Source organism: Anabrus simplex, chromosome 14 (assembly GCF_040414725.1).
Source record: "Anabrus simplex isolate iqAnaSimp1 chromosome 14, ASM4041472v1, whole genome shotgun sequence".
Lineage (NCBI taxonomy): Eukaryota > Metazoa > Arthropoda > Insecta > Orthoptera > Tettigoniidae > Anabrus > Anabrus simplex.
This window is the reverse complement of record NC_090278.1, coordinates 11,331,510-11,403,598: the sequence shown is the minus strand read 5'-3', so window position 1 is coordinate 11,403,598 and position 72,089 is coordinate 11,331,510.

Here is a 72,089-nt window from a genome sequence, read left to right as displayed (position 1 = left end):
AGCATACGTGGAGGAGAGAGTCTATACGGAGGAGATCTCACAGGTTTGGTATCGGTTAGTTCAATATCATATTCAAGAACATCAGTTACTCCTAACTTACGGGTGAATACTTCAGGAAATTCACTACAGAGAGAACGGATTTCCTCAGCTTTTTCTTTACTCAAATGATCAAGGTTTAAGTCCTTAATATTGCTAATTTCATCTGGCACTGACTCAGAAACACAATAGACACTTAAATTACCCCTATGACCATCAATCAAATTAAATTTACAGGTGGAGGAAAATTTAAAGAAACATTTTCTGTCTTGAAGGTCAAGCACTAGTCCACTTTTGGACAAAAACCGAATTCCTAAAATCATATTACACGAGAGGTTAGGAACCACAAGGCACGATATTTTCCAGGTAAAATTTCCTATCCTCAATTTCACCTTAGCAGTCCCAAGAATTTCCACATTATTACCATTAGCAGTGGCATATTTTACCTCAGCAGGTTGTAAGCAGGTAACTTACAAGTACATTTCAGTTTAGAATACCAAGTAGAATTGATCAAGTTCACAACGCTTCCAGAATCTATTGATGCAATTAATGGTTCATTGTTCACTTCAACACTAGTGAAAGTACCTTCAGAAACAACATTACCGCATAATTTGTTGCAGTCAAGAGGGCAAATATCCTCATCAGAATTCCCTACATTCCCGGAGATTTGAAATTTACGAGACCTGTTATTAGTATTTTGTCATTTATGACGTATTTGAAATGAATTAGGGCAGAAATTTTTAGTATGTTGCTTAGAGCCTCAAAGATAACAACAAACATCATGTTTACGACCTTTAGATGGGCATGAATTCCTTAGATGCTCAGCATAACCACACACAAAATATTTTTTAAGTTCACACTACAGGTTACATTAGCATAACCAGAACAATTAGAATTGGTAGTAGGAGGAGGAAGGTGTACAGGTCGAGATTGGTCTCCGTGCTTCACATCCTCTGCGAAAGAACACGCAGCTTCTAATTCGATAAAGGTAGTGGGGCACTTCATTAGGGAAAGACAGGATCTGTAAGAAGGGGATATTCCTTTTAGGATACGACCCACCATTTCCTCTTCAGGGACCGAAATCCCGAATACTTTACAAAAGAATTTCAAGTCAAGGATGTAAGCTAGTAAGTTTTCATGCAGTTACTGCGGTCTAAAGCAATGTTGCGGTATAAGGCTCTGAAGAACTAAAGAAGGGATAAACTTTTCAAGAACTAACCCTTGAGACAGACTAATACTGAGGTTCTGCCAAAATGCTTCAGAAATCTCCTTTTTTCAAAATACCTTCGCAGAGAGAGAATACGGCAAGAAACATGCCTAAATCATCCACAGAGTATACATTAGCAGACTATGTCATTTCCACAAGAAATCTGAAAAATCTAAGACACTCCTCGATAGAATTAACGGAGACATTTTTTACACCGTGAAACAGCTCTTTCAAAGAATTATGAGATGAACTACTTAATCGGGATAAAATAGTTTCTAGTACAGGGGTAGTTACACAACATGCACCTTGATGAGATGGAGGAGACCAAATTTGGTTTACACTATCATTATTGGGGACAGTTGTCCTATCAGTAACCGACAAATTCTCCACTTCCCCACTTGCAATTATCAAATCAAGATCCGCTGACACACTGGAAGCTCGAGTCAAAAGTCTAGTACACTGGCGGTTCGTGCATGAAGGGCTTTTGGGCGCCGTCCCCACCCCCACACCCCCGCCTTTTCACAAACATTTAACGTTATTTCACTCTGTAATTGATTACAAAAAGAGATAGCAAATGTAGCGATGTCTAACTTACAGTTGTGTGCTGTCCATTTATGCGATGCTATCTTTATTATTTCGGCTGTAAACATTTTGCTACCGAGATCGATAGCTGCAGTCGCTTAAGTGCGGCCAGTATCCAGCATTCGGCAGACAGTACGTTCGAACCCCACTGTCGGTAGCCCTGAAGATGGTTTTCCGTGGTTTCCCATTTTCACACCAGGTTGTACCTTAATTAAGGCCACGGCTGCTTCATTTCCAGTCCTAGCCATTTCCTGTCCCATCATCGCCGTAAGGCCTATCTGTGTCGGTGCGACGGAAAGCCCATGGCAAAAAAATTGCTTTTCTATTATCCAGAAAATGGCAACGGCTTTCAGACCTGAGTTGCTGTCCAGCAAGCTCGATATTTTCTCTTTAGTCGTGAAGCGTTCGTACAATGGCACCAGAGCCCTGAGCAGGTCCTACACTTTGCAAGTGTTCTTTGTGCGAGAGGACCCTGGAAGAACGATTTGAGCTTGTTAGGGAAAGGAAGAGTGCCGATGGGTGTATGGTCCGCAAGGTTTGTATGATCTGTCCGGCAGAGCCCTCAGCAGGTTCCAAGAGTTTAGAAAGGGTGAGCGGTGCGGGAGCGGGAAGAGCCTGGAAGGATGATGGCGTATTGGCAGGGGAAGGATGAGCGCAGGCGGGTGTAAGTGCTGAATGGCGGAGCCCTCAGCGCATCGCCAACAGTTTGCAATGTACCAAGGCTGTTCCCCCCACTTCTAATATTAACTCAGGGACCTCTTACTGGCCAGGGGGCTAGGCGCGTGTTGAATGTTAACTACACACTCGGAGGTCTTTATGTAAGAAGCAGTTATTTCTGGAAGGTTGCTGTTGTGGGCGAGGCGCAGTGACTATTGGTCAACTGGATTTGCTTTAAAAAGGTCACTTGCAGGTGAAAGGTGAACAGGATATTAGTTTGTGTAAAAGAAGCAACTTGTTCTTTACTGGAACCCCCGTCACCTCCCCATCTGTGGGTGAGGGGGAAAATAAAGGGTGGTGCAGTGTAGCTGTTACTAGGCAAGATCTGCTTTGCAGCTTGTTGAAGGTTATCTCCATCACGAAAGGTGAACAGGATGTTTATGGCAGGTTGTAATTTTGAGTGAAGGCGAACCAGCGACGACTCCACCCAACTGGTGAGGAGTGAAGGTGGTGGAAGGAGTATTTAAGGAGCAGAGCACGACATGCTAACCATCATCTAGTTGGAAGGGAACTTCTCTACTATACTCCTTTTATTTCCTCTTCAGTAAGTGTGTTTAAGTTTATTTAGTTTGTTACTTGTAAAAGAAATACCAATTTCAACAGAATGGGTATGTTAATGATATTAAATAAAATAGTGAAGGCACCAAAGTTTCATAACAGAAAACTAAGCGAGTTGAAAATTAACAATCCATTTAAGGTTAAAGAGCTGAGAGCAGTGGAAACACGTTTTGGAAGGAAAATAATAGCCGATATTGAGGGGGAAGATGAGGAGACCGTGAGTTTTTCCTGCCAGCGCAATTCGCGAAACTTTCTGGAGAAGAATTAGAAGAAATAAATTTATTAAAAAATAACCTGAAAATGATGTATAAAGGCACGGAGATGGGCTACCATCAAGAGTGCTTCCTACAGTAGAATGCCGACAGTCACGACACTTATTTTAACTAAGTATGCAGAAGGTCTTTTCGTTCTTATATGTAACTTATTTTTACCTTATTTGTATAACTCTTTTGTTAATTGAAAATAGTATGTGCTGCTTCTTTTCAGGTCCGTGTTGCTATGATGAAGTGGAAGAAAGTGGAGATTAAGTCTGGATAAGAAAATCAAACATATCCAATCATACAGTCAACGATTGCAAGTACATCGAGAGAAGGAAGTTCTCGCAAGTGCACAGCATGATCAAGATGAAGCGGGACAACTGAGCGCAGAACAACAACAAGAACTGTCTGGTAATTGTACTGAACTATGAAACAGAGAGTGTGCACTCTTTAATTTTACAGTATATGTGATGAACCGGAGTAAAGCATATGGAAGCCAGCAGAAGGTGTCAGCTGCTATAGTGCGATTTCTCCTGACTGAATTTTCAAGTAATGAGCACTATTTACTATTTGTTGGGTATAACACATTGGGAGAAATATACAAGATAGAATTTTCCTTTTCTTCACAAGAATCGAATAAAATTTCTTATTACCGGAATACATTGTTAGGTAAGCTTCAGTAAGAGTTCCCAAGCCAAGCTCTTCACTGTTCACTAGATGTAGTAGGGAGTGAGCTAGCTCGATGGTTATACTGTGTAATGACGGATTGTACATTCTTGATAAGTCGTTGCCACAGCAACTGTTGGACTTGTCTTGAGAACGCAGAGAAATTTAGCACCAGAACGTAATTTGTGGCCACATTTTCTAGTCATGGAGTTTCCTTCGAGCAAACGTAGAAAATCAGACATTAATTTACAGACGGATGAAGATGAGGGAAGAATGCAAGCTCATTTTGATAGAGCGTTTGAGCGCATTTTTGAGTTTATGAGGGAGGTAAATGGATCAAGAATATTTTCATATAAGTTCGAACCTAGCGAGGAGCGAGAAGAAGAAGCTCAGTTCGAGCTGATTGAAAATCTTAACAAGCTAGATGAATTGCGTAATCGGATGTTAGAAATTTATTTACACGCTCGCACTGTTAATGGGCTAACTTTTCAGGTGGAAGATCTGTCTGCTTTCCAGTGTAAGCAAATTGACGAAGCCTTTCGTTGCAGAGTGTACACACTATATGGTGGTAAATGTTAAAAATAATTTCTAACTTCCCGAAGAGTTCCTAGATAAATCTTACGTGTGGTTTAATAAATATGTGAAGAAATCACTTAACACACAAGCATTAAAAGTAAATACCGTTCTCTGCACACAACATGTTCTTCACGATAAAATCGCTAACAGATATTTTGATTCAAGGAATGCAGAAATTACCGAAGGTACTAATTTAAGAGATTGGTACAACGAGCATGTAACTAAACCGATTCTGAAAAAATTACAGAGTTCGAGGCTCGTGATTCAGGATGGTCTCTGCTACGAATTCTTAAATTGCGGATAAACATTAAAAATGTTGGTTTTCACGTGGGCAAGTCGCCGAGTAGTCTAACGTTGCCTTTAGCAATTAGAAACAGGAAAGCAATTATTAAGCTGTAGAACACACGGGATGCTTGCTTTGCATGGAGTGTAGTTGCTGGCTTAGTTCCAGCTAAACATCATGTGGATCGCATTTCTTCTTATCCATATTATAATTTAATTCTAATTTTGAAAGACATACCAATCCCGATGGAAATGAGCTATATGAGAAAATTTGAAGATCAAAACGAAATCTCCGTGAATCTATTCGGAACGCAGTACGACGAGAACAACTGGGTGTGCAAAGGACAGAAGGAAGCCAATAAAGAGTTTACTCTTGTACCTTTGTACGTTTCACACAAAACGTGTGAAAAGAATGTAGATCTACTAATGCTTCAGATTGGCGACAGTGAGAAGTATCACTTCTGTTTAATTAAGAATCTTGCACGTCTTGTGCGCTTATCTCTTACGAAGCTTCGGAATAGAATTTTTATTTGCAGGCGATGTTTGTCTTACTTCCGTAATGAAGAAAAATTAGCTTTGTAGAGTAATGACTGTAAACAATTTCCCGTGGCAAGAAGTATAATGCCTTCGGATAGGGAACGACTAGTTAACTTCGCAGAATATAAGGTTAAAGATGCAGTGCCTTGTATTGTGTATGCTGACACGGAATGCATACTGAAACCTGTGTCTACTTGTTTTACCAAGTGATAACACAACGCATTCAACTCCAATGCACGAACATGTGCCATACAGCGTAGCACATTATTTACACTGTAGTTTTGACAGAGATTTGTGCTCTTTCAAACTCTTATCGAGGTAGTGATTGTGTTAAATGGTTCGTAGATGATGTATAACTTAGTGGACACGCTTGCGCCGTATTATTTTGAAACGAAACCGATGTTACCATTGACTGTTGAGCAAGAAAACATTTTCCTCTCGTCTACATTATGTCACATATGTGAGAAGGAAATCGCAGATAATGAAATTAGAGTTCGCGATCATTGTCATTTAACGGGTGTCTACAGGGGATCAGCACTTCAATCGTGTAACTTACAGTATTGTAAAATTTCTACCTTGTCGGTAGCATTACATAATTTGACTGCCTATGATGGACATCTTATAATTAGAGAACTACATATGAAGAGATGGGATGTCGCGACAAATCTCGGAGGAAACTTTAAACTTTTAGCAGTGAACATGGAGCGATAAAAGGGATTTTCAAACTTTATACGTTATAACCAATGACAATGTGTTGGACTAAGATTTATAGACACGTACAACTTCAATCCCTTTTCGCTGGAAAAAATGGCACTATTACTTAGTGAGGACTCAAAGCTTGTAATGAGACGGTATTTCACTGATGATTTACAGTTTAAACTTCTTCTCGGAAAGGGATATTTCGATACGAATATATTACTAGTACGGAGGTGTTAGACGACACTATTTTACCGTCAAGTAGTTAATTCTTTAGCTCTTTGAAGGGTGAAACTGAGTCGGAAGAAAACTAGGCGTTTGCTCACCTTATATGGAATAAGTTTCACTGTAAATCATACTTACTGTGCTACCATTCTGGTGGAATACATATCCTAAATAGTTGAAATGATCTACCTGTTCCAGATTTGTATCACCAGCTGTCAGATTCAATTCTCTTAGGTTTCTGGATATTCACTGCACTAGCTTTGTTGTACCTGTTCTATGCAATAACAAATAATTTACTTTAACACAATTTATTCATACAATTCAACACCATCTTCAAAACTATAAGCAAGGAAACAACATAGAACAAAAGACTGTCTTTCTTATGCTTGAAATAGATTAGTCGCCAAAGGTATAACTTGTGTTCTCCACATTCTCCCACCTTGCAAAAGCAGTTTTGCAACACATCGACAACTGAAAATTTATACTCTTGTTAGTGGGACGTAAAACAAATAACATTATTATTATTATTTATACTCTTACACTTCACTCATAGATGTGAACCACTATAAGTCTAGTTTCTTGAGTGGTCGAACAGCTCTACCACAGCGAGTCTTGAATTCACTTCTGTTTTCACTCCTGGAGTCACTACTGGCAACATCTTCGTTGTTTACTGTTTCTCCTGTTCGGTATTGTGAAGCATTGGTAAAATCTTTCGTCTCAAGACAGTTTATCTCTAGAGGATAAAGTCTTTGAACTGGACGAAGCAAGACACCAGTTGCTGTCTTAATCCTGCCCAGACGAGTCACATTGTCTCTTCCAGGTAACAGCTCCACCACTCTTCCTAAGGACCAGTTGACTCGCTTCTTGTCGTTGCGCTCCACCAACACGATGTCTCCAACTTGGAGGGATCGCCGTTGCTTTTGGCTCCGTGATTGAAGAAATCCCAAGTATTCTTTTTTGAAGCGCTTTCTAAGGCTCTCTCGAACAGCTTGTAGATAACGCCATCTGTCATTCAAACTGCAAGATTGAACTTGGTCCAAGTCGGTTACATCATTACCCTCTAGATTCTGTAGGAACATGGAAGGGCGTAGTGGCTTCAGTTCATATTCTTCAGAAACATAAGTTAGAGGTCGGTTGTTCATCAAATTCTCACAATCGCACAAAAGAGTGCACATTTCTTCATAATTTAGACAAGACTTGCCAAAATTACGGCGTAGCAAATCCTTTAAAATCCGAATAAGTCTCTCCCAGAATCCTCCCCACCAGGCTGCCGTGGGAGGGTTCAGCTTCCAGGTAATTTTCAGAAGACCACATGTCTTCTCTATTTCAGTCCAGTCCAATTGTTCCAGCGCCTTACGCAGTCCTGTGAAATTCGTCCCATTGTCAGAATAAATGTTATTCACTCTTCCTCTTCTTGCCACAAATCTGCGTAGAGCTTGGACATAAGCTACCGTACTAAGTGAAGTGATCAACTCTAGATGCACAGCCCGATAAACCGCACAAGTGAAAATAACAATCCATCCCTTTTCTGCACCTCGTAGAAATACAGGGCCTGCTAGGTCTGTACCAGTGATCTGGAAAGTACACGATGCTTTAATTCGATCCTCTGGTAATGGGGGGAAAGGTACTTCCAAAGCTTTAGCAGAGGTACGACGACAGATTACACATCTACGAACAACTACTGCCACCGTTCTTCTTCCTCTAAGAATCCAAAACCTTTGGCGCAACAAAACAAGTAGCGTATGTGTCCCAGCATGATTATGAAAATAATGAAACTGTTCAATCATCCTTTCAACCATTACATGTCTTGATGGAAGTACAATTGGATAGGTATATTCTGGAGTGTCGTCAGAATCAACAACTCTTGATTTCATGCGAAGAATTCCTTCGTTATCTGTGAACACCTGCAGATTCTTCAATTGCTCCTTTCTTTCTTCTTCGTAAAGAGTTTCACACTGGATAAGGAAGAACAGCTTCTTCTCAGCATAGAGAAATTCTTCACTACCAATTTCTTTAGATACATGATCCCTATGATTACACTGCCTGAATCTCAAAATCCAAGCAATAGTTCTAACGATTTTAGTGTATCCAGAGAATCGTGAGCTTAGTTGCAGTAAGATCGTTCTCACAACAGTGATCTTGGCAGTTACAACTGTTTTTCTTCTTTCCCGGTTGACTTCTTCCCATACCGGTTCAGGACGGTTAGAGACCCATTCTTCCTCTATACTTTTAAGCCAAGAGGGGCCCTCCCACCATCGGGATCTCCAAAGTTGTGCAGGTGAACATCCTCTAGACAGCAGGTCTGCTGGATTGAGACCGCCCGGAACGTGCCACCATGAATCAGCCTTACTGTACTCGTGAATCTCCTTTACCCGATTCTCTACAAACACAGACCAATGTCCTTTGTTTTCTATCCAGGATAAGACTACTGTTGAATCCGACCAAAACACTGTGTGTATACTATCCCTATGTAGACATCGCAGGCTCAACCGAGACATCCTAACTCCGAGGAGCGCACCCATCAGTTCGAGACGAGGTAGTGTTAGTTCCTTGAGAGGTGCCACTCTCGATTTAGCCATCAGAAGGCTCAGTTTGATTTCATTTTCATCTTCTGTTCTCAGAAATATACAACAACCAAACGCCGGTTTGCTGGCGTCAACAAATACTTGCAATGAGCTGTTGTCATGCAGGAAAATCCTTCTAGGTATCCGGCAGTCATGTAGGTATTGTATCTGCTGGTTCCATTGATGGAATTCTTCACAAATATCTTCTGGTAAAACCTCATCCCATCCTATCTTCTTTTGCCACGTCTTCTGTATAATGAGTTTGGGAATAAGGGTTACTGGGGCGGAAAATCCAACCGGATCAAATATTTTCTGCACACTGGAGAGTACCAACCTTCGGGTTACCAAACCTGTAGTTGGGTTGTGAAACCGAGGTTTCGTTTTTGTCTCCTTTCCACCAACGTTTTGGGATTGCCTATTACGGTGTAGAAAACTGTATTGTAATTTTCTTCTGCTTTGAAACGGTGTTCTCACAATTTCTCATGTTTAACTCTGCGAGCGCATGTGAGCTCTGATTGTTACTGCTATCTACGGCTATTATGGGAACTATTTATTCCCTTTCTCCTTGAAGCTGCTCCGGCCAATCAGCGCTTGGTGTCAGCCATCTTGATGAAGACTCTCTCTCTGGCGCGAGAGAGAGGGAAGCGAAGCGAGCAGTTGCTGCTTTGCAATCATGGCTTAAAGTCGTTGGCGTTCTGAGCTCAAAGCAATGCTTTGGGATAGCATCATGGACGGTGGATAGTAAATCATGAGGATGTGGGGATGTGCTCCACACCCTCATCATATTTTCCTTATATTCTCAATTTGTAACCTCGTAGTGAGTGATTGTTTTTAATATGCTGCGAAGGTAGATCTCCAACTGGTAAGGTGCACATGGCCGAGCCATGTATAAATCATACTACTGATTGAGCAAGCAACCACCCTGTAAGTCAACCTTTGTTATTTTGGTATTTTCATCGGCGGTGAACTGTTCGTGTGATTTCTTCGGAGGAAACTTATTAATTATCAAAGTTGTGCGTTCCATTATAATGATGTGGACCTTTTCATTGTTGGGTAAAATTATAGTGCTCTTGCCAAACAAAGTATCGGGTTGAAAAGACTTTGTTAATTCAGAGTACCTAGTGTATAACCTTTCTCGTAATGGAATTTAAGTGTTACTTGGGGTAATTTCCAAAGAAAAGCAGTGGTGTAAAATTATTATTATTATTATTATTATCATAACACCGTAATGATGTTACTGCTGCTCTGAAATTATTTTGGTTTTTAAAAGTAGGGTAATACATGGGAGATCCAGTAGGGATTACTTGTGCTATGCTGGTTTATTTTAATTTAATATCCTTTATTTTTGGGGGGGGGCTTTAGACGTGTTTTGCGTATGTTTTTTGCCCTTCTGGCCTCCATTGTTTTCGTGCCATTGTTGGTCCTTCCATCGGGATTGGTTCTCCCATGGTTTAACTATTGCTGTTGTTGCCGGGGTAATGGATGTTGATTTTGAAATGGAAGGATGTTGGTGATGATTTTTATGTTGGGAGACTACCCTGTCTGATGTTGTTTCAGTATTTTTGACACCCCGTTGCGTATTTACTGTTTTTTGGGGACCCCAGTTGCTCTCTTTTCCTTTTCCTTCTATGTTTGTAGTGGTGGGTTTCTTTCCCTTAGTAACTTTTAATGAAAAGCACTTAGCATCCCATGACTGGAACTCCCACTGTATTTATGGTTCCCGTTTGCTGATGTGAAACGGATAGAGAGTAGGAACCTCTCAAGGAATAACGGTGAACCAGGAAGGTTGTATTTTCTAATTTTTAACAAAGTATCCTTTCTCAAAATGAATCCTCTGATAAATGATTTGGTGGTTGTTGCTAAGTAAACAGGTTGAGGTGATTGTAATCCTTCCTGCATTCTATATCCTTCTTGCCGACTGGCGTTTGGTGTTTTAATTTCTTAATTTTAGTCTGTTTCAAACTCAAGGTACCATTTAACTTACTTTCATTATTTTCTTACTGACCGGCGGTTTCAAATGATTTTTCATTAATTTATCTTTGGGTGTTTCTTGAATTAATTGCGGATTTCCTGTGGTTTTTGTAATTAAAATAATTATTTTATCTAATTTAAATTAATCTCTTTGAATTTTAAAGGCCTCCTTACTTTTACCCTATGTCATCTGATTTTATTTAGTTTCTGGTACCTAGTTTTATTCTAATAATACTAACTACGAGGTCATTTAATTTAATTTGTTAATCTGAGTTTCATGAATTATATATATTCTTTTTTTTTAAAAAAAGAATGTTTTGTCTTTATTTCCACGCAACATTTATTTGACGCACTGTCGGTTGGTAGTTTGATCCACCTGTTTTTTTCTACCACCTGGAGGTAAGTTAACCTTTTACTATGTTCCTTTTGGTGTTTTCTGGGTGTGTAGTGTTTATCACGCTTCCGTTTTGTTCCTTTCAACAGGATCTTTGTCCTATGTTGTGTCTTTGACTGCCAATCAGTTTAGTTTGGTACCGGGTAACCTAACTGGTGGGGCAGTAAGTGGTAGTTTCAGAGCGTGGTTCCTAAGTTGACTACGCTCGTGCTACTGTTAATTACCTGTAGGTCGGTCGTATCCCCTTTCTTGAAAAGTGTACAGTGTGTCAAATGGTTGAGTGGTGGAAAAAAGGCAAATGGTCTTAAAGGTTACTTACTTTTGTGAAAAGAAGCGCATTTATCTTGATTAATTTGTTGGAATTTTGTTGCATGTACCTCCACGATGTCTCGAGCGGTTCTGTTTCCCCACAAGCTCCGTAAGGCAGAGTTAACCTATGAGCTAGCGATACGTGGAGCTAGTCCAGCGGGTTCTGTTGCTGCTAATCTTCTTTCCGAGCTTATTCAGGTGCCCATTAATCCTTCTCGTGTTCGCCCCAGCAATGTTGGTGAGTCACTTCATTTTATCACTGAGGCTTTGACTGAGATAGAAGTAATAAGGGAAGAGTTCTTGGAATTGTCTCCTACTAAAGCACAAATTGACCGTTTAAAGGCCAGAGTATATCACTACTTGGGAAGGATCCATGATTTGTTGTCGCTTAAACCTGAACCCGAGTTTGTCTCTCAGTGCACCAAATTGTTGGCTATTGCCTCTAGCATTTCCGCTGAACTGGACCTGATGATTGCCAGCAGAGATATGGATAACCTAAAAATCAGTCAAAAATGTAATCCTTCTGACCCTATTCCTCTGTGTTCCTCAAACCATGTAGTTACCCCTCCTAATAACCAAGGCTTATGTTGTGCTGCCTCTCCCGTCCTGGAAAGTTTGTTGTCTAAAATGAGCCTTACTCCCACCTACAACCCTTTAAAGGAGCTTTTCCATGGGGTGAAAAATTTCTCAGTAGATTCGATTGAGGAAAGCATTCGTTTTCTGCGGTTTCTAGTAGAAATGAAGGATTCCGGTAAAGTTTATTCTATCGATGATTTGGGTATCCTTCGTGCTCTTTTCTTCCATTGTGAAGGTATTCTGAAACGGGAAATCTCAGAGGCCATTTCATCGAAACTTAAGGTTGATGAATTTCATGAATCGGTGTTGAAAAAATTTATACCCTCCTTGGCGTTACAGAGCTTAATTCCTCAACATTGTTTTCGGACGCAGTTCCTTCATGAAAATTTACTTTCTTATATCCTTGACCTCAGATTTTTCTGTAAAGTTTTCAAAATTACTGTTCCCGAGGAAGAAATGGTGGCAAGAATTTTAAAAGGGATCTCTCCTTCATACAGGTCCTACCTTTCCCTGAGTAAGAGCCCCACTAATTTTGATGAACTGGAGGTTGCATGCTCCTTCGCTGAAGACGTCAAGCATGGAGATGCCTCCAGAACTGTAAGTTTACCTCCTCCTGCCAAACCTGTTCCTCCTGTCCACTCTTCTATGTATAATGATGCCAATGCCAAGAAGTGTTTTAACTGCGGTTCTAGGAATCACCTCAGGAATGCTTGTACTGTAGTTAAGCGCAACTCTAGGGGTTGTTGCTATACTTGCGGATCTGCTCAGCATCTTAAGAATAATTGCCCCTTGTCTGCTCCAAAATCTGGTCAATGACTAGGAGTTTCCCAAATAAAGTATAAAAATTCTAACTTTGGAAAGTCTCCGGGCTCCGCTAAGGTTATCTGTCCCCAAAGGTGTAATAAGATTTCAACCTGTGGTGTTTCCCAGGGTACCTTTGCTGAAGTCGAAGTAAATAACGAACCCCTGTTAGCTTTGATTGATTCTGGCAGTATTGTCAACGTGATTAATTTTGGATGGTATTCCAAGCTAAAGAGTGCTTGTAAACTGGATGAATTATTACCTGTTGGTGTGAAGTGTGTGGCTGCTAATGGGAACAAGTTGGAAATTCTGGGGACTGTAAAGGTAACGGTAAGAATTGGGAATTTCACCTGGAAAATCACGTGCCTTGCACCCAACCTGTCTTGCAACATGATTTTAGGGACAGGGTTCTTGTCGAAAACGGGACTAGTTAAGAATCTTCAAGCTAGGATGTTTTTCTTTAAATTTTCTCCTGATTCTAAATTTAATTTAAGGGATCTTTCCTCGTGTGCAATCAAGGTTTCCTGTGTAGATGAGTCAGTACCGGAAGGAGTTGGTGAAATTGATAAATTGGATCTCAGCCATTTAAGTGAGGAGGAAGCTGAACGTATTCGTGTTCTATGTAATGATTTCCCTGATGTGTTTACTACCAAGTTAGGAGTTACTGATGTTCTCGAGTATCAGATTGAGTTATCTGATAACACTCCTGTCAGATCCCCTCCTTACCGCCTCTCACCTCCTCGTATGCTCGAGCTTAAAAAGATTATTGACCAAATGTTAGCTGACGGAGTGATCCGTCCATCTACCTCTGCCTATGCATCCCCGGTCTTCCTGGTACCTAAACCCTCTGGAGGTTTCAGGGCTGTTATCGACTACAGAGCTTTAAACCGCAAGGTCATCTTGCAATCCATCTCTTTACCCGATCTGCACACTTGTTTTGGGTGGTTCTCGGGTGCCAAGTTTTTCACCGTGTTAGATCTCAATCAGGCATATTACCAAGTCCCATTGTCTAAGTCTTCCATTCCACTGACCGCTTTCATCACTGATTGGAACCTCTATGAATTTCTGAGGCTTCCGTTTGGCGTCTCTTGTGGCGCGGCTGTTCTCACGAGGCTGTTAGACACTATTCTCTCTGATATTAAGTTTAGGTTCGTCTTTAATTACCTTGATGACCTGGTTATATTCTCAAAAACCTTCGAAGAACATGTCGAACATGTTAGAGAAGTCCTGGATCGCTTGAGGAAAGCTGGACTGACTGTCAAGTTGTCAAAGGTAGCGTTTGCTAAGCCGAGTATGTCTTTCCTTGGACATGTGGTTTCCTCCGATGGTATCTCCATCGACCACTCTAGGACTCAGGCTATTAGGGACTTTCGACCCCCTAAAGATGTCAAAGGCATCGCCCGGTTCGTGGGCATGGTCAATTCTTTCAGGAAGTTCATTCCTAATTTTGCAGAGATGGCTGCTCCGCTAAATCATCTTCGACGTAAAGACGTGAAGTTCTTCTGGGGTCGTCCTCAGCAAGAAGCCTTTGAAGCTTTGAAATCCGCTCTGATGAATGCTTCTGTTTTGGCGATTCCTAATTTTAATAAAAGGTTCATTGTGCAAACTGACGCCTCTGGCAAAGCGATTGCTGGTGTTCTTCTACAAGAGTACGAGGATGGGCGTAGGCCCGTAGCTTACGTGTCTAGGACTCTTACCAACCTAGAAAACAAGTACTCCATTTATGAGTTGGAATCTCTGGTCGTATTGTTGCCCTGGAAAAATTTAGACCCTTCATCGAGCATGTTAATTTTGATCTCGAGACAGACAACCAAGCTCTTTCTTGGGTATTGAACCGACCCAAGAGAACTGGTCTATCACTAGATGGGCTTTGAGGATTTCATCTTTCAATTTCAATGTCAGGCATATCAGGGGTTCTGAGAACGTCATCGCCGACGGCTTAAGTAGGATGTTCGAAGATAACTTTGGCACCGATGTAAATCCTGATGATAGAAAAGTTGTAACTAACGTCTTTGGAGTTAATGCCATTCTTTCGGAACTTCCTCTACTATATCATGAAATTGCAGATCATCAGAAAACTGATCCAGATTTGAAGGAGATCATTGATAAGCTTAACAGAGGATCTGTAGTAAAGCCATACTCTCTTGTTAAGGGTGTTCTTTGTTGTAAAGTTCGAAAGAGTCGGAATTTCAAAATTGTTGTCCCTAGGGTTCTTGTCCCGGAAATTTTCAAATATTATCACTGCTCTCCCATTGGCGGACATTTGGGTACGTTCAAGACTAGGGAAAAGATTAGACAGATCTTCATTTGGAAAAAGATGGATAATGACATTAGGAACATGGTGAAATCTTGTCAGGCCTGTGCTATTAGCAAACCGAGTTTGAACAACCGTGTGGGATTTTTATCTTCTTCTCAAGCCTCTCGCCCAATGGAACGGCTCTTCATCGATTTCCTGGGTCCGCTCCCCCGTTCTACCTTAGGAAACACCCACATTTTCGTGTGCATTGATGCCTTTTCTCGATTCAGCTGGATTATCCCTACGAGATCTACTGACACTCCAACGACTATAAGTTGTTTGAACTCTATCTTTGCGTCCTTTCGTCCTCCCAAGTTTTTAGTCTCCGACAATGCCAGTTCTTTCACCAGCCATTCATTCAGGAAATATTTGTTCGAGTTGTGCATCTCACATGTAACTACCACTCCATACTATCCTAACCCATCTTACGCTGAGAGAATGAACAGGAATCTAAAGTCCGCCTTGATTGCGTTTCATCATAACAATCAGTCCAAGTGGGACTCTTGCCTGCACTGGTTGGCCCATGCGTTCAACTCAGCCTTACATGAAACTCATGGTAAGATGCCTATGTGTCTGATGTTTGGTTACCCTCCGTATTCACCCATGTCCAACCTACTTGGAATCGATGACCTTCTTCCTGACCTGTCCAAGCCCAATGATCTTCAGAAAATTTGAGATGAAGCGAGGAAAAAATCTGTCTGTTTCGTACGAGAGGGCTAAGAAACGGTACAACAAGGGTAGAAAATCAACAAGGTTGAAGGTTGGAGACCAAGTCTTCATTAAATGCTACCCAATTAGTAAAGCTATCAAAAAATTTACTGCTAAACTGGCTCCCAGGTACCAAGGACCTTGTACCATTTTGCAGTTCTTGTCCCCTGTATCAGTATTAGTTAGTGATCGCATCGCTAAGAGAATTAGGCGAGTTCATCTGTCTCAAATCAAATCTGGTTAAGGTTTAGTTTCCCTTTAATTTCCCTTTAATTTTGGTGTTTGGTACAACCTTAGGTAGGATGTAGTGTAAGGTTTAGGATGCGCCTAAGAACTACCTTTTAGTGGGCTAATTAGGGTTAATTCTTGGGTAGTGTGTAATACCGTGTAATATTTTCTGATTTTTAATCTCTGTATTGATTCCCTGGCTTATGATGGTTTCCTGTGCGAGCTTTTCCTTTGATAGGTCTGGAAAAATTATCCTGTAAGGTCTCTTGTTGATATTTCGTAATGAAACGGACTTGGCATGTGAAGCTTAATTATCTTATGTAGACCTTGTAGCTCCCCTATTGGTAAATTACTAGTCAATCTGCCTGTGTTGATTTAAAACTTGTTGGTTAAAATCGTCCTGCCTGTGCTATCCTTCCGTGCCCTGCTAGGTTCTATTTCTTGTTCCCGTCCCAGAGTAGCTTGGGTTTGTCTACAACCTTGGATTGTTCTTCCAAAAAAAATTAGGTCTGCATAATCTGTAGCTATTGATTTTTCATTGTGATTTGCGTATGCACTGTGGGGTTAGGGCTCCCTTTCGAGATGTTGTACATTATCATTATCCCTGATTTCCCTGGTTCTTCTGTCTCTCGGCTGTTTGTTACATTTTTACTGTATGATTGCTCTCTCGTGCTGATAGTAAGGTGTCATCGCAGGATTTGGCTTCCCTTGTAATATCATTTGTTAATGGGTGTAGGTTGAGAAACTCTTCTAATGTTAGTGAAGCCTTCTTTATGTTAAATTTTGGGCGGAAGTGATTAGTTGTGAAGGAGCCCTGTTGATTGGTGTTGCGAGTGGTAACCTGTTTGCCTTGTGCATGGACTTGAGTCTTCCTGGTTCTCCTCTGTCTGACGGTTGGTAATAGATGCTCCTTCCTTGCTAATTCATCTAATGTCCTGTTCCTTACTATTCCCATGTCTTTGGGAGTTGTGTGTTCCTTTTGAGATTGGCTCGTCGCTAGTTCGTTGTACCTAAAAGATCTTCGTACTCAATTTGATAACTGTTGGAAATTTCCTTTTCATTATTGTTTTCTGTAGGCCCACGATAATCTTTTAATTCTGTGCTCCTCTGGAAGCTTAATTCGCCAGGTTCCTTGTTTCAAATTTTTGTTCTGTTTCCTGTTCTGTGCTGTTCTATGCGAGTTGTGTGCTCTTGTAGTATGTAGAGTATCGTACCTTATCTACCTGTTGTTGTAATGTTTGGTTGTCAAGTAAGGTCCTTATCCTGAGAATTCTACTTCTTTAGCCGCGATTGGTTTGGTGTTGGGCCTGTATCTGGTGGTGTTATTTCGGTACCGAAGTTTTGTTTGATGTGTAAATTTTGATGGTCGCATGATGACTTCTTAGCATGGTGTTGAAGATTGTGTAATCTTTTAAAACCTGATGGGGTGGCTCATGTTTCTGGGAGTTATTGAGGTTTTGATGTAGTGTAGTAGGTTTTGGTAGTTATGACACTTGATAGAAGATTGTATGGCCTTGTGATTTCTCCTGTGTCCTGGTAGATTTGGGAATTGTTGGTTTTTGGTTGCACGCAACTCTTGTACAATTGTATGAAGGTGGATTTAGGTAACTGGCTTCCTGTTGTATTCTGTTTCTGCCATTCCCTTGTTTTCATGCATAACCTGTTTCTCTGACGTCATCATGTATTCCTTTATTATTGCTATAAGTTCATTTACTGTCGACCTACCGCTCTAGGTGTTTCTTGGTGGATTTGGATGCTTGTCGATATGGTCGTTTTAACATCTACCGTTCTGTGTTTCTTCGAATAAGTATGGGATTATTTGAGGAAACTCTGCATGTATGCTAGCGTCCTTCCGCTAAATGATCATGAGGTATGTGGGTAGCCTTCCTTCCTTCTTCCTAGTGTTATGGAAATTTTTTTCTCTCGTCCTGCCTCGTCTCTGCCATTTATTCTTTTATTTACCTCATCTCCTTGGGAAATGGAGATAGGTACCTGTCTGCTGTTGAGCAACAGGGTGATTGTGATGTCACTTATTTTTAGTCCGATTTGTTTCGAGGTCCTGACGGGCTACTGGTAGGTTATGTTGTGTAGGACATGGTTGCCCTTTTCCCTGCTGGTCTTCTGATCTGAGGCGTATTTCACGTTCCTTTTAATTTGATTAGCTGTCCGGGTGGGAAATAACTGGTGTTTGCGGACGTTGGTTGGTCTTTGGGTTGTGCTTGTGTTTACCTCATGAAATTTATTTTCTCAAAACCTCTCCTGTTCTGTTTTTCCCATGGTACTGCTATGGTCTTGTGAAATTTAATTCTGTCCATCCCGGTTACTCGTTGCTTGATGCTGTTGATAGTTTGGTCGTTGATGACCAACTTGAACGCGTACCCTCCATCTATTTGAGCTCTAGAAGTCTATCAATTTGCTCTTCCTGAGTAAACCTTTGCCCTGTAGCCATGGATTTGATTTTTGCTAAACTTGTCATTCTGGTGTACTTATTCTGATCGCTATACTGTTTCATATTTTCTTTCTACTGGGTTATGTATGTGATTTCTTGTGTGGCATAGTAAACCTGAGTATTACTAATTTTTGGGAAGATTTCTGTAGTATATTTGGTAAGCTAGCCTTTAGTTGGCTCCACTGTGGGTGGTTCTGCGGCGTTTCTGTGGCAGTTCTGTGGAATTGCATGGTCATGTTGCCTATATCCTAAACTGTATTTTTCGAGGTACGTGGTATTTTTTTTTTCTTTATTGCAAACATGTACCTACCGTCTCGTCATCTTGTTGAAACTCCCTAATGTGAGTAACTGGGGTTTCGTTTAGTTTTCCTTCCCTAAGGTTAAGCTGTGTCTGTGCGTAGCCTAGCTACCGTGTTGTATTTAATGTGTAAGTGTGCTCCTTCGTTGAGGGCATTAATTCTCCTTAATTAATTGGTGTAAATATTAATTTACCTTATTTAAGGTGTTTCCTTTTTGATATCGGAAACATTGATTGTGCTCCGATTGTATGCATGTGACTTATCTATCATTGTAATTTTGCACCTTGCAATTTTTTTAGGAAAATATTCTGTTTAGTAAGGTTCCTTTCCTTTTCTTTACTTTTCTTCCTTTTCCTTGCTCTTGGTACCTTCTCAAGCCAAAGATATACACTAGTGCCAACCTAATTTATTACGTGACCGTTATATTGTGGATTTTATCACCTTATTTATGATTACTCACCAACGTTGTTTTTTTTTCCTTCCCTCCCTTTGGTCCTTGTTTTTCTCTTCTGCGGGCCATTTCGCTGTAATTGAACCAATCTTGATGGTGCGTTTCTTTATTAGCAACCCGATTTAATAAAGTAAATTGGTTTAAAGGTTGGAAGGGTATTGTAAGAGGTGTTAGGTGATCTATCCTGAAACGTAGTGGATTTAAAATTCTCTTTTCTAATGGTCCATTGAACTTGTAAACCAAGGTGTGTTTGGTGATTGAAGTCTGCAAGCGAAGAACATTGGTTCTGGTTATGTGAAAAATTTTAAAACTTCCAGATTCCACATGAACTCAGGAATGGTTATGGTAAAGCGTTTGCTATGAAACTGTATGTGAAAGGTAATCTAAAGCGAACTTGGTGTGAAACATGTAGGAAAATTGAATCCTTAAACTGTTTGGAGATTGTGAATTTCAAAAGAAAAACTGTGTTGTGGCGCTGTGTAAGTTCATCGTAACCTATAACTTCCGGACCTTGAACTGTGTTCAAAGAACTTAATGGTTGATCGGTGGTGAGCTATGTACATTGCCCGTTTTGGAATGCTTTCATTTCTGCATGCTATGACAATCTAAAGATGGACTTGGTGCCAGTGACTTTTATTTGTTGTGGACTGAAACACTTAAAATCTAGCTTAATTTCATACACTGGACTACGTCATGGAGTGATGTAAGAAGATATGTAACCCTTAAAGGGGGGGAGGCTGAAACCGAGGTTTCGTTTTTGTCTCCTTTCCACCAACGTTTTGGGATTGCCTATTACGGTGTAGAAAACTGTATTGTAATTTTCTTCTGCTTTGAAACGGTGTTCACACAATTTCTAATGTTTAACTTTGCGAGCGCATGTGAGCTCTCATTGTTACTGCTATCTACGGCTATTATGGGAACTATTTATTCCCTTTCTCCTTGAAGCTGCTCCGGCCAATCAGCGCTTGGTGTCAGCCATCTTGATGAAGACTCTCCCTCTGGCGCGAGAGAGAGGGAAGCGAAGCGAGCAGTTGCTACTTTGCAATCATGGCTAAAAGTCGTTGGCGTTCTGAGCTCAAAGCAATGCTTTGGGATAGCATCATGGACGGTGGATAGTAAATCATGAGGATGTGGGGATGTGCTCCACACCCTCATCATATTTTGCTTATATTCTCAATTTGTAACCTCATAGTGAGTGATTGTTTTTAATATGCTGCGAAGGTAGATCTCCAACTGGTAAGGTGCACATGGCCGAGCCATGTATAAATCATACTACTGATTGAGCAAGCAACCAACCTGTAAGTCAACCTTTGTTATTTTGGTATTTTCATCGGCGGTGAACTGTTCGTGTGATTTCTTCTGAGGAAACTTATTAATTATCAAAGTTGTGCGTTCGATTATAATGATGTGGACCTTTTCATTGTTGGTTAAAATTATTGTGCCCTTTCCAAACAAAGTATCGGGTTGAAAAGACCTTGTTAATTCAGAGTACCTAGTGTATAACCTTTCTCGTAATGGAATTTAAGTGTTACTTGGGGTAATTTCCAAAGAAAAGCAGTGGTGTAAAATTTTTATTATTATTATTATCATAACACCGTAATGATGTTACTGCTGCTCTGAAATTATTTTGGTTTTTAAAAGTAGGGTAATACATGGGAGATCCAGTAGGGATTACTTGTGCTATGCTGGTTTATTTTAATTTAAAATCCTTTATTTTTTTGGGGGGGGGCTTTAAACGTGTTTTGCGTATGTTTTTTGCCCTTCTGGCCTCCATTGTTTTCGTGCCATTGTTGGTCCTTCCATCGGGATTGGTTCTCCCATGGTTTAACTATTGCTGTTGTTGCCGGGGTAATGGATGTTGATTTTGAAATGGAAGGATGTTGGTGATGATTTTTATGTTGGGAGACTACCCTGTCTGATGTTGTTTCAGTATTTTTGACACCCCGTTGCGTATTTACTGTTTTTTGGGGACCCCAGTTGCTCTCTTTTCCTTTTCCTTCTATGTTTGTAGTGGTGGGTTTCTTTCCCTTAGTAACTTTTAATGAAAAGCACTTAGCATCCCATGACTGGAACTCCCACTGTATTTATGGTTCCCGTTTGCTGATGTGAAACGGATAGAGAGTAGGAACCTCTCAAGGAATAACGGTGAACCAAGAAGGTTGTATTTTCTAATTTTTAACAAAGTATCCTTTCCCAAAATGAATCCTCTGATAAATGATTTGGCGGTTGTTGCTAAGTAAACAGGTTGAGGTGATTGTAATCCTTCCTGCATTCTATATCCTTCTTGCCGACTGGCGTTTGGTGTTTTAATTTCTTAATTTTAGTCTGTTTCAAACGCAAGGTACCATTTAACTTACTTTCAGTATTTTCTTACTGACCGGCGGTTTCAAATGATTTTTCATTAATTTATCTTTGGGTGTTTCTTGAATTAATTGCGGATTTCCTGTGGTTTTTGTAATTAAAATAATTATTTTATCTAATTTAAATTAATCTCTTTGAATTTTAAAGGCCTCCTTACTTTTATCCTATGTCATCTGTTTTTATTTAGTTTCTGTTACCTAGTTTTATTCTAATAATACTAACTACGAGGTCATTTAATTTAATTTGTTAATCTGAGTTTCATGAATTATATATATATTCTTTTTTTTAAAAAAAAGAATGTTTTGTCTTTATTTCCACGCAACATTTATTTGACGCACTGTCGGTTGGTAGTTTGATCCACCTGTTTTTTCTACCACCTGGAGGTAAGTTAACCTTTTACTATGTTCCTTTTGGTGTTTTCTGGGTTTGTAGTGTTTATCACGCTTCCGTTTTGTTCCTTTCAACAGGATCTTTGTCCTGTGTTGTGTCTTTGACTGCCAATCAGTTTAGTTTGGTACCGGGTAACCTAACTGGTGTGGCAGTTGAAGTTGCATCCAAGTTCATCTACGTCACAATACCATCGAAGTCCTAAGACATTTTCAGTTGTGCCAACATTACAATCTGAGGAATTCACCCATCCCCTCAAATTGAACCTGCAGAGGACATCAACTCTTGTGCCTTTAAAATAAATGGCCCAATCTCTTCTTTTGAAACAACTCCAGTAAGACAGTTGTCCACATAAAATGCATGTTTCAATTTATTAGCTACTTCCTTCAAATGAGTTGGGGCACCATCCAGAAGGTGGTTCAGTACTGAAACCAATAAAAAGGGACTGGAACAGACCCCCGAAAACCACCCTACAATGTCTAAAAGTGGCGACCTTTCCCTTATTCCACCAAAGAAAACGAAGCATATCTCTATCTTCAGGATCAATTATAATCTGCAGGAAGGCCTTCTCTATATCAGCAATTAGACCTATAGGACAGGATCGGAAATTGGTGAGTACGGATGGAACAAAGTCAATGAGGTTTGGTCCAGGTTCGAGGCACTTATTTAAAGAATTACCATTTCTGTCCTTGTTGGAAGCATCAAACACTGGCCTAATCTTTGTAGTACCACTGTCTTTCAGCACAGCTCGGTGAGGCAGATAATGCGTAGCTCTATCCGAAACCTCGTTTGCAACGCCTTCAATGATCCCCTTACTTTCCCATTCTTGAAACACTTCATCATAATCCTGAAATTTCTGCATTCCTCGTAACTTTCTTGAAGTGTTCAACAATCGTTTCTCAGTAACTTCACGATTTGATTCCAGAGAAGCACAACCGTCAATCCAAGGCAGTTTAACAATGTAGCGTCCAGATGTTTCTTCTCTCTTCACAGTCTTATCGAAGAACATCCTGACCTGTTGTTCCCTCTCTTCCCTTTTGATCTGTTCGCCAGGATCTTTTATACCCATAGCTTCAATTTCCCACAAATCCGCTAGTCTTGTTGATTGGGTCAATGTAAGTAAAGTGTAAGATGAGGCAGTTGGTGAGGTGGTCTCAGAAGGGCCCATAAGTGTCCACCCCAAACAAGTTCTCACAGCCACCAGATTCTTGTATACGTGCACAAAGTCTGGCGTGATTATCTGAGCCCAGACATCAGCTCCTAACAATACCTGTATTTCACTAGCATTGTTATCATCACACTGTCTAACATCAGTAAGTTCAACTCCCTTATCCTTCAGTAAATTAAACAAGTCAGCGTCAACTAGGGGAGCACTACCATAAATACAATCAGAACCTAACACGGTAGCCTCACATCTCCTTTCCTCGTTCATACCCAACAGGGTTATCTGATAGGACTGGAAGCTAACAGGTGCTGTTTTCCTACCTCCAAATAATTCTTGACTTAGGGTTACCTTCCCGGTTTGTTTCAACTCTAATTTCTTAGCACAAGACTTCTTAATGTAGCTTTTCTGCGATCCACTGTCGCAAAGAACTCTCACTCTGTGAGTGGACCCACCAACAACTACCTTAGCAACTAAAGTCTGCAGATAGGTCACTTGTCTTTCGTTACTACCTGCTATCATGCTAACTGTATTTGAAACTGAATCATCTTTAGGTTCATCTGAGGCTGTCTTCGCACACATCAAAGCGTAATGTTTCCCTCTGCAAAATGGACACTTCACAAACATCTTACACTTAGCACTGACATGTCCCTGTCGTAGACACCTAAAACAAGCTCCCTTTTTCTTTAACGTCCCTTGGCGTTCTTCTAGTGAACAATCAATAGCTACAGCGCAGTCTTGTGAAGGATGTGTAGTTCTGCTACAAAACACGCAGGCTAGTTCTCTGTTGTTCTTGTTTCCCTTACTAACCGAAACATCCTCTACTGAAACTAAAGCAGCTGCTGAAGGCATTTCCCCTCTTCTTAATCTTGATTTTTATCATCTTGCTTAACACGATCTACCCTCTCATTAGCTTCAAAAGAACCTTGCCTTAGCTTAAGTCGTTCATCCCCTTCAACCTCAGTCTTTAAGAAGGCTAACAGTTCTGTCAAGCAACAGTCAGGTTCCTTGGTAGACGTTTCTTTCGATACACGGTATCTGTCCCAGGTTTTAAACATAACCTCTGGTAAGGCACTCTCCACAAGGGGAAATAACATTGCTGCGTATTTCTCCTTTGTCACTCCTAATGAGTCAAGCGCCCTCAACTGTCCTTCCAGACTGTCATACAGTTGTGCTATGGATCTTAAGCTGTCTTTCTTTAACACCAAGGATAAAAGTTCCCTAACATAGTATTCAATAAGTAACTCATCCTTCCCATACCTAGACTTCAACAAATATATAGCCTTTTTATAGTTTTCCTTGGAAGGAGGAAAGTTTTCTACCAGTTTCTGAGCAGGTGAACCAGGTTCCATACATTGAATCAAATAAACAAATTTGTCTTCATCTTTAAGGCTGCCATCTTCATGTATTTTAGCAAATTGCGCCCAAAACCCAATCCAACGTTTCACATTCCCATCAAACCTTTTGAGCTCTAGTTTCGGCAGTCTTAATAATCTCTGATTGGAAGAACGTGAACAGTTACTATTGACTTCCGAAACATCTTGATCTGCAACTTGTAATGCCTGCACCTTCTCTCTAACCTTAAAAAATTTCAGTTCGTACTCACTGCAATTGTCGATCTCTGTTTCAAGCACGATGTCTTCTAGGTTTTCTCTTCGCAGCAGTTCATTGTAGACTTCATCATCAATACGTTTTAACTTCTCGTATCTTTCCACAAGTGAAGCATACCTGCTACGAATTTCTATGTGGTCACAATCGGCAAGATTCAGTAGTTCTTCAAGCTTATTCGCTTCGCGAGTAAACACGCCGCGTAATACTCGTCGTTCAGTCATCGTTCTTCTAATTTATATTGATGTTGAAATTGCCTGTAGTCCTGTCACGGTCGCCAAATGTTCTATGCAATAACAAATAATTTACTTTAACACAATTTATTCATACAATTCAACACCATCTTCAAAACTATATGCAAGGAAACAACATAGAACAAAAGACTGTCTTTCTTATGCTTGAAATCGATTAGTCGCCAAAGGTATAACTTGTGTTCTCCACAGTACCAGTCCCACTTACTGTGCTATCATCCTGGCAGAACACACAACCTAAATAGTTGAAATGATCTACCTGTTCCAGATTTGTACCGCCAACTTCAGATTCAATTCTCTCGGGTTTCTGGATACTCACTGCTTCTATTTTCAAATTACTGCTAGGCCACCATATCTCAGTGGTAGAGCAACCAACGCGAAGTTTCTAGATCCCAGGCTTTCAGCACAGCCTGCCAAAGCTTGCTCACTACATTACCACCTAACTGAATCCCTCCCTGCCACTTTATACTTTTTCAGCAGTTTATCCATTAAAAGTACGAATAACAAACAGCTTCGTCTAATCCCTGTAGGTCCTCATTCCTCTGTACCTCAATTGTCATCATAAATGCCTTTGATTGCTCAGTTATATAAACTATACATATATTATTTGCTTTACGCCGGACACCGACACAGATAAGTCCTATGCCGTCGCTGCGATAGGAGAGGGAAGGAAGCATCGTGACCTTAATTACGATACAGCCATCTTTAGAGCTGCCAACAGTGGGGTTCGAGCGCACTATCTCCTGGATGCAAGATCACAGCTGCGCGCCCCTAACCGCACGGCCATCTCGCCCGATAATCATAGCATATTATATTATGTTATATAATAATAATAATAATAATAATAATAATAATAATAATAATAATAATAATAATAATTTCGTGTGGCTATTTCTACCCAGGTGCAGCCCTTGTAAGGCAGACCCTCTGATGAAGGTGGGAGGCAACTGCCATATGTATATAAATGCATTATATTGTGGTGGAAGATAGTGTTATGTGTAGTGTGCGAATCGCAGTGATGTTGGGACAGCACGAACACCCAGCCCACGAGCCACTGAAATTAACCAATGAAGGTTAAAATCCCCGATCAGGGCGGGAATCGAACCCGGGACCCTCTGAACCGAAGACCAGTACGCTGACCATTCAGCCAACGAGTTGGATATTATATTATATTATATTATATTATATTATATTATATTATATTATATTATATTATATTATATTATATTATATTATATTATATTATATTATATTATATTATATTATATTATATTAGCGGCTGAAGTGGGCATAGGCCTTTGAATACGAGCAGATGAAAAAAACGGCGAAAACATTTCTTTTACTCGGTGACAAATTCTTTCTCGCGTCTGTAGTGTAGTGGTTAGTGTGATTAGCTGCCACCCCCGAAGGTCGGGGTTAGATTCCCTACCCTGCCACGAAATTTGAGCACTGTTACGAGGGCTGGAACGAGGTCCACTCAGCATCGGGTGGTTAACTGAGTAGAGGTGGGTTCGATTCCCACCTCAGCCATCCTGGAAGTGGTTTTCGTGCTGTCCCACATCTCCTCCAGGCAAATGCCGGGATGGTACCTAATTTAAGGCGACGGCCGCTTCCTTCCCTCTTCCTTGTATATCCCTTCCAATCTTCCCATCCCCCACCAAGGCCTCTGTTCAGCATAGCAGTTGAGGCCACCTGGGCGAGGTACTGGTCATCCTCCCCAGTTGTATCCCCGATCGAATGTCTCACGCTCCAGGACACTGGCCTTGAGCGATAGAGGTGGAGAACCCTCGCTGAGTCCGAGTTAGAAGCCAACCGTGGAGGTTAAACAGATTAAGAAGAAGAAGACAAATTATTTCTTTATTAATTTGTTTACCCTACAAGGTTGGTGTATTCTTCGGACTCAGCGAGGGATCCCACGTCTACCGCTTCAAGAACAGTGTTCTGGGGCGTGAGACTTTGGGTTTTGTGTATACAACTGGGAAAGAGGGCAAGTACCTCGTCCAGGTGGCCTCACAAAAGTTCAAAGAAAGTGTATAAGAATGTTTTGAGATATTAGAGAGCTATCGGCTGTCTTGAGAATACTTTACTGCAGTTTCCTATTTTACTTGCAGGCAAACAGCCGATTCCTTCCAATTCCTCACCCAGCTCCATTTCATCATCATTTTTCTGGAAAAATGTTCAAATGTTGAGGATTTTTTCCTTCATTAAAACATTTTACCGCTGTTCAAGCATTGATGTTAATGGGCCTTATTTTGTCCAAATTTAACGATTAAAATCTCTCAAACTTTTGTAGTCATATTCCCGCAGATACTTGCGGCTTGTAGTCGCCGGCGCGTTCACGTTGGGAGCTGAAGGCTTCAGCACTGTTTTCTTTTACTAATACATCCATTTTATTTTACTTTCTCAATAATTACTTCTTTGTTGTGGTCTCTTTTGTTCATTCACACTGCAACAACGCACTCTGCTCCACCACCAAGCTAAATTCTCTGATTCATCACCAATTTTCACCTCATCCGTTTGTAGACATGATAAAGTATTGCTTTTTGCTACGAAGTTTATCAGAAGAAAGAACAGTTCGTAAATGTGAACAACTTCTGTTTTCAGCGTGAAGTCATGAGGTTAAATTGTTAGTCTTGCTCCACTTTGTTTCCAATACTAATGTGAAAAATACCACCGAATAAGTGTAATAATGAGTCAAGGTCAGACGAACAGTGAAAATGTGACAAAATTTATATATAACGAAAACAATAATGCAAATATTTATTATTTCTCCCCTTCTTAATCTGTTTAACTTTCAGGATTGGTTTTCCTGTCGGACTCAGCGAGGGATCCCTCCTCTACCGCCTCAAGAGCAGTGTTCTGGAGCGGGAGACTTTGGGTCGGGGGATACAACTGGAGAGGACGACCAGTACCCCACTAGCCTCTCCTGCTATGCGAAACAAGAGGACTTGTGGGGGATCGGAAATCTGGAAGGGATAAGGAAGGAAGCGGCCGTGGTTTTAAGGTAGGTAGCACCCCGGCATTTGTCTGGAGGAGAAGTAGGAAACCACGGAAGAACACTTCGAGGATGACTGATGTGGCAATCGAACGCCCCTCTACTCAGTTGCCCTCCCGAGACTGAGTGGACCCCGTTCCAGCCCTCATACCACTTGTCAAATTTCGTGGCAGAGCTGGGAATCGAACTCGGGCGTCCAGGGTATGGCAGATAATCACGTTAATCACTACACCACAGTGTCGGACATTATTATTATTATTATTATTATTATTATTATTATTATTATTATTACTAATATTATTTGCTTTACGTCCCACTAACTACTTTTACGGTTTTCGGAGACGCCAAAGTGCCGGAATTTAGTCCCGCAGGAGTTCTTGTACGTGCCAGTAAATCTACCGACACGAGGCTGTCGTATTTGAGCACCTTCAAATACGACCGGACTGAGTCAGGATCGAACCTGCCAAGTTGGGATCAGAAGGCCAGCGCCTCAACCATCTGAGCCACTCAGCCCGGCGCTTATTAATATTATTAGTAGTAGTAGTAGTAGTATTCCTATTATACAGGGGGTACACTTTCACCGCCCTGTTAAACTGCGCGCCTTCTATAAGGCCATTAGAATAGGGCTGTGTGCAGGCATCCAGCCTAACTGTAAACAGTTCTGGAAACTTCCCCTCAAAATGCTATAAAAGCTGAGCGGTTTAAGGCCGTATTGTCATCTTCGTAGCTCCAGTCCCGTGAGTGCGGCGTATTATCCGGAGGCAGGGGCCGCAGGTTGGTGTTCGGAAGGCCCAGCAAAACAAGGTAATGGCAGAAGTTCCTTAACATGTGATAACTCCCGTAGATAACTTGAGGGGAAGGTTTAAAACCTATTTCATTTTATGTACATTTCTAATTCAATGGTTTAAATGTAGATTTTCGGTGAGTCTGAGGACTGTTCAAATCCCTGCTGGGAAATATATAAACTAAGGGAACAAAGAGTGTTCACCCTCTGTTTGTTCCCATTCAACTTGGTATGAGCCATAAGCCCACGTAGACTTTCAAGAGTGTTTCTAAAACGAGTGCAAGTGTTTCGCCCTCAAGCCTTTTGTTCATGGCCGATCATGTTTAACCTCTTCTTTTTATATTAATTCCATTTAGAATGGGCACCCACTGCCCCTGTTTATTTTGTAACTGTTGAGCGACCAGTGTGTAACGATCTGTTGAGCAGAAGTGACTGGTAAGGTATTATTTGAAATTTGTCAGGCATAACTTTGTAAGAAACTTGTGGAGTTTAGACTCCTGGGCTATGTGGAGCAAACAGGCTCTTATAACATAGTGGACCCGTTCAGAGCTCTTTCACTGTATATTATCGTGTGGTTAATTCTCTCTATTTATTATACCTGATTGTTGGACTCACAGTCCGCTGTTGCTATCAGAGCTGATGAGCTCATTTAACTGTTCTTTGTTCCAAATCTTCTATCTATCAAATATTAAAGTAAAAAAGGGAAAAAAGAAATAAAATTTCAAAATATACTGCTTTATGTTCTGGTCGTTTCCTTGTCCGTCCGTTCACCCCGGCACCTCCTTACACTCTGTGTTCCACGAAATTCCCGTATCAATAATTATTATCACACCTAACTCCACCATCCTTCTCTGTGGTGTAGTGGTTAGTGAGATTAGCTGCCACAGGAGGCCCGGGTGCGATTTCAGGCTCTGCCACGACATTTCAAAAGTGGCACGAGGGCTGGAACGGGGTCTACTCGGCCTCGCAAAGGTGACTGAGTAGATCCTGGAAGTGGTTTTCCGTTGTTTCCCAATGCCGCGATGGTACCTAACTAGGGACCGCGGCCGCTTCCTTGCCCCCCCCCCCCACAGCAGGTGATGCTGGCGAGGTACTAGTCTTCCTTTCCAGGACACTGCCATTGAGGTGGTAGTAGTGAGTCCGAGAGATAAACCATTGTATGCACGGTAAATTATCTGAATTACATTTTATTGTGCTCGTGTATTGCACATTCATAGGCTGCTCGGAACACACGAACAGCAGATAATTATAGCTCGCACGGTACAAAGTATGGAACACAAATGATTGGAAATTGCATTTTCCTTAGTGTTAACATGCAGATAGGGTACTGAACCCAGTTAGACGGCCAGATGACCTTCCCGTCGCCAACCTTATGCAGAGGGATGTATTTAAGACTGTGTCCAGAATACATCTCTTGAAAGGCCACTGAAAACAGAGTCGCAGTGCCTCTGAGCTTCGAGGGCTCACATGGGTCCACTAGCTGAGTCTGGCATTTCTTCCATTAGATCCACGCTCTTGCCCTTGCTTTTCATTACTCTTCATTTGGTTACCTTCTGATCGGTGGTCATGATCGTCAAGTATAATGTTATTGTTGTTCGTCCATCGAACTACTTTTACAGGCTCCGGAGACACCGAAGTGCCGGAATGTTGTCTCGCAGGAGTTCTTTTACATGCCAGTGTACCTACTGACATGGGACTGACGTATTTCAGCACTTTCAATAAACACAGGTCTCAGGCAGGATCGAACCTGCCAACGTTGGCTCAGAAAGCCAGCGCCTTAATCGCCCGAGCCATTTATCCCGGTATATAATATTGTGACAACCATGGTTAGACGGTTCGATTCCCACTGATGCGTGAGGAACGCCATTAAGTCACGAGTTTCCATTTCTGCCTGCATTCTGCGCAGTGATCATGTCTTCTGATGCTAGGAATCGCGGTACTCGACACTTTCGAGTCCAGGCTCGGACTCGTGTCGCTTATGAAGACATGTTGCCTGCATGACGTCATAGTTCACTCTCTCAGCCGCTCTTCGATGAGTGGAGAATACTTATTAGTGATCGCTGACGTTCTATGCGACTGCGACAGCGCGGAATTATATTCCACTGCGCTTGATCATCTACTGAAGAGGTTTCAGTAATGAACATCTTGAAATGTGTTGTCTAACATTATCAGTAAGCTGTCGTGAGAATGGTTTTCCGTGGTTTCTGAATCTCATCACCAGGCCACGGCTAAAATCCCCCTCCTGCGCCTTTCACTGCACCGCACGTATCCTGGCCAGAGAGAGAGAGAGAGCAACAAACCTTCAGTCGTGTGTGGTTAATTCCCCGAACTTGGAGACGTCATCCTCTCAACACACCAGTCACACTTTTGGTTAGCAACCCCGCTACTGAGAGGATCTTTACAGATAAACAAAGATTCTTTTAGTAAGACGTAGGTCAGTCTTGATGGTGATGTCTTCCCGATACCCAGGATTCGTTTCACATAACGAGCTTTAATTTTCTCTAGCGTTATCAAATCGTTAATTTTAATTTTATTCCGGATTATATGTATCCCATAAGTTGCTATTGGTGCTATAGCTGTTTTAAATAGTATCATTGCTGTTTTTGCTGAAAGTTTTGTGGTTGTTGAATGTTGTAAATTGCTTTTACTGTTGAGGTGGTTCTTTCTTTGAAGTGATTGTTAAAAGATGCCAATGTTATTTGAAGAGTAACTCCGAGATATTTGATTTTTGTTACTACTTCCGGAGGTTTTTTCGAAGGGTCAATGTATCTTTTGGATAGAGCTTACAACTTCTTCTGAAAGTCATTTGTTTAGTTTTGTCATAATTTACGTGTAAGTCATTTTCTAGTGCCCGCGAATTGAGTCTTCTTTTTCCCATCTGGAGCTCTTCTCTGTCTTCTGAACCTATTACCATATCATCTGCATAGAGTAGACGTATTGCTGAACTGTTATTAATGATATTTGTAATGCCTGCTGTCATCATATTGAACAGTAATAGGCTAATCGGATCTCCTTGTAGAGCACCATTAGTTTGAATTAAACTCTTGGATAAGGTGATTTCATCAGATATTTGGATGAAATTGTATTTAAGATGTCTGAAAGCATTTTCGTTATTTGATGTGCTTCGCCATTCAACAGACTGAGTTTGCGGATCAGTGTTTCCCTATTTATGAAATCAAAAACTTCTCTGTAAGCTATGAAGACTACAAAATATCTTCTCCCTGGATGCTTTATTGTATCTTGAACATGTTCTAGTAAGCATTTCACAGCATGGAGAGTGCTTCTTCCCTTCCTAAAACCAAATTGGTTTTCTGGTATTAGGACATCTACTGCATCAATAAGCGTGCGTTTAAAATTTCTATGAATATTTTGAGGAAGTGTATGAGCCTGGGTTACAAGATTCCCCTTTCCCTTTGAAAATAACTTTTATTATTGATTTTCTCCATTGTTCAGGTATATTTCCTGTACTCAACCATGTATTGAATAATTCTATCTAATGGTCTTCCATCAGATTGTAAGGTTCTTTGAGATGTTCTGTATATATTATTATTTTTTGCTTTTGTTATTGCATGATATATTTCCTGTCTCGTTATCGGGTATATTCTCTGTTATTTCCGTAGCATAATATTAATATGCTGTGTCCATATGTTTGATGTTATAACGGTGACAAAACGATTTTCCCCTGTGCCCATGGAAATTTCTTTCATTGTGGGTGGCCTTGGTTTACTGAGTGTTATGAGCGGATCTTTTTGAGCAAGTTCTTCTTGTCTTCTGGCATCTAGATCTATGCGGTCTGCTGTTATAAAACTTTCTTTATTGGCGTGTAATGGTGAATCATGTTTTGCATTGTGGTTTTGGCTTGATGTAGTGCTGATAGGGTCTCCTTCCGTTCATCACAGCATTCTTTGCGATTTCCTATCCTTTATTTGTGTTTGACATGATTTTAAGGTCGTTGTGCACAGTTCTATTGCTTCTATTCTTTGATGTTGCTGTATTAGACGTATTGCTTCTACTTTTCTCTCATTTCCTTTCAAATTTTCCAAATTTAATTCCTAGATATTCTGGTGACCACAAGGTTGGTTGAAGATAATGGTTGACTAAAATCACAAGTTGTTATAACAGGTATATATTTTCTTATTTGTGTTATTGCCGATGTCCAAAGTGATTCCTGTTTAATTACTTTTATGCGTTCTCTTTTGAATAATACAAGGCCTATTGCGCTAGTGCCATTCGGTGCTATGTATGATAATATGTCAGGTTTGTTAATGAGGCTATATCCTCTTTCTAATAGTGTATCGCGGCTGTGAGCTTGCATCCGGGAGATAGTAGGTTCGAATCCCACTATCGGCAGCCCTGAAAATGGTTTTCCGTGGTTTCCCATTTTCACACCAGGCAAATACTGGGGCTGTACCTTAATTAAGGCCGCGGCCGCTTCCTTCCAACTCCTAGGCCTTTCCTATCCCATCGTCGCCATAAGACCTATCTGTGTCGGTGCGACGTAAAGCCCCTAGCAAAAAAATAATAGTGTATCTGAGATTAGATCTGTTTTATAGCTCGGATTATCAATTCTTGCATTGAGATAGCCCGTAAGAATTACTCGTTTACCAATAACCGTTCGTGTTAACGATTCTGTTATTCGTTCAATGACATATACACTCATCTGAGGATCAGCGTTATGCCTATTATTGTAAGATAATTTGTTTTAACTGTAACTGTGTCTTCATCTCGTTTAATTCCTTTATTAATCCTAGAGAAGGTTTAAGGAAGATGGAAACACATCCTGCTGGTCCACATAAAGTTTGGTGAGCCAACGAATGGATTCCATAGAATCCTTTTAAGTACCATAGTTTCGTCAGGCGGTCGAGCTATCAACACAGCAGACTCTGCTAAAGGTATCCTACGACTCGGACATCGCTGGCAAAGTGTTGTACAAACTGCTGGTGACTATTTTGAAAGGCAGTTATTTCCTTATTATAAGTTGTAATTAAATAGCTGCCACTATCCAACACTCGTAGAATAACAGTATAGGAACTGAAAAGATCTATTAAACTTTTACAACCTGATGTACTACATTCTACAACACTTTATAATAAACAACCATATTCACTCTCATTCATGCGTCCCAGTCACACTCAAGGAAGCTTGGAAGTGCCCATAAAACGACGTTCGCAGAGGGTGGACCACTGGGTAGACCAGTCACAGGTCAGAAGTCCTAAGTGCAGAAGCTGATGAACCACACGTCATACTACACTGTTCCTGCAGGATATTGTTCCTGGTCCTAATCATGGTGGCTGCTTTAGTAAGGTGTGCCTTGAAGCTGAGAGTCCTATCTAAATTAACTTGGGACACATGTTAGGTGAAAATGGTCGATTTTGATTTATGTTCGTCAGTTTATTGTTAAGAGGTAGCATTAGGCTCCTAGCTCCTTGGTTAGTGCGCCCTCTGTAACTTGTAGGAGTGACAGCAAGGGTCTAATCATCCGAGTATAGTCTCTGCGATGTATATGTACATTAAACAAGACTGGGGCAAGTACAGAACCTTGTAGTGACCGTTACAAACCTTCCTCTGTGAGCTCATATTGTTACTCAATAGATCATGGAAGCTTCCATTGCTAGCATATTACATATACTATTCCCAATTCTTAAGCAAGGAATAATCTGAAGGAGTTTGAACATCAATCCTTGTCTCCGCACAGTATCGTATACTGCTATTAAATCTATGAAGGCTATTGAAGACTTTTGATGTTCCTGGAAATTAGCCTCAATGAATGTTGTCAGAGAAAGGACCTGATCTGTAGAGCTACGCTGAGGACAAGAACAACTTTATTCAGCAGGTAAGTTTCCAAAAACTATATGGCTACTTCGGTTGTAATCGAACTTTTGAGAAGCTTGTAGATCATACATTGCAAAGTAATCTTTGAGTAATCTTTGAGATATGTCGCTTGGATTGCGTGGTTTGCAATAATTCTTGTGCTTTATATTGACTGGTTTGAGAATGTATAAAACTTAGCCAGCCATTTTATTTACTATTTTCTACGGTTGAGAAGGAATTCGGGATGTATACCAACAAAATCTGGCGCCCTTCCTGCTCTCATATTTCTAAGGTATATTCTTACTTCTTCTGTAGTGAAGGAGGTGGAATATTCTGAATTCGAGGAGCTTCTTAACCTTGACTGTGTGTTGTTTGTTTTGTGGGGCTCTTGAAATATAAGTTATGTTGGGTGTGACAGTTTCAAGTGTTCAGTCTTTCTACTCGACGATTCACTTAACACTCCTCGCACTATCTGGGCCATGCAATAGATCACCAATTTTTTCATCACTTTTACTTAAACAAAATTTCTCTCACATTCCTTTGTCCACCCAGAAATATATTTCCGGAGATAGCCTCTTGGGACATATGTTTCCGGTGTACTTATCACAGTTCCGAAAAAGGGTTTATAATTAAACCTTGTCGGAGGAATCCATTCCACACATTTATCTAAGTTTTCTGTAAATAGTGTCCAGTTGGATGTGTTTAAGTTCCATTTAAGGTATGGAAATGACCGTATTATTGTGATACTATGGCCCATTCCAAAGATAATTGCTGGTTTTTGCTATGTGGGAAATCTGTCTCGACGTTGGCAGTGGTTGACGATTATTGTCAGAAGAGACGGATCAGAGATCAGGATTATGGTCTGTCTCCCAAGCAGCGCATCGGAATAAACATAGGTCTTTAGAATGAAAGACAAGACTGAGGTTGTGCTGTTCTATCTAATCAACAAAAGCTATTCCATTTTCATCATTATGACGATATTTACGCATTTCGTGATGACTGTTGAAGTCTCCCACATATATCGCAGGATGGCTGTATGTTATCCGCGGATTTTTGTATACTTCACTTCACTTATCTTAGAAACAATCTCATGAATACCGTTGTCTGTTTCAGTCGACACAATATATACGGTGTGTATATTACATAGGCTACGTTGCAATATTATAGAACTTGTCATATATAGTACCAGGTATGTAGCCACATTAACAGTGTTGGTTTTCATCTTCTGCAAGTGTTTCTTGTATCAATTTCGTTACTATACAAGATCTTTTGCAATATTTAGGTCTGCAAAAGATTTACATATTCAATCGACAAATCTTCACACCGCGACCTAACCTTCTGGACAGCAGGTCCTCAGAAGGACAATTTACTGACCCACTTTCCATTGTGTATGGTATGCCAAGAGATCCAAGGGATCTTCCTACATCCAAAACATCAGAAACATGTGTACAAAATAAGTTCACAAACTAACAAATACAAGAACAAGAGTGGATATCAACCACTGCTAAGTGAACAAAGTGCAATCATCTTGAGGTGACTTACTTAGAAACAGAAGGTCCCCCAGTTCTGAACTGAGGGGTCTAATAACAAGAACGGCAATCTCCACTTTTGTATGTTTTAATATATAAGCCCAAAATTGTTTCAGGTACAGTGTATGCTAATTTTCATCAAATAATATGCACCGGTTTCCGGAAATATCTTCTAAGTCTCAAGGGATAATTAGAGACAAATGTATTGCTCAGTGGTCTAAAGGATAGCATTTAAAATCTGGAGATTGCCGCGTATGCTGGTAAAAGATGGAGATTGACATGATTGCAGTGGTCAGTAAAACACATAAATGGTTTACCGTTATGCATTGTTTAAACAATATATTTTAAACACTTACAAAATTCAAATATTTTCTCTCACACTATTTAGTCATTTAGTCCTTCAATTTGGCCTCATGAATCCCGTGAATTCTTAAATTTTTAAACAAATATCAGACACTCGTAGCATTTAAATCTGAGTCCCAACGCCACTAAGTTATCCAATTCTTCAATCCTGTCGCACAAAGGCTCTTCATTACAAGGCTCTCCTTCCGATCATCCCTTACAGACAGATGACTGTAGTATCGTAGGTCGTTGATGTTGTACCAGTCTTCTCCGTAACGTTTAATCAGTAAATTTCGGATGTCATTCTATTTTTCTTCTTGACACAATTCCCTTCTCAAATTACCTATATCCAATTTATAGTCAGGTTGCCTCATATAATGGCACTAATAACTGTTCTAGTTCTCCTTAAGCGGAATCTCTTGAATTTGGAAATTTGATAATGCCATGATGCAGTTTCTGCCTTTGCTGGCAGGCCCTAGTGTTTGCAGTGCACTATGTCTTCTGGCATAGGCTAGAGCAATTTTGTTACTTTCATAGACCTGTCTCTCTCTTATTCTTGGCTTTGACAATATGAAAGTGACTGAGGTATGAGTGATGCTAGTAATGCCAATCCTTATGCAGCTAGTCCCTGCTATGAATGGTATGAAAATATTGCTCATAGGGTCGGTTGGTGTATGCATTTCAGTGGGCTTGGCAGACTGGTATGTAATAGCAACTCTGGCTCGGTGAGAAAAGCAACGGGAAGCTACCTCACTCTTCAATTCCCTAGTACGCCTCTTCAGTGATGCCTAGGTCATCTATGACAGCTGATGGCAGAGCTGTTGAGGATCCCACCAGTGGCATCGCTAACGGACTGAACACACATACATGGTACAGTTACCTTAAAATATTCCTGAACAACATTTTTCCAATTATATCCAGCACAATTTGTTTCCTAGTTTTACGACAGTAGTATGATCGTCATCTCATCAATAATGTCTAGGTAGTGACCAGAAGTTGCAATCACATTATTTGTGTGGATATCTTATTGAATATATCCGAAAATGTTATCGGGCAGAATGAAGCTATGTCCTACTAGAGGAAAAATTACGTCCATCATCTTCAAGTTCTGTGGGTTTTGTGTTGTGTCCACACTTAGGATGTTCTGGCTATGATTTAGAGGCATACCTAAAAAGAAGCGATTTAACGTAATATTAATAACAGAAATGATAATATCACACGCATACCTCGCTACACTTATGTAAATTTGGAGAATATAATGCCAAATAGACCGAACCTCAAACACTTCGCTACATCTCTTTCCCATATCTTTGGTGTTCTCCTTGCATTCGTTGGTGATACTGGAGACACTGGTAATTCCATTCTTGACTGTTCTTTTATTTACATTAACATGCTACAATTGTAGCACAATCAAGGAAGGAATCAAATTCAAAAAACATACAAGACCATCAAAATTTGTTCTCCCAGTCTCTGCGAGCAGAGCAGCAGACTGTGTCACGTGATACCGGTGCTGTTCAGCGATTGGCTGTGATAGAGAGTGCCGTCCTTGCAGTATCACATTGACTGGAAAGTGCCGTGTTTGCTGTTAATCCACAATTTCCTGCCTTCATAAAACAGGGAGAAAGTCAAGTATGCTACGGAACGTTTGAGGACATATAAGATAACGCTTTAAAATATTAGTATCCACTGTCAGCTAATTTTCCCAGAAGAGTGGAGATTGCAGGGTTTGCTATGGACCCCTCAATTCTGAAGCAATATTAGGGATGAGTACAGATCTTTCACAAATCCAAGACGATGATTTTAGGTCAGTGTGTTGAATGTCAGGGAAGACGTGGTCTATATGGTCATCAACGGTGTATACCAAAGCGCAGAACTCACCCGAAATGTGTATCACATTTTTCTGATCATTCACCAATTTCAAGCAACGTCCTTGTGAATTCACCTGCCCTGTGATCTCCTCTAAGTTTGACTCACTTATTAGATGTCAATGAATGCCGCCATAATTAAGAATGTTTCAGGCTGTTATCTCTGAGAATCTGATCGAGAACTTCAGTGCTCCCCTTATGAGCCAATGTGCGTTCGTCCCAATCAAGAAGCCGGCAGTCATTTAGTGTACCATTTGCCACCGAGGTAGACACCTCATTTGCAAATAAAGAGATTTTGATATTTTGAACACTTGGGTGATGCTCCTTCGTTTAGAGATTTTGCACGAGAGATAATCAAATTTTGTCTTTTTAGGTTAAGAGACGGCCTCCGCGCAAGAGTAGCTGCAGCACGTGAAGATGATAGTGAGGCTGATCTTTCCGATACCTCTTGGATCATCCCTCAAGATGAAACTGTATAAAAACTCCTTTGGTCTGCTGTCAAACATTTGCTCATGGTTGATTACAACACCATATATTATCTACCACAAATACTATACATTTTCTAAGATTACACCATGCCACGTAGTCTTCGGTTGATCGTACTTGTCGAGAGTAGGAATTCTATCCCCGAGCAAGACAAAGGCTCAGTTGAAAATTCCTTGTCTTTGCACATTAGTGATTTCTTCCGTGACATACATTCTTTCAACCTCTTGCGTTCAGTCTTTTGACATTTTTCGACAGAACTGCTGCGTCAATCACGTAGAAAAACCGTAAAATTATGGCAAAATCTCATGCAAAAATGAGTTTATCCCGAAACAGCACCAACTTGCAAACTTTTATGGCTATGACTGTCCTCTCCTAACGGGCAGACTGACTTGTTGGGTCCAACGCACCACTTACAGTATTCGAGTCTGCAAAGCAGATTGGCCCTCGTACATGTTGACAGTGTATTTCGAGTAGGAAGTATTTTAAGTTGCTTGATTGCACGGTGCAAACCCTGACAATCTCTCAGTCATATTATACACCAGGATGTTTCGGGATGAGAGTTCCTTGTTTCCTTCCAATAAACGTGTTATTTCTTCATAAATAGTGCGTGCGTCGTCAATATAGTTCAAAGGAGGACGTGAATGATGTATTTGCAACATCGTCTCCAGTAAAGTAAATACGTAGACCATATTCCAGGTGACTGATGCATTATCCGAAAAATGCTTCGTGAACTGCGAAAAAAAATTCTCCCAACTGCTTCCGAGTTGCTGATGTATCTGCCAGTTTGAAACTTACGAAATTAATCTCATCTGCATTCTGCGACAAACGTAGTCTGGTAACTTTCTTTGTTCATTTAACCACAGACGTATTGGGACGCAGCACGTGGGAGTATCACCTCTCCCCCTGCTACGACAGCGTAGTAGGTTCGTGGTTAATCTGCTGTAATCTGATGTCGTCTATGTCTTCTGGCTTATCGCTCTTACAATTGCCAATGGCTGCCATGCAAAAAAAGGCCGTATAAGATGACCAGACTAATTCTTCCGATCGTAAAATTTTGAAGTCTGATGGTGAGGTTTAGCATTTTCCACGAGCTGGCAGGGAAATCTGTTTAGCTGTTACATTCGCATGACCCCCTCTAGCAGACGGGTCACAACTCAGACGCTTAGGAATCCTCCAGGCTTTCTGGTTACTCTTCCATAAATCAGTCTCCTCCATTGCTCTTGTTATTAGATATCGCTTTTAAGAGATCTTCCCTAGCTTGGACGGTATCGGAGCTCAAAAGATCGTTGTCAAAGAGATCACGATAGTTTCTCAATATTTCCCTAGTTTCTGTATATAGTGTGTAGCCTCAGGGAATTGAGACGAGCACAATGTTTCACGACATTTACAAAATCATCATATGATTCAGGAAAAGGGTCTATATTCAGAATGTTCTCGTCCAGTGAAATGAAACATTTCTCCCAATCAGCCTTCTTTTTTTTGCTATGGGCTTTACGTCGCACCGACACAGATAGGTCTGATGGCGACGATGGGATGGGAAAGGCCTAGGAGTTGGAAGGAAGCGGCCGTGGCCTTAATTAAGGTACAGCCACAGCATTTGCCTGGTGTGAAAATGGGAAACCACGGAAAACCATTTTCAGGGCTGCCGATAGTGGGATTCGAACCTACTATCTCCCGGATGCAAGCTCACAGCCGCGCGCCTCTACGCGCACGGCCAACTCGCCCGGTCAGCCTTCTTTAAATGACATCTTCTTCGTAAAGTAACTAGATTCTAACGATTTAAAGATAAGACGTACATAACTAAGACGAGGCCACATAACTAGTTGTATATAGAAGATTGTGATGGCGTTTAGTAAATTCACATAGGGTCGCAGACTGAACACTGAAAGGCATGCCAGTCTCTAATGACGATATATGTATGAAAAGGAGCTGTCTGCGGTTAGATTGCAGCATATATCTGACATATAACAGGACGATAAGGGATTGCTTGTCCCACTGATATCGCTGATAACTGAGATATGTGTGTGCTTACGCAGATACTGAGATACTGTAAGTTAATATCTGGATTATATCCATGCCTCCATCGCGCAATGTTGAATGATGCTGGAAGTTTGTTATCATACAGTAGAATTTGATCACACGAATCTGCCAATTCTACCCCAGCCTCTCCACTTCAGCCGGTACCTAGGTAGTCCCATGTTGTGTTATGACTGTTGAAATCACCAACCACAAACTTCACATATTGATGCCGAAAAGCTCCACAAATCTAAATATAGTACCTGGTGGCTCATTAATTGAGATCTACTGTGAGAGTATCAATGTCATCACGGGAGAGGATCTCGATGTCGGATAGCACTGAGGGTGTTTTTGAACGGCTAGTCTCGGTGAGTTTACTGAATGCATATTATTAGCGTGTGGAGAAAATTGCGAGGTTATATATTTTGTGTTCTCTCTGAGTTTCTTAGAATTAAGTCAATAATATAAATAAAATAATCAAAATGCAAAATAGTATTATGTAAACTTCCATAAAATAAACTATTAAATCCATACATACAGAGGACGACGATGAGCAGAAAATGGGAGCTTATAAGAGTTATATAAGGTATGTGTATTCCAGTAAATTTTATAACGTAGTCGGGTGTATTTTGCTATGTGTAGGGCTGATTTGACCCTGTATTATGTTAGTGGAAGTTTATCACTGTTTCAACTATTATTTTTGTGCTGGGAAGACACGAGGCGAAATTTACGACTCTTGCACGTTTTAAAAGTGTCACTGAGTAACAACAGAAATTTCGTCATATTTTTCTTTAGGATGGGACGTTAAATCTAGTGCATTTCTCATCGAATTTGTTCAGACGTAATGAGGAATATGTTTGCAGTAGAGCAGTGAAATATAGAGGAATTTTTTGGTCAGCTTGTAATTTGTAAATGGAAATATTTATAATAATTATTATTTATTCATTTGGTGCATGGCTACATCACTAAAAACTATTGAATACCCGCCCAGAACAAGGTTATAACCCACAAAAGTGAAATTTTACAGGAATGAGTAAAAAGAGATATCTGCATAATGTTTATATTATAAACCCAAAATGTCCATAAAACACGTGCATTGAATATATTACTTACTTCAGCAGAACTTTAAATAATGAAGGTGCAATGAAAATAGAAAAAATAGGGAAATATTCTGTCAGAACACATAACAAGGTTGTAACCAACAATGATACACAAATGACAGTATATGATATTCTCAGTACACACGAGAGCCAATATGGGGTGTGTATAAATTAATGTCATGATCAATAGTTCCATAATGACTAGTCTCATACTAAGCACGCCTTTAGTTCTTCATAAATTTGTCTGAAATCCTGTGCAATATACCGGCACATATCTTGTAAATCTTTCAACCTTTCTGCTCGTATTGATAACAGTTGAGAATAAAGAAGAGGGATTGAATTCAGCGCTACACTATAGGGCCTAAAATATGTAATCCGAACACCTCTACATTTCTTTATGATTGAATACTGGTACCAAGGCTGAAATACATTGTGGCTAAGTATCACACGAACTGTTCCTGGATCATCTGCTGATACCTGAATCCAATGTGTAGTTGCTATTATAAAGTCAGGACTCTCCGAAGAGAATTTTCTAGATACTTCACGTCTCTGAAGTCCTCAAGCTGCATATCATATCCGAGAAAAGATTGTGTTTGCCTTGCTGAATCCAGTCTTTAGGAACATAAAGAGTGAAATTCTTTTTGACGCTCAATCAGAGTAAATTCACGGTCACACGGAAGAAAACTATGACCCGACACTAGGAACGTCTGATTCACTGTTGTAAACAATCGGGGTGTAATGAAATACTAACAAAGTGACAGCATACGCCAATTGTTATTTTGACGAACATATCTGTCAGACCAAAGTACAAGAGTCCTTTCTTCTCCTGGGGCTAGGGGCTGATAGTTCGAGGTGATACACTTTAATATACATGGAGGAATTTCGACTGAACCTCGTTTCGCCACACTTTCATGACAAAATACATTGTTGCTTCATTTCTGCCAGCATTGTGAATGGCTTGATTATAATACGCATACTGCTTTTGATAGAAGACCGATGAGTGGGATAATATAGGATAGACGAATATTTACTGTAGATCAGTAAACAAGACGACATACGTAGAATTTTGTTTGGCTTTTTCTTCATTTGCAGGCATTGCTTTGTATGCTATCTCATCTTTAGCATGATCTAACTTACTTTGAACTTCAAGAGTTTTCCGCTGTTCATCCGCCTGTGCTGATATCTTTTCAACATACAGCCTATCACATTATGCGCAGGTATCAGCTCTGGGAAGACCAAACCGTAGATAGAAGTCTGAGTGAAAAATATGTGTGTTCATTGCAGTGGTATAGAGGATGCTTTTCTCTAAACAGTGTATACATGATATTCCAATAAAATCATTAGACAAGCAACCTTCTGCAGATCTGTGGCGACTTTAATGACTTTCCTGGTTCGGCAATGATCGAATATCCTCCCGAATAGATTCCTTTACTTCGTCAGGAGTGGCATTCGGCCGATTGTTGTGTTTCCCTCTTTTATCACTTAACGAATCTCCATGTTTTAGCTTCTCTTGCAATTTCTGTATTCTACGAGGAGTAATTTTATAGACTTGACAGAGCACTTTTTGACACACACGGTAAGTTTCACCTGCAGGTACGAAAAACTGCAATGCCTACGTGAAACTGCCTCTTCAACTTCTCTTCTAATAATATTCTGACGTTTAACGCAGTTTTGCCCTAACAATGCTGTCTACTGGTCATAATTCAAAGAGAAGGAGTTACCAAACAATGCACATATTGTTTCTACTGTGATATTGCATTCATAAGAGCATCTGCAGCGACATATCTGAAGTAAAATTATAGTAATACTAAATTAGATACATCATATACCTAACCAGCATATTTACAAGCATGAATTTAATAACAATTTTCCTTGCACATGAATTTTGTTACGCTATGGTATTATGTTTGTAAAATATTTCAGAAATAGAATAGAACTCTTGCTAAAAACAAAACCTCGGTTTATTATTATTAATGGTTATTTCATTCAAACATCATGTACCAATGTGCTGTACTAAATAGCTGCAGTACCAGATATATAAATAAGCAATACATATTACGTCAGGACAAAACAAAAGGACGGTTAGGTTATAACCTTGTTCTACGCACCTCATCTGGTGGAGTTTCCGCAGCTATCTGATTTCCCCTTTTAGATATATTTTGCTTTCCAGCCTCCCTGACCATTTTACGTTTGATATCACGCCAGTTACTCATGTTTCGTTTCCCTTTTTTGGTCCCATCCATATGGTCTTGAGCACTACCAGGAAGAGATATCAGTGATACATCCGCCATCTTCTTTCCAGATACAACCTTAGGCCAGCTTATCACCACCACTAACGCAACCTCTTGTCATTCCTATAAGTCTGGCATGTCCCGCGTGACGTTTACAACCTATTTCCATACAAAAGTCAGCTTTGCAAAAAGTGAGGGTTAAAACCTTGTTCTGGACGGGTATTCAATTAATATTTGCAGTAATTTTCGCATACTAATAACAATAATAATAACAATAATAACTGATTCCATCACGCTGGTCTGTTGAAAAAAGGGGAGAGTCGATTTTAATCTATCTCAGCAGTATAACTATGGTATTTAGCATTAGAGTTTGCCTCAAGACATTTTCTGGCAATCCAGTTAATGACAAAATTCATATCAAATGTTCGGCCTTCGCAGATGGTCTAGTTATTCTATTCAACAATAGGCAAGAATGAATTCAGCCGCTGGAAAAACTTCATGCAATTGCATCTGAAATGAATACAAATCTGAAATAAGAAAACCCGATGCAAGAAAGGATCTACTCGATACTTACACAAAACAAAATCTGGTAAATCAGTTGGGCAAAATTCCTCAGGTTAATAATTTAAAATACTTAGGGAAATCACCCAACCATCTGCATTACATCATGAAGCAAACAGAGAGAGATTCTATTTTACAAGTAGATCATAGAAACGCATGGAAAAGGTACAACAACAAAATCAATATCACGGAACGCTAAATTAAATCATTATAACACCATAATTAGCCTGAAGCATTACATACGTCAGAAACCTTGGTCCTTGGAGAAAGATCACAATCTAAAATTATTGAAAAACAAGAATGGGAAATCCTCATGGAAATCTTTGGCCCAGTATGCATAGAAGGAGTGTGGATGAATAGGAGCTTTCCGGAATTATACCAATATACTGAGAAAATATCAGTTACATTTGGAGAAGGCGATTGGATTTTAATGGCCATATTCAAAGAATGAGTGATGAAAGACTCACTAAAATATATGTAATTATGCCTCCTCTCTAAAAGTGAAGAATAATTGGAATCGAAATTGAGAAAGACCTTCAAGAAATCAGCATACCAGATGACATTATATGGCATATGCCTACCTTTTGAACGTTGGTGAACAAACAATTTTGCTAAAAACCCAATAAGAGAACTCAACTGCATGGACGGAAGAACGGATGAAAAACACAGCGAAGGAAGAAGAGAATCTGGGAAGGGAAGAAAGCACACTCATCTGCAAAGTAAGTACAACTGCGCTCCTTAGTTGAAATAATAATAAGTAATGGAATGAGTAATAGTTACTATCCGTGTCGTATGCTTTGTTCTGTGAATGGTCAGTCTGCGATAAATTTGACAGGAGGTATAACACGGGGTTCGGTCTAATGAGGTTTGGGGTCGATGTTGACGTCAGTGTCATATGCGTCTGAAGTACTGTGTTTCACGTGGGAATCTTCGTAACTGTCCATAACTGTCGGTTGTAGATATGTCTTATTTGTCCATGTAGTTATGAAACCATGTGACTCAGTTAGTGAGACATGCTCCTAATAAATATTCCAGAGTAAATAGTGTAGATAATGCCGAGGTTTCTTTTTAAAAAGGCCCGAGGGAAAATCGTCAGGACAGAATGTTTTTAAGTATGGTAAGGTCCATGGCTTGAACTTAGAACAGGATCCTATATCCAGAGGGTTCCATTGTTGATCTAATACTTCTATTAATACCAGTGAAACACATATCATATTCCACAGATCCGATTAGACTTGAGATCATTCGTGATGGCAATAATGTTCACCAATAACTTGTTTGGTAATACGAGGATTTGGATGAAGATTTGTGCTGTACTAAAACGCCGTCCTTGGCGAGATTTGTTTGCTCAATTGTAAACCAGTGGAGTGCGGCAGGTATAAACCTGTTTGACGAGATAACAGGTGTTCACATTTATATGAGGTGGACCCTGTTCGGAAACTGAAAGGCGTGTCACATCGTTACTGATGTTAAAATTAAAGGGGTGTTATTTGAATTTCGATACATCATAGGCAAATGATACAATAGATTAGAGTAACAGTTCCAAGCATTTGACTTTGTATTCTAGTTTCGACATTTCCATAACACAGTCATAGTTCGTATTCCCACTGGGAATTTAAATAATTATTTTGGTGTAAGGAGGATGTCCTTAGATTTTTAGGATTTCCATTTCTTGATATGTTTGTAGTGCAGGTAGGTGTTAAGGATCGTCGATGGCGCGTCCTATATTGGAAACGTAGAATGGTGGTTGAAGTGCATGGAAGGGATTCCTTCGATTGCTCAGCCATGCTAGAACCATGAAATGATGTAGCTAGCCAACTGCTCCTAGATGAGAGGTGAGTATTCTAGTTTGACACAAAGAGTTGGTACCACATGGTATTCCATAAGATGTAGTAGCACTCTGCCATTATTCCATAGGACACCCACGATTTATGGCCATGTCGTTCATAAAAGAGTTGTAATATTTTGTGTGTTTATGTTTTAGTAGGACTATATAAGTGGATGTTATAAACCTCCGTGACCAATAATATTTAAGGGTTACCCATGAGTCGAGATTATTTCAGGGTTTGATTGAACGTTATAACATGCTTTATTTTCACAGGTCTTCATGGATTTATTCCAATCACCGACTTGAACGTTGTTTTGGTTCGTGAAATAACTTCATTCATTTAATATAAATAATAGTGTTTTATGTTGTGTAATGTTATGCCATTAATTCGCAGGCACTCGATGTCCTCTTATTTTGGATGGTCACTTTGGTTTTCAGGCATGTTCAATTAACTTCAGTGAAGGGTCACATTTGTCATCATCTATGTTGAATTAACTCAAATGAGAGGTCAATTTGGTCATCACTCGTCAGGCACGTTTTCTTAACCATAAAAATTAATTTCATTTGATGACCATGATAGCTTAGCAATGTGAATTGGAGGTCACTAAGATTCAGTAGAGGATCCAGGTAATTCGGCCTATGCTGATGGTCAGTTAATGGACAGCCTAAATTAAAAAAACAGTCTGTAGATCACTTCCTGATATTTAGCCGATCGAGAAATCGGAAGCATAACGCACAGTTGTTTAAGGAGCCGAGCAGAATGAATCTCATGTTGTTTTCTGGTTAACCACAAAGTGGTTTCCTATAAATTTTTTCCAGGCATCTTTTGTAGTGGATATTAATTAAATCCGCAAATCGTCCAGCCGCAGCGTTATATTAAAATCAATGACAGCAGACCACTGTTTTTAACACGCCCACCATCATATTTCATTGTTTTTGATTGAATGAACATAGATTGTGTATGGTTTTAAGTTAAGTATGTACGCCTTCCCTGGTACCATATAGTCATGTCTGGAAGTATTGAAGAGCCATTAATACCCCCTGAGATACAGGAGTTAACAATCATGCTGAAGACCTGGAACAGGCAAACATGAGTTTGACACGAGGAGAAGGGTTCAGTACTCAGTATGTCTCTTCAACACTTGCAACGTTGCGATGTAAGAGATTTTAGTGACTTTTTTGTGGTTTCGTTAGTGAAAAGCGAGCGGCCAATTCTCTGCTACCAAGTAAAAAAATGGTGAAACTTAATTGCAACTATACCGCAGTTGTCGACATACGAGTCCATACTTACAGACGCCCCCTCGAGATCTATGTGATATTTATGAATAGGTACGGGCACTGAAGTTGATCTTTCAATTTGCATTCAGAACAGGTTGACGGCCGCAATATTATCGTACAAGAGACGGGAGAGCGAGTACAGTTTTGAGCGACTTGTGTACTCATAAAGGAACACACGACATGTAGGAAGGGGGAGCACAGGTGTGCTCAATCTTCAGCAACATATCTTCAATTGCATACCCTACTATGACTTGATTCAGAACTTATTTATTCGCTTGAATTGTTCATTCAAACGTTTGAATATTATTTCCTGGGCTTCTAATCTTTTACCACTTGTCTTTGTCGTATGATTCTTCTGTGATCCATCCGGATTGCTTCTTATCCTAGCATCCGGACGGCTCCATAATGAGTGTTAGTGAGCACTTCTACAAAAGTCCGAAAACAGAAAAAGAGTCGTCCATGGCTGAGAACAAGCGGGTGTCATATATCTGTGATTGATGAGGAGATATCTTATAAAAAGTCCTTTACTTCTTTCGAACACGGACCTGGCATTATGTTACCTGAAGATTCTACCACAGAGAAAATGGCACAAAGGGATAGACCACTCTCCGGTGCACATCATGAGGTGTGCCGAAAAGGTGCCGTTCTGGCTGAAGAAATTATTTCTCTGCTGTGTGCGATCGCATGTACCTGTATACATCTCCACTATTGGAGGTCTTGTGGAACTCTGAAATCTCGTGCAGTAGTTACTGGGGCGTAAAAGAGAATAAAAATCTTATCAACATATGTCGACCTCATTCCAGCGCGTGACGAGACTCACGTGCGCCTTCTCATGTGTGTGGACTGGTTTGTGGTGGTGCGTGCGAAAGATATGCCACAAAACACGGACCAGTGCTGAAAACCTCCGGTGTAGTTCAAATGTGCACGGTTATGCTACACGATTCTCTGAACATTTTATCGCATTATCTGAAGTGTTAGACTGACATTGTATCTGAAGATTTGAAAGATACATTTCAGCAGTATGACTTCTCAATTGTGTGGACCCGAATGAGATGGGTTAGACCGACATTCTGGCGAAACGATTTGCCAGACATTGCATTAGTATTACCTCACGCCCGTTTGAGTCTAAAAGACGGGCTTGGGCTTCCTGCCGAATGACTTGCTACAGACATTGCACCAGAATGGGTTCTCGTCAGTGTGGTCCCACATGTGACAAGCTACGAAGAACTTTGAGCACAAGGATTCGCCTCAGAATGTTTCTCGCCTGTGTGAGTCCGCATGTGAACTCGTAAATTGCCTTTCCAGGTGAACGATTTGCCACAGACACTGCAAGAGAATGGCCTGTCCCTCATGTGAGACGACAGGTAAATTTTGTAGCTGAATGACTTTCCACACATATCGCATTTGTATGTTTTCACGCCAGCGTGCTTCCGCGCGTGTTTCCGCATATGTTTCGAGAGTGCACTTTCATCGGTGAAAAGCAGCCTGCAGTTACTGCAGCTGTATGGCTTGTCACCCGTGTGGGTCCGCATGTGACATGCTAGATGGGATTTCCTTCTGAAATATTTGCCACAGACATTGCAGGAGTGTGGCTTTTCGCCTGTATGGGTACGCCAGTGAACTGTTAAGTCCACTTTCTGAATGAATGATTTGCTACAAACATTGCACCAAAACGGCCTGACGCCCATGTGAGTCAGTATATGACGAGTTAAGTTTGACTTCGTTCTGAAGGATTTGCTACAGACATTGCAACAGAGTGGCTTCTCCCTTGTGTGAATCAACATGTGGTTGGTTAAGTGCCCCGAATTCCTGAAAGTTTTATGGCATACTGTACAGTCGTTTGCTGTTCTACTTGTATGCACACTCATGTGCTCTGTCAGCATTTTCCTCGTTGTAAAGCAATTATAGCAAAATCTGCACACTAGGGGCGAGTGGATCCTAAGGTGTTCCCACAAGCTGCTTCCGCTACTGAAGAGCTTTCCGCAGTGATCGCACTTGAAGGGATGGGACGGAGGTTGATGATCTACATAGCTCACCTCTGGTCTCGATCTACAGTGACAAATTAAAACCATGTGACCAATTGTTCAACTGCCAACTCCACTACAAGTCTCACACAAAGAAATTGCTACTGAATATTCCACTCACTGATGTCCCATGCAGAGAGCTCGTTACTCATGAACATCACATTCCTGATGGTAAATATCATCTGAGAGAAAATTCAGAGTGTCATCTTAAATTTCAAAAGCTCTCCCTTGTTACGACGATATGGTGCGTCTTTTCTCATGAATCACGATATCACGCTCAAGAAATTTCTGACGATTTACGTATGTACACCTTATAGACAAACTCATTTAAAGGATGCAAGAGAAGAAGTGCTTCGGCCTAAAAGGAAAAGTACAAGCTCTTTAATCCGACACACATTTATGTATTGAAATCCGAATATGTCTGTTCTCCTACATAAAGGACGGCATATGCTTCGGACTTTTGATCCACTCTTCGCTTTGTGGCAGGCAAGTAATAATTTTTGTAAAGGCCCTTCTTGTTGAGGATGTTTGAAAGAATCTCAGTGTTGTAGATATTGATAAAGTTGAGAACATTGTTTGCCGAATGTCAGCAAAATCTGCTGAACCATGGCAGCCACCCGAGTATTGGCGGGAAAACCATAGCTATTCGGGGGGTATGGAGGAAATGCCTACTCCCAGCCCTGACAAACTAGGGTGAACATTATCCTGGCAGAAGGTATAAAATGCCCTCTGGGGCTCATTACCTCAGTTGTAACAACGCTACCGATATTGCGGTAGCCCAGCTTAATACTTCGGCTTGTGAAATAACCATGGAGCACATGATAATCACTACTTTACCCCAGGGGTTAATCCCCCGTCGACCTCAGTCGACGCAAGCAGGTTGTCGGATTCTGGGGAACCTGTATCGTGTGCGGAGGGAGAGTCGGAGCTCCCCAATACCTCAACATCTTCAATACGCCGGTCACAAAAGATCAGACCCAAGAGAACTTTTAAATTGGGAACCATCAACATACAGACCATGATCAGAGTGGGGAAACTGAAACAAGTCCTAGATGCAATGAGAGAACATGGAATCGGCATACTGGCTCTACAGGAAACGAAATTCAGAGATGAACATACGGTAGAATCAGAAGGATATGTAATTTTGAAGGGAAAACCGGGTATCAAGATGAAGCAACAGCCGTTTATGTTTGGTACGGCGTTTATAGTAGACCGAAGCTTCTTGAGTAGTGTCATTGACTGGAAGGGTGTGAATGAGAGACTGTCATACTTGATGATGAAAATTGGCAATACAACTTATACACTTGTCAATGCACATGCCCCCACAAATGATAAGAACAAAACAGATAAGGCATGGGCAGAGAACTTCTGGAACACACTGGATAAGGTAGTAACGGAAGCAAGCAAGAGAGGTGTCACGATCTTGCTGGGGGATTTCAATGCACAGCTAGGCACTGAAAGGAGATTCAAAGGCCCTGTAGGGGATTACCCTGCACACAAGAGAACAAATAAGAATGGAGAAAGGCTTGCAAACTTGTGCAAAAGACACAAGATGAGAATCATGACCACACACTACAAAGCCAAGGCGAGCAAAAAGACAACCTGGGTAAGTCCGGGCAATACAATTGGTGAAAGGCAGATAGACCACGTAGCGATCCGAGACAAAAACCATGCAGAGATCATGAACACCAAAGTCAGGAAAAACAGCAGGATGGAGTCTGACCACTATCTTACTGAAATCAAATGTAGATGGATACCAAACAGAACTAGGAGAAACACGAACACAAACTCACACCAGATCGACAGAGAACTGCTGAACAAAAACCAAGATCAGTACATGAAGAACCTGACAGTGGAGAGTAAATGGGAAAACTTAAAGGATAAGGTTAGAGACGAATCCAAACGATTGGCCACTAATAACAAGAGAAGGAAGCATGAGTGGTGGACAGAAGAATGTGAAGAGGCGGTAGAGTACAGGAGGAAGATGTGGGTAAGGTGGCAGACTACCAAGAAGGAAGAGGACCTGTCAACTTTCGAGACAGCGAGAAAGATGGCTGCCAAGACGATCAGGAATGCCAGAAGGAAAAGGTGGAATGAGAGGCCGGAAGAAGCTGATCATGCGTTTAAGAAAAACAAATCACGATCCTTCTTTAAGGAGATGAAGAGCAGGGTTATGAGGCGAGAGAACCTTTTGTGAAAGGACAAGATGGCGAGTTGAAAATAGGAGAAAAAGATGTATGCGAGGAAATGGCAAGATATTTCAAAGATCTACTGAACACAGAAGCACCCACAGGGAGCATTACTCAACAGTATAGTAGAGATGTCAACCAAGGACGAGCACCCACCAAAACAGAAGTTGTGAAGGCAATCAAGGATCTCAAGAACAACAAAGCGGCAGGTAATGATGGTATATGCGCCGAGGAGATCAAATGGGGTGGTCCTGCAATGGAAGAAAGCATGTACAGAATAATAATGGACATCTGGATAAATAAGAAGATACCTAGCGATTGGAAAGAAGCCATAATTATACCAGTACATAACAAAGGAGACAAAAGAATACTGGATAACTACAGAGGTATCTCACTGCTAAATATTGGGTACAAGATACTCTCGAGATTGTTGCTGAACAGAGTGGAAGCACAGCTTGAATCGACCATAGGAGAATACCAGGGTGGTTTCCGGAAAGGGAAACTGCGTAGAACAGATCTTTGGACTAAAGAGAATCATAGAACACAGACACAGGAAAGTAAAAGACACAATAGTTACATTTGTAGACTTCGCAAAAGCCTATGATTCAATAGACAGGAACACACTACTGAACATCCTACGCGACAGAGGATTGGATTCTACGACACATGGATTGGTGGGGGAAACATTGAAGGATACAACTGCTAGAGTAAGATACCGGAGTATGTTGTCAGACAGCTTTGAAATTAAGACAGGAGTCCGACAAGGGGATGGGCTGTCGCCAATATTATTTAACCTAGTTTTGGAAGAAGTGGTGAAGCAGTGGAGACAGATGAATAGAACCATGGAAATTGAAGGTGTACATATTGGATATAAGGTCAAAAACAATGTAATAGTGAATTGCCTTGCCTTCGCAGATGATATGGTGTTGTTACATGAGAAGGAAGAAGACGCAAAGTTGGCACTAGCAAATCTAGCAGAAACTCCAGCAAAGGTTGGTCTGAAAATAGCCTACAACAAGACGAAGGTACTGAATACGAAGACCGATTGGAATGTAAAAGGCCAAGTGGTAGAGAGTGTCGACAGCTTCCGGTACCTAGGTGAGAACATCACGGGTAAAGTACAAAGCAACAAAAGTACCACAGACAGAGCTCAACTGCTGCTGAAAATACGATATGCAGCCATGACTACATATGGAAAGAAGAACCTCTCGAGGAACGCCAAACTGCGATACTACATGATAACCATCAGGAATGTTGCATTATATGCAACTGAATCGCTGACATTAGGCAAGAGAGCTTGCATACAATTGGAGAAGGAGGAAAGAAGAATCTTGAGACATATATGGGGCACCAAAAAGCAAGGTGAAATTTGGGTACACAGATCAAGGCAGGAACTATATACTAGTATAGAACCAATCTCGAGTGTGATAAGAAAGAGAAGGTTAGGATTTGTTGGACATCTCATGAGGCTGGATGACAGTAGGCTGACGAAGAAGATATGAAATGCAACCTGCTTAACTGGAAATAAGTGGATGAAGGAAGTCAGAGAAGATTGGGAGACTATTGGCAAAGGAAAAATATCCACTGATAACAGTACAGGATAGGTCCAAATACAAAAAGCTCGTGGAAGGTCACAGATGGACAGACACCAGGATCCAGATTCAGATCACGGAAGCCGAGAGAAAGAGGAGGAGTGAGAGAATGAAGAGGTATTGGGAAGAAAGAAGACGTACCGAACAAGTCACTCGTGATCCTCAGGGGTCGTAACGAACCTAATAAAAATAATAATAATAAAAATAATAATGTCACGCAAACATATATGTTGTATTTGTTCATCGTTATCATATTAGGGTAGCATTCTATTACGTCACAGTGTGATTACTTCTAATTACATAGCCTTGATGTGCAATCAAACAGAGCTGACCTACATGTGGGACGATAGATTTATACAGGGAATTTCAAATACTACCATGTATTACATCAGTCTACGTGTTAATTGCTGTCTTCGACAGAGGCCTATGTAACAAGGAAACCACTAATCCTGATGAGGTTTTGGTAAAGCTGAAATTTAACAAGCAGATGACGGCTCTTTGCCGAACACTGATGCTTTCCTTTCTCCTACAGGGACTGCTGTCATAGACATTATGAAGGCGACAAAGTATAAAGCTTAGGTAGTAGTGTTTTATTACATTGTACTAATATTCTGAATTTGAACCCAAGTGCAAGCTAACATGTCCTTGAATAACAACATAAGAATGATACTGAAGCCTCCACCTTATCAATACATTTATTTATATACTATTAATCACAGTAATCACAGTACCGGTTTCGACCCCTCGAGGGTCATCCTCAGCTGTCATATACAAATATAGTTATTAAAACATCACATTGGAATGTGTTGTACATACATGAAAATTGACCCAATTTGACAGGCCGTTTAAAATGAGTTGTATGTTAAAATGGCAAAATAAATCCTCTCTTCTTCAATTATAAAATGATTATGTAATGTGAGAGGCATGTCACTACAATGTTCCTGTTGATTTGATAAGGTAAACAGAGATTTGTACTATTGTGTATGCACTGATGTTCATAAAGTAATTACTATTTTACATTAAAATTTATAATTAATTATTAAAAACTTTTCGAAATTTTATTCTTCTGGTGATTATGTTGCTTATTACACGCTGTCCTTCTGTTGGTAGTATGTGTACCTTGAGTGATCTGGACACTGCCTTTGAAGAAATAGGTCGTAGTTTAATGTTCACTTCGTTGCATGGTCTATGTACTATATTCATAGTATATACTAAATGCTGAGTTAGTAGTAATGCGTATTGTAAGTATAAAAATTTGTTTAGTTTGTGACGTGCACCTTAATATGACGTTATATGATAAGTAAGTGTCAAATGGTTTACATTTTTAATATCTTAAATGATAGCGTGTAGGCTTCTTCCTATATGTTGGAAGTAGTATAATGGGAGAGTTCGGGCGCCTCCTCCTCCTCCCGCCGCCTCCTCCGCCGCCCGCGGGAAATTTGAATTTTGGCGGGAAATTTGAATTTTGGCGCGAGATTTGAATTTGTAAACAAAGCCACGTGCTTTTTGACAGCTGTCATCGACAACAACGCATCGCTAACCTCACTGCTGCCATCTTGACGGGCCTAAACCTCACTAGTGCCAACTTAACCTAACTAGCGCGAGGTAAACAAAGCCACGTGTTTTTTGACAGCCACGTGCTTTTTGACAGACAACAACGCATCGCTAACCTCAGTACTGCCATCTTGACGGACCTAAACCTCAGTAGTGCCAACTTAACCTCACTAGCATGAGGTAAACAAAGCCACGTGCTTTTTGACAGCCACGTGCTTTTTGACAGATTTGTAAACAAAGCCACGTGCTTTTTGACAGACAACAACGCATCGCTAACCTCAGTACTGCCATCTTGACGGGCCTAAACCTTAGTGATACCAACTTAACCTCACTAGCATGAGGTAAACAAAGCCACGTGTTTTTTGACAGCTACGTGCCTTTTTGACAGCTGTCATCCGCCATCTTTAATCCAGAGAGCACCGTGCTGCCCTCTTTATCGTAGTAGATGTAAATTCATCACCTGTCATCGGCAGTGCCGCCATCTTGACGGGTCTAAACCTTAGTGCTACCAACTTAACCTCACTAGCGCGAGATAAACAAATCCACGTGCAGCTGTCATCCACCATCTTTGAGCATCGTGCTGCCCTCTTTAGCTACTTACCTTTGACAGTTGTCATCCGCCATCTTGCATCGCAAACCTCAGTGCTGCGCTCTATGTAGTGGCGGCAAATTCTACGTGCTCTTGTTTGGAAACAAATTCACGTGCTATTTTTCTGACAGCTGTCATCCGCCATCTTTAATCCATAGAGCACCGTGCTGCCCTCTTTAGCTACTTACCTTTGAAATATGGTACGTCACAGCTGTCATCCGCCATCTTTAATCCAGAGAGAACAGTGCTGCAATCTATGTGGTGGCGGCAAATTCCACGTGCTTTACAAATCAACATGCTTTTTTGACAGCTGTCAACCGCCATCTTTAATCACCGTGCTGCCATCTATGTGGTGGCGGTAAATTCCACATGCTTTACAAACTTATATGCTTTTCTGACAGCTGTCATCCGCCATCTTTAATCTAGAGAGAACAGTGCTGCCCTCTATGTGGTGGCGGTAAATTCCACGTGCTCTTGTTTGGTAAACATAGCCACGTGCTTTTTTGACAGCTGTCATCCGCCATTTTTAATCAACAGAGCACCGTGCTGCAGGCAATTTCATCACCTATCACCCGCCTTTTTGACAGCCGTCATCCACCATCTTTAATCAAGAGAGCACAGTGCTGCACTCTATGTGGTGGCGGGAATTTGAAAAAATCTATGTGCTCTTGTTGGGAAACAAAGCCACGTGCTTTTTTGACAGCTGTCATCCGCCATCTTTAACCAACAGAGCACTATGCTGCGGGCAATTTCGTCAGCTGTCATCCGCCATCTTTAATCCAGAGAGAACAGTGCTGCACTCTATGTGGTGGCGGTAAATTCTATGCGCTTTACAAACCTATGCGCTTTTCTGACAGCTGTCATCCGCCATCTTTGAGAACAGTGCCGCCCTCTATGTGGTGACGGCAAATTCCACGTGCTCTACAAAGCCATGTGCAGCTGTCATCCGCCATCTTTAATCACCGTGCTGCCGGGTGACGGCAAATTCCACGTGCTCTTGTTTTTAGAAACAAAGCCATGTGCTTTTTTGACAGCTGTCATCCGCCATCTTGCATCACAAACCTCGGTGCTACACTCTATGTGGTGGCGGCAAATTCTACGTGCTCTTGTTTGGAAACAAAGCTTTTAATCCAGAGAGAACAGTGCTGCCCCGGTGGCGAGAACAGTGCTGCAATCTTTAGTTTGAAATGTGGTGACAGCAAATTCTACGTGCTCTTGTTTGGAAACAAAGCCATGTGCTTTTTTGACAGCTGTCATCCGCCATCTTTAATCAACAGAGCACCATGCTGCTATCATGCGGGTAATTTCGTCATCTTTAATCCGCAGAACACCGTGCTGCCCTCTTTATGGCTACTACCTTAAGCACGTAGTAGCGGGCAATTTGAAAAGTTCTGTTAGCTATCATCCGCCATCTTTGAGCACCGTGCTACCCTCTTTAGCTAGATACCTTTGAAATGTGGTGGTGAAAAATTTTACGCGCTCTTGTTTGGAAACAAACTCACGTGCTTTTTTGACAGCCATCATCCGCCATCTTTAAGCAACAGAGTACAGTGCTGCCCTCTTTGTTGTAGCAGTAAATTCCACGTGCTCTTGTTTGGAAGCAAAGCCATGTGCTTTTTGACAGGTGTCATCTGCCATCTTTAACCAACGGAGCACTATGCTGCTATCATGCAGGCAATTTCGTTAGCTGTCATCTGCCATCTTTTAATGAACAGAGCACCGTGCTGCCCTATGCGGGGCAATTTCGTCGGCTGTTATCCGCTCGCATACCCGCAGTGACACATGTTTAGACTTGAACACACACATACTACTGTTCAAAACTTATTACAACTTGAACTGCATACTAGTGTTCGATGTTGCAGAACACAGCATTGCGAGACTAGAATCAAGCACTGTTTAGAAAAACAAAAAATTCTCTTCTCAACATACTTACTGAGCTGCTCTTCCTGCTCAGTGAAGGTACATCTCTATCGAACGTGCATTGCAAAAGCAAGATTGTAAAACATAACAAGACTAGAATCGAACACTGCACTTGATGTTAACTTCAACATGTGATTAGAACATTAAATCAGGTTCAAACATAGCAGGACTAGAATCGAACTCTTCCTACTCTTTCAAGGTACACCTCTATCGAACATGCATTGCAAAAAACAAGATTGTAAAACATAACAAGACTAGAATCAAACACTGCACTCGATGTTGTTAACTTCAACATGTGATTAGAATATGAAATGAGATTAAAACATAGCAAGACTAGAATCGAACATTGCACTCGATGTTGTTAACCTTAACATGTAGTCAGAACATTAATTGATGTGCTCAAAACACTAGATAAGTGATCAAGACTAGAATCGAACACTGCACTCGATGTCGCTAACCTTAACATGTGATCAGAACATTAATTGATGTGTATAACTTCCTTTACCTTTACTTACTCTGTCAAGGTACATCTTTATCGAACATGCATCGCAAAGCGAGAGTGTGCAAGTTTAGACTTGAATACATACCACTGTTCAAAAAACATATATACACATACTATAGTGCGATGTTGTAGTACACTATATTACAAGACTAGAATCAAGCATAGTTTAGGAAAAAAATCTCTTCTCAACACACTTACTGTGCTAGACGATAACATACTTACGAATTTAATCAACATCTTCTTTCTTGCTCTTATTCTTCTTCGAGAGGAAGGAGTAGGAGGAGAAGGTAATACCTAATCTAAAATAAAAGAATATGCCAATTCTACAGTATTTATTCACATCTTGTATGTAATAGTTTTATCATGAATGATTTTACTTGTAGTGATGTTTGCATACTTTTGCTTTCTCGATGTAATTCTTGTATGTACATGCTTTTACGCATCAGTAAAACTAATAACACAAGATTTGTTCTCTATGCCGTGATATATAATGAAAATAGAACGTTGATTTAGTTCTTCTATTTCTAAATCAGTTAGCACGCTAAATCTATTAGGTAAAAAAACTTGAAAGTCTTCGCAGACACATAAAATCCTTTCTCCAAATTTCGTTTTTAATCTTCGTAGTGAAATTACTTTAAATTGCTCATTTAGCGGTAGACTTGTTAACGGCTTGGTAGTTGGAGTTGAAATATGACCTAGCTGGTTAATCTTCTCCATGGTTTTTCTAAAAAGAATAAATATATAAATGTAGCGTTAGCACTTGCATCACACATAGTAATAATAGGATATAAAAGGGTAAGTGTGCTAGCCTAGAGTTACGATGTTCGGAAGAAAGCAAGTTTCAACCTATAGAGGTCAGACATGGCTGTGAGTTTGACATTATAAGATTAACCTCTTCTACAGCATGAAAGATTGAAGAGAATAACTATTTATCTATAGACTAAAGTTGCTATGTTCGGAAGAAAGCAAGTTTCAACCTATAGAGGTCAGACATGGCTGTGAGTTTGAAATTATAAGATTAACCTCTTCTACAGCATGAAAGATTGAAGAGAATAACTATTTATCTATAGACTAAAGTTGCTATGTTCGGAAGAAACCAAGTTTGAACCTGTACAGGTCAGACATTGCTGTGAGTTTGAAATTATAAGATTAACCTCATCTACAGCATGAAAGATTGAAAGAGAACAACTATTTATCAATAGACTAAAGTTGCTATGTTCGGAAGAAACCAAGTTTGAACCTGTACAGGTTAGACATTGCTGTGAGTTTGAAACTATAAGATTAACCTCTTCTACAGCATGAAAGATTGAAGAGAACAACTATTTATCATTAGACTAATGTTACGACGTTCAGGAGAAACCAAGTTTCAACCTATAGAGATTAGACATTGCTGTAAGATTGAAATTATAAGATTAACCTCTTCTATGGCATGCAGATTAAAGAAAATAACTATTTATCAATAGACTAAAGTTACGGTGTTCGGAAGAAACCAAGTTCCAACCTATAGAGGTTAGACATTGCTGTAAGTTTGAAATTATAAGATTAACCTCTTCTATGGCGTGAGGATTGAAGAGAATAACTATTTACCAATAGACTAAAGTTACGATGTTCAGAAGAAACCAAGTTTGAACCTGGACAGGTCAGACATTGCTGTGAGTTTGAAATTATAAGATTAACCTCATCTACAGCATGAAAGATTGAAAGAGAACAACTATTTATCAATAGACTAAAGTTGCTATGTTCGGAAGAAACCAAGTTTGAACCTGTACAGGTTAGACATTGCTGTGAGTTTGAAACTATAAGATTAACCTCTTCTACAGCATGAAAGATTGAAGAGAACAACTATTTATCATTAGACTAATGTTACGACGTTCAGGAGAAACCAAGTTTCAACCTATAGAGATTAGACATTGCTGTAAGATTGAAATTATAAGATTAACCTCTTCTATGGCATGAGGATTGAAGAGAATAACTATTTACCAATAGACTAAAGTTACGATGTTCGGAAGAAACCAAGTTTCAACCTGTACAGGTCAGACATTGCTGTAAGTTTGAAATTATAAGATTAACCTCTTCTATGGCATGAGGATTGAAGAGAATAACTATTTACCAATAGACTAAAGTTACGATGTTCAGAAGAAACCAAGTTTGAACCTGTACAGGTCAGACATTGCTGTGAGTTTGAAATTATAAGATTATCCTCTTCTATGGCATGCAGATTAAAGAAAATAACTATTCATCAATAGACTAAAGTTACGGTGTTCGGAAGAAACCAAGTTCCAACCTATAGAGGTTAGACATTGCTGTAAGTTTGAAATTATAAGATTAACCTCTTCTATGGCATGAGGATTGAAGAGAATAACTATTTACCAATAGACTAAAGTTACGATGTTCAGAAGAAACCAAGTTTGAACCTGTACAGGTTAGACATTGCTGTGAGTTTGAAATTATAAGATTATCCCCTTCTATAGGATGCAGATTAAAGAAAATAACTATTCTATCAATAGACTAAAGTTACGGTGTTCGGAAGAAACCAAGTTCTAACCTATAGAGGTTAGACATTGCTGTAAGTTTGAAATTATAAGATTAACCTCTCTATGGCATGAGGATTGAAGAGAATAACTATTTACCAATAGACTAAACTTACGATGTTCAGAAGAAACCAAGTTTGAATCTGTACAGGTCAGACATTGCTGTGAGTTTGAAATTATAAGATTATCCCCTTCTATGGCATGCAGATTAAAGAAAATAACTATTCTATCAATAGACTAAAGTTACGGTGTTCGGAAGAAACCAAGTTCTAACCTATAGAGGTTAGACATTGCTGTAAGTTTGAAATTATAAGATTAACCTCTTCTATGGCATGAGGATTGAAGAGAATAACTATTTACCAATAGACTAAACTTACGATGTTCAGAAGAAACCAAGTTTGAATCTGTACAGGTCAGACATTGCTGTGAGTTTGAAATTATAAGATTATCCTCTTCTATGGCATGCAGATTAAAGAAAATCCACGTCTATAGTATGAGGATTGAAGAGAACAACTATTTATCAATAGACTAAAGTTACGATGTTCGGAAGAAACCAAGTTTCAACCCGTTGAGGTCAGACATAGCTATGTGTGCGTGTTTGAAATTATACCACGACTATAGCGTGAGGATTAAAGAGAACAACTATTTATCAATAATCTAAAGTTACAGAAGAAACCAAGTTTCAGCCCGTTGAGGGCAGACATAGCTATACCTCGTCTATAGTATGCAAGAACAACTATTTATCAATAGACTAAAGTTACGATGTTCGGAAGAAACCAAGTTTCAGCCCGTTGAGGGTAGACATAGCTATGTACACGTGCTTGAAATTATACCACGTCTATAGCGTGAGGATTAAAGAGAACAACTATTTATCAATACTCTAAAGTTACAGAAGAAACCAAGTTTCAGCCTGTTGAGGGCAGACATAGCTATGTGTGCGCGTGTTTGAAATTATACCACGTCTATAGCACGAGGATTAAAGAGAACAACTATTTATCAATAGACTAAAGTTATGATGTTTTAGAAGAAACCAAGTATCAACCCGTTGAGGTCAGACATAGCTATGTGTACGTGTTTGAAATTATACCACGTCTATAGCATGATGATTGAAGAGAACAACTATTTATCAATAGACTAAAGTTACGATGTTCAGAAGAAACCAGCTTTCAACCCGTTGAGGTCAGACATAGCTATACCTCGTCTATAGTATGCAAGAACAACTATTTATCAATACTCTAAAGTTACAATGTTTTAGAAGAAACCAAGTTTCAACCTGTTGAGGGCAGACATAGCTATGTGCGCGTGTTTGAAATTATTCCTCGTCTATAGTATGCGGGTTGAAGAGAACAACTGTTTATGAATAGCTTAAAGTTATGATGTTTTAGAAGAAACCAAGTTTCAGCCTGTTGAGGGCAGACATAGCTATGTGTGCGCGTGTTTGAAATTATACCACGTCTATAGTATGCGGGTTGAAGAGAACAACTGTTTATGAATAGCTTAAAGTTACGATGTTTTAGAAGAAACCAAGTTTCAGCCTGTTGAGGGCTGACATAGCTATGTGCATGTGTTTGAAATTATACCACGTCTATAGCGCGAGGATTAAAGAGAACAACTATTTATCAATAGACTAAAGTTATGATGTTTTAGAAGAAACCAAGTTTCAACCCGTTGAGGTCAGACATAGCTATGTGTACGTGTTTGAAATTATACCACGTCTATAGTATGCGGGTTGAAGAGAACAACTATTTATCAATTGCTTAAAGTTATGATGTTTTAGAAGAAACCAAGTTTCGACCTGTTGAGGGCAGACATAGCTATGTACGTACCCCGCGTGAGGATTAAAGAGAACAACTATTTATCAATAGACTAAAGTTACGATGTTTTAGAAGAAACCAAGTTTCAACGAATAGAGGTCAGACATGCCTTAAAATCTTCGCGCTGCAAACTGTTACTCGGATGTATAAAATGCGTGCGTTCAAGCCTGAAACTCGAATGATAATATTCTGGTCGTACCTAAAAAAAGAAGAAACATATATGAATGTAGTGTAGGGTGCATCATCTAACCTAATTATCTTTACAACTCAAAGTTCGAAAACATACCTTTAAAAAAATGCACGTGCTGCAGGCTGTTACTGGGATGAATAAAATTGCGTACTTTCGAACGGTACCTAAAAAAGAATAAACATATATGAATGTAGATGTCTAGCGTAGAAGTTGCTTTGCAAAAAAGTAACTAACAGTTCTACCTTACCTTAAGATAAAGGCTGAAGAATAATATTCACAGCAGACGGGAGATGTGTGTGTACGTTATAAACGCATACAGAGAACTGTAAGCACTTCGCGCAGACTGCAGCGGCTAAATATTCTGCTTGTTACCAAGCGGATGTGAAAAAATCGCTGACAAACTGCGGGTACAGTCGGAACGAATGCAACAAGAGCTCCCACCTATAGTCCTGCAGGCTGACGTATTCGAACCTCCTGTTGATGCCGAGGTGTCAGAATTTAAGAGTTCGAGCCTTGGAAAGTTAGCGTGTGATCCTCGACTTCTCGAGGGTACATACGTGGTATTCCTTACCTGTAGGTATTGAGCTAAAGCTAGATCATGTAATGACGATCGCGCAGGCCCCCCTCGCCTAGCATTTACGGCTTCTAGTTCGAACCCGCTATCCCCGAAGTAGCGAGAATGATTGGAGAGTGTTGAGGGTGATTCATTCGTCGGATGGAGGCGTTAAGCTATGTGCAGGCTTCTTCTAGTCGGGGTACGCGATTCAAATCCTAGCAACTTATACCGTCGGGAAGGGCATCCGGCTAGATCATGCAATGACGATCGCGCAGGTCCCTCGCCTAACATTTACGGCTTCCAGTTCGAACCCGCTATCTTCCGAAGTAGCGAGAATGATTGAAGAGTGTTGAGGGTGATTCATTCGTCGGATGGAGGCGTTAAGCTATGTGCAGGCTTCTTCTAGTCGGGGTACGCGATTCAAATCCTGGCAACTTATACCGTCGGGAAGGGCATCTAGCTAGATCATGTTATGACGATCGCACAGGTCCCTCGCCTAACATTTACGGCTTCCAGTTCGAACCCGCTATCTTCCGAAGTAGCGAGAATGATTGAAGAGTGTTTGAGGGTGATTCATTTGTCGGATGGAGGTGTTAAGCTGGCTTCTTCGGTAGGAGTAGGCTATGTCGGGATATCGATTTAAAATCCTAGTCAGGAGGGGCAACCGGTCGTATAAAACTATGGTGTGAGGACGTTAAACCTTGTGCAGACTCCTTCGAAAATGATTTTTTGAGTACAAGACTTGACAGTGATTCATTTGTCGGATGGAGGCAATAAGCCTTGTGCAGGCTTCTTCAGCGGGAGTAGGCTATGTGTCGGTACCGGGATATCTAGTTATAAAACCCGCTACAACAAATTTATCGCGTATACTGCGATTTAAAATCCTAGTCAGGAAGGGCAGCCGGTCGTAAAACTATGGTGTGAGGCGGGGTGTGCAAAAAAGCCAGCATCAAGTAAGGGCTGTTGATATGAGGCGTTAAACCATGTGCAGGCTCCTTCACCAGGAGAAGTCTACATGCCGGTACCGTGCAGGTTCTTTCGATAGGAGTAGGCACTGTGTGTGTTTTAACCTCTCCGTACAATCATGATATTTTACGTTAGGAACTTACATAGGCTAAATGCTACACATTCCGTGGCAGAGCCAGGAATCGAACTCGGACCTCCGAGGGTAGCAGCTAACTACTACACCACAGAGGAGTACTATTTCAGAATATTTTACAACCTTAATTAGTACTGTGTTTTAAGAGCTTACATGGGACTCAGCTAAGAAGACGTTCGCGAGTTACAAGCACGCAGTGTCCTCGTTCAAGGTCGAGCCGGAAGATACGTGTACAATTTCAGCTAACACACGCATTCCACACAACTCGCTCAGAATGACTGTGCCGATGCTTCAAGGACTGTAGAACAAATCTATAGCCTACAGTATGCATGCCTCTCACCCGGTAGTCTCGGGATCGATTCTCTTGGGAATAAAAATGTGTTTAAATAGCATGAATTTGTTGAGTTATCCTTCCTGATGCAAAACTAGCAGTATCTAACCTCATACACTATAGTTTTCAACCGGTTGCCCCTTCCTGGCAACTCGGATTAAGAATCTGTTTTACAACGTCTAACACGGGGAATCGGGGATTTACAGCTGGATGCACTTCTTAGATTTTAAATCACGAACTATTGTTTTACGGCCGGATGCCCTTCCTGACGCAAAACTAAGATTTTTTAAATCTCAAGAATTTGTTTTAAGACTAGTCGCCCTTCCTGATGCAAAACTAGCAGTATCTAGCCTCTCACGTCATACACTATTGTTTCGACCGGTTGCCCTTCCTGACAACTCGGATTAAGAATCTGTTTTACAACTTCTAACACGAGAATCGGGGATTTACAGCTTAAAGATGGCAGATGACAGCTGTCAGAAAAGCATATAGGTTTGCAAAGCACGTAGAATTTGCCGCCACCACATAGAGTTTAGCACCGAGGTTTGTGATGCAAGATGGCGGATGACAGCTGTCAAAAAAGCACATGGCTTTGTTTCTAAAAACAAGAGCACGTGGAATTTGCCGTCACCCGGCAGCACGGTGATTAAAGATGGCGGATGACAGCTGCACATGGCTTTGTAGAGCACGTGGAATTTGCCGTCACCACATAGAGGGCGGCACTGTTCTCAAAGATGGCGGATGACAGCTGTCAGAAAAGCGCATAGGTTTGTAAAGCGCATAGAATTTACCGCCACCACATAGAGTGCAGCACTGTTCTCTCTGGATTAAAGATGGCGGATGACAGCTGACGAAATTGCCCGCAGCATAGTGCTCTGTTGGTTAAAGATGGCGGATGACAGCTGTCAAAAAAGCACGTGGCTTTGTTTCCCAACAAGAGCACATAGATTTTTCAAATTCCCGCCACCACATAGAGTGCAGCACTGTGCTCTCTTGATTAAAGATGGTGGATGACGGCTGTCAAAAAGGCGGGTGATAGGTGATGAAATTGCCCGCAGCACGGTGCTCAAAGATGGCGGATGACAGCTGTCAAAAAAGCACGTGGCTATGTTTACCAAACAAGAGCACGTGGAATTTACCGCCGCCACATAGAGGGCAGCACTGTTCTCTCTAGATTAAAGATGGCGGATGACAGCTGTCAGAAAAGCATATAAGTTTGTAAAGCATGTGGAATTTACCGCCACCACATAGATGGCAGCACGGTGATTAAAGATGGCGGTTGACAGCTGTCAAAAAAGCATGTTGATTTGTAAAGCACGTGGAATTTGCCGCCACCACATAGATTGCAACACTGTTCTCTCTGGATTAAAGATGGCGGATGACAGCTGTGACGTACCATATTTCAAAGGTAAGTAGCTAAAGAGGGCAGCACGGTGCTCTATGGATTAAAGATGGCGGATGACAGCTGTCAGAAAAATAGCACGTGAATTTGTTTCCAAACAAGAGCACGTAGAATTTGCCGCCACTACATAGAGCGCAGCACTGAGGTTTGCGATGCAAGATGGCGGATGACAACTGTCAAAGGTAAGTAGCTAAAGAGGGCAGCACGATGCTCAAAGATGGTGGATGACAGCTGCACGTGGATTTGTTTATCTCGCGCTAGTGAGGTTAAGTTGGTAGCACTAAGGTTTAGACCCGTCAAGATGGCGGCACTGCCGATGACAGGTGATGAATTTACATCTACTACGATAAAGAGGGCAGCACGGTGCTCTCTGGATTAAAGATGGCGGATGACAGCTGTCAAAAAGGCACGTAGCTGTCAAAAAACACGTGGCTTTGTTTACCTCATGCTAGTGAGGTTAAGTTGGTATCACTAAGGTTTAGGCCCGTCAAGATGGCAGTACTGAGGTTAGCGATGCGTTGTTGTCTGTCAAAAAGCACGTGGCTTTGTTTACAAATCTGTCAAAAAGCACGTGGCTGTCAAAAAGCACGTGGCTTTGTTTACCTCATGCTAGTGAGGTTAAGTTGGCACTACTGAGGTTTAGGTCCGTCAAGATGGCAGTACTGAGGTTAGCGATGCGTTGTTGTCTGCCAAAAAGCACGTGGCTGTCAAAAAACACGTGGCTTTGTTTACCTCGCGCTAGTTAGGTTAAGTTGGCACTAGTGAGGTTTAGGCCCGTCAAGATGGCAGCAGTGAGGTTAGCGATGCGTTGTTGTCGATGACAGCTGTCAAAAAGCACGTGGCTTTGTTTACAAATTCAAATCTCGCGCCAAAATTCAAATTTCCCGCCAAAATTCAAATTTCCCGCGGGCGGCGGCGGCGGAGGAGGCGGCGGGAGGAGGAGGAGGCGCCCGAACTCTCCCATTATACTACTGTTGGAGGCTGTGATACACTGGGTGTTGACACTATGTGCGTTGCACGGCACGAGAACTCGACGAGTGATCACTCAAGATACACATACTACCAACAGATGGACAGCGTGTAATAAGCAACATAATCACCAGAAGAATAAAATTTCGAAATGTTTTTAATAATTAATTATAAATTTTAATGTAAAATAGTGTTTACTTTATGAACATCAGTGCATACACAATAGTACAAATCCCAGTTTACGCTTATCAAATCAACAGGAACATTGTAGGGACATGCCTCTCACATTACATAATCATTTTATAATTGAAGAAGAGAGGATTTATTTTGCCATTTTAACATACAACTTATTTTAAACGGCCTGTCGAATTGGGTCAATTTTCATGTATGTACTACACATTCCAATGTGATGTTTTAATAACTATATTTGTATATGACAGCTGAGGATGACCCTCGAGGGGTCGAAACCGGTACTGTGATTACTGTGATTAATAGTATATAAATAAATGTATTGATAAGGTGGAGGCTTCAGTATCATTCTTATGTTGTAGCTACAATTAATACGGAAATGAAGCTTATAGATAATGATGTCCTTGAATATTCTTGCAAGTATTCGTTTAACACTACAGCTAGAAACAGCATGAAAATCAAGGCTTGATAAAAAATTCGGAACGACAGGACGTTGATTTGCACCGTAGTGGATATTGCTGCTATGTAAAGGAAGTAATGGGATTCATTTATTTAAAATGATCATGGAAAATGTGATTATTTTAGTGGTATGATAACATTGTTGGATAGCATCATAGTATGTGCCTGTCTCCATAATGTAGAGTGGTTCTACATATTCTACGAAAGAAGAGCAAGAAATACAAATGTATTCGTTAAAGGTGAGATCCGCTTACAACTTGCATATGCGAAAAGTCGATCACGCAGGCCAAAATACATCATAAAATGAAATGGAACTTCCCCATTCATGCTGTATGCACCGAATTCACATGGCCCACACGAATGCATGACTTCCTCACAAGCAAAGCAGCGGGAGGCTCGACCACGTGTTGTTACTGTACTCTTAGGGGAAAATAAGTGGACAAATAACAGGGGGATATTGATTCCCGATACGACAGGCTAGACCACTTGATCATCACACAAGATATTGATGTTGACACCACTAGACAATAGGGGGCAGAAAATACGACACTGGAATGTATGCCATACGTTTTGTGGCATATCACGCCAAGCAAAATGTGCAAAACTCTGTGGCTATTCTTCTTTATGTGATCGCGTGATTTTTGTGACAAGTCATTTATCAGGTTCACAGTTTTTTTCAGTACAGTGGTGTTTCAATTGCATCGATAAATATTCTTCCCGACCAGCTACATTGCAGTAACTCGTGGCGCGTCCCAGGTGACGGATACGGGTTTCCCGCTGGCCTGCCAGCAGACTTAAGCGAAATATAATAGCTCTCGCGGACCAAACACGCACAAAGTCTTTAATGACAACATTGGCTGAGATGGAGACGTTCGGTATGGAGCAGTTAGCAGAAGGGGTACGCTAACTTTCGGGAAGTTAATGCAGAAAGGAGCGTAGCATTTCCTCTCTAGAGGAGGGGCTGCAAAAGGCGTCTGTTTCCCATGTACGGAGCGGCGCAACTACCTGCTGTTATGAGCTCTAGAATGCTTCAAGACAAGCAGTTATTAAATAACACCGTCACATGATTACGGAAATATGTCTCATTGAATCGGTACCTAGGTTACGGCGTCCTCTTGAAGGAACGGGCGTTCGCAGAGTCCAGTCAGCATGAAAAGTATGCAAGAATTACCGTCGCACGGGCTGTGACGGCTAAGCAAGCATCACTGAGCTATGTCTGGATGAAGTAGCAAATTAGCCAGAGCACTTGAGAGAAGGCATATAGGCATCTGTGAGGTGCAGGAAAAAGATGAAGTGCAGAAAAGTCATGCGAAAAGGGGTTCGGTTACTAACGGATGTACAACGGAAGACGTTGAAAAACTAATGGTGATGACATTGTTATATCAGGAAAATTTGACGGTTCAGTTTCCGGGGTGCAAAAGTATGACATCGATTGATATACCTCGTCTACATTGGGGAGGAAAGGAAATTATAATTTTTCAGTGGAACGCTCAACAAACTGGCCTGGGCACGAAGAGCAAACTGCCTGACAAGAAGTCCACTAACAATCTTATCATTGCCGGTGATCAGAACGGACGTGTTGGACGGAAGAGAGAACGACGATGGCCAACAAATTCCGGATTATGCAGAAACTCATCATCGCGAACTCACGGTTCTAAAAGGGTGATATTCACCTAGTCACGTACTACAGTGGCACCCATCCAACTCACATTGACTACATCCTTGTGAGACGAAGGAATCTCAAGGATGTTCTAGAGACAACAGTTGTTTCCTACGAAACCGTTGCGATGCAACAACGACCAGTCACCTTTAAGCTGCGGATAATGTCACTAAGAGCTCAATACATCGCAGAAAATGGACGAAATGGGATCAAATGGTGGCGCCTGAAAAGAAGTCCAACGTTGTTTCAAAAGTTACAGAGCCACAAATCACCATAGTTGAAGTGAGCAGGACTAAACTGAAAGACGCCACACGCTCTATTCTTGGAACGACTAAGCCAGGGCGATGACAACGAAGGATTAACTATAGACGTGGCTTCGGAATGCCGAAGTTAAGTATGCAGTACGGTTGAAGAAACAGCTATAACACGAGTTTCTTGCTCGCTGGAATGCATACAAAGCAGCCACTAGTAAAGTGAACGTCATTGCTGTCACAAACGCAAGCCGGTAAGCAGGTCTATATGTGAAACTTGACACGCGCGAAAACGAGCGGAATATTTGATCCCTCGTCAAATCGAGGCATCGCAAAACGGAATAAGTCCACTGTTATTACGGTATCAATGTGGAAACAGATTATTTCCTCCTCCAATTTTGGAATTTCCGTATCTACCGATCCCAATCGCCTCCGCTGTTGAAGGTCCAATGTAGAAAAATTACGTCACGGAACTCAGGCTATGCTGAATGAAATTAAACCAGGGAAAGCAATCTGTCCCGATTATCTTCCGGCAGAGTTTTGTTTCTCCCAATGGGGGGATGCAGCAGTGGCTAAAGCAAACTTTTGAACCAGATCATCAAAAATGGTCAAAAACCAACATACTGGCGATGGAGTATCCATTCAATAATAAGGGAAGCCCTGCCTATTTTTCTAATTACCGCCCGATCATACTTCTGAGCCATGCAATGAAAGATTTCGAACAAATCTTCGACAAAAGGATTAGTGATTTAGCCAAACATACAACATGCCAAGCTGGATTTGTGTAAAACTGTGGAGCAGCAGGAGCAATCCATGCTGCAGGACTGTTACTTGAGAGACACTGTAAAGAATAAGAAGCTTTATCACCACTTTCCGGATCCTGAGAAGGCCATCAATCGGGTAGCTCATAACCTAATCAGTCAGCGCTAAAACAACATGGCATTCCATAGCACCTTGTTGACAGGGTATAACTGATCTACAAAAAAATAAGGAGTTATGTTCAAGCTGCCGCAGGAGCGTCTGATGAATTCCGCATAACTGCAGGAGTCCAACAGGGCGCTGCCTTATCACCACTGCTGTTCATTCTTATGATGGATACCATTATATCAGATTTGCACAGTCTAATAACTTGAACACTTATCTATGCAAATGATGTCATTTTGGCTGCAGAGAATAAGCTTGATCCACAGCATCAACGAGAAGACTGGAACAATCGACTAGCGCAATATGTCCTGCGCTCCAACAAAAAGAAGACAGAATACAGAACTTGGAACCGTGCATGTTGGCGGTGAATACATAGCACGTGCGGAGAAATGTAAGTATATTGGCTCCACTATCTCTCATGACGGCCAACTTACTGATGAAGTCAACTTAAGGATATACAAAGCCTCACTGAAGTGGAGAATGACAACTGGCGCCCTTGCGACGGTCGGATGAAGGACCATCCGAAATCTAAGATCTACGGAACTGTTATCCGACATGTAATTTTCTACGGCAACGAATGCTGGCAAGCTAAAGAGGTATAACGCCAATTATGCATCATGGGTACGAAGATGCTTAGGTGGGAGGCTGGCATAACTAGACTGGAACACATTTTAAGTGTTTTAATAGAAAACGTTTTGGCATTGCACCAACCAAGAAGAAAATTGAGAAATGGTGTGTGCGCTGGTTTGGGCATATATTGCGTGCAGAGGATGATATATTGGGAAAGTCAGCGTATACACAGAAAGTCGGTGAAAAGAGGCACAAGTGACAAAGAAGACAGCATAGGGCAGATAAATTGCACAACGACCTGAAAGCTGTGAGACTACATACAGACATGGCCTGAGACCGAACTAACTGGAGACAATGAATCATAACACCGGACCCTGTCACCAGGGAGGACTAACACTAAAGAAGCAGAATAACAAGAAGCAGATTGATGAATATTTTGTTATAAAAATGGGATACAATAGATATTTTACAAACCTTATCATTCAACTGAGTATGTTCATTTCTCTCCCCTAAAGCCCATGTCCAATATCTAGAGAGACTTATTTTCACAAAATAATGTTTGAATGACAGAACACTTCTGGATTTCATGTTTACGTGACTCCTATAAATGCATTATAAAGAAAAATATATAACTCAACCAAATAAAAATTTCAGGGTCATCTGTGTTAATCGGGAGTGACAGTTTGTATATCCGGTGAAATTCTTAGAGTACCAGCAAGAGGGAAATCCGTCAGTGTATTCTAGCCTGAATGGAATTTTGCAATTCATATTTCTGCTTACATCCGAGATAGCAG